The 56343-nt window shown below is 35.6% G+C and overlaps 2 protein-coding genes across 4 annotated transcripts; one reads left to right on the top strand and one right to left on the bottom strand.

Moving 5' to 3' along the window:
- Positions 1 to 1925: 1925 nt before the first annotated feature.
- Positions 1926 to 26534, bottom strand: LOC121409934 (aspartyl aminopeptidase-like). Of its 2 annotated transcripts, none has more exons than XM_041601720.1 (15): positions 26031 to 26534; positions 18909 to 19005; positions 17653 to 17741; positions 16161 to 16274; positions 14777 to 14902; positions 14158 to 14282; positions 13069 to 13156; positions 10220 to 10327; positions 9678 to 9755; positions 7857 to 7940; positions 6062 to 6219; positions 5558 to 5597; positions 5061 to 5162; positions 3989 to 4156; positions 1926 to 2698 (listed from the first exon to the last, which is right to left on the bottom strand). In XM_041601720.1, the coding sequence occupies exons 1-15, from the start codon at positions 26412 to 26414 to the stop codon at positions 2648 to 2650; spliced, it is 1812 nt and encodes a 603-aa protein (XP_041457654.1). In that variant the 5' UTR covers positions 26415 to 26534; the 3' UTR covers positions 1926 to 2647. The 2 variants fall into 2 exon arrangements, with proteins under 2 accessions (XP_041457654.1, XP_041457655.1); XM_041601721.1 differs by having other exon boundaries at positions 26026 to 26108.
- Positions 26535 to 32398: 5864 nt separating this feature from the next.
- Positions 32399 to 56012, top strand: LOC121409932. Of its 2 annotated transcripts, none has more exons than XM_041601719.1 (11): positions 32399 to 32556; positions 37050 to 37372; positions 37656 to 37806; positions 45794 to 46045; positions 46665 to 48518; positions 49137 to 49218; positions 49961 to 50100; positions 51132 to 51393; positions 52066 to 52179; positions 52968 to 53068; positions 55382 to 56012. In XM_041601719.1, exons 2-11 carry the CDS (start codon positions 37056 to 37058, stop codon positions 55571 to 55573), a joined length of 3465 nt encoding a protein of 1154 aa, XP_041457653.1. In that variant the 5' UTR covers positions 32399 to 32556; positions 37050 to 37055; the 3' UTR covers positions 55574 to 56012. The 2 variants fall into 2 exon arrangements, with proteins under 2 accessions (XP_041457653.1, XP_041457652.1); XM_041601718.1 differs by lacking the exon at positions 32399 to 32556 and adding an exon at positions 32838 to 32944.
- The last annotated feature ends 331 nt before the right edge of the window (positions 56013 to 56343 follow it).

Raw genomic sequence — 56343 nt, 5'->3', positions numbered from 1 at the left:
CGTAAAAATTGAAATATTGTATAATTCAAACAATAAAAAACAAAAGAAATAGTGAGTGACATCATCGACTCTCTCATTTGGATGTAACTGGCTCGTTCATATAACTATTTTGTTAAAAATTAGCGAAACTTTGAAATGTCATAACTTTCTTATTTTACATCCGATTTTGATGAAATTTTCAGCATAGTGCTTGTCTGATTTTTCTCTATTCTTTCAAATCAACACTTTTCTGAGGTGGACCTGACCTTTAAATAAAGTTCTTTTTCTGCTTATTATTTGAAACAAAAAAAGGATAATCAATCAAAATAATCAAAATTATTCACCTTACTGATACATTTGTATAATTTGTTAACATAAATCATGTGAACATCGATTCATCTAGATTTAACAAGGAAATTTCTCTCCACATAGTTTATAACACAATTCTGTTGTATGTGATAATGAACTTTTAATTTGCTTGCTCATACTTGATACATAAACATGAATGGTTCATACATTACAGTATCTGAAAATATAGAATGGATTCTGAGTGCTTATCATGAATCATTTCATATGTATAAATAATATTTCCTTTGGAAGAAGATGATTTAGACTATAAAGACAGGGGCTGCTGAATTCTAGGAAGATGGGTTGCCTCAGCCCAGCCCTTTTATAAACATTTCATAAACGTGTACAAAAAACATAAAAATTACCATCTGGTTGTGATTTTTTGCATGGTCAGCCCCATGCTCTCACTTTAAAAAACATTTTGTTGTCTCTGAAAGATTGTCCTCCACTATCAAATTAAACAATTTTCTATAGAGTCACAAGTTTTGACAAAATCAAAGATACATAAGCCCACATTAGATAACAGAGTATAGTCACTACAGTCTATACCGTAAAGTTTTTTGCAGAAATTGGAATCAGTTACGTGCTTCTGTCACCAAGTCAAGTTAACACAGCATATCAACACAATTGATTACAATAACATGACTGAATACTACTCCATTGTGACAGCGGCGCTGGTGACAAGTGTTCAAATGCAAAACTTGTATGTAAACCATAGTTTGTAAGATTTCAAAACAAAATGAACAACCAAACATCAAACTAGTACATGTTTACATATAATATTTAATTCAAACACAAACCCTAAGTAATTTTGATAAATTAAGACAAGCATTGTTGCAGGTGTACATCCTCTATTACCTGATCATCCATTGTCTTTTTGCAAACACCTTAATGAACACTTGTGAAATTAATCTTAATTAATGTATATTTAATTGAATTAAATGTTCATAGTAGTGTTATAAAAAGAAACAATGGGCCAAAGAGTACTACATAGGAGAAAGCATGGTTGGATGCAAGATATTAAGGGAGGGTTCAGAAACTCTATATACATTTCTCCCTCATTATCATTCTTCCTTCGATTTTTGAGTGGAGGGGGGGGGACCACTTTGGGAAATAATTAAGGAATAGAAGGCCTCCCCCACCCCTATGTGCTGCTGTGTCCATTACACAACTGAATATCTCTAACAGCTTTTTAATTACCTCCAAAAAATTCTCCATTTGAGATTATTACCAAGTACCTATTTGCTCCATCCAAGTTCAGAATTGGAAACATTATCACCACAGAGCAAACCACAGAATGTTATAGCTACACACCTAGTGCATGTGATCTATGTACGCATTCTCGGTGACAGCATTTTCCATTTATTTCAGTATAATGAAGAAGTATGGCAACTATTATACATCATTCACACTGCAAATAGTCTGCTCAACCCCAGGATATTTGTGAGACCTGGGGCCCGTTGCAGAAAGAGTTGCAATCAATCGCAACTCTAAAAATCACGCGCAACTTGATTTTCAACCAATCAACAGCGCGCATTTGGGACTTGCGATTGATTTTTTGACTTGCGTTTAAACGCAACTCTTTCTGCAACGGGCCCCTGACCCCCAAATAAATTGGGTCAAGTGTAATCTCCTTACCAACTTATTTTGCCAAGATTGACTAACCCACATTAACCAACTATACAAAAAAGAGGGAAAACAATGTCCTGTGTAATAACAACATGCATGACTTAGTAGATAGCTCAGGATTAAAAATAGCTGGTGTGAAAGACAAATATATATCTTGGGTTTAAGAATGGAAAATGAGATTGAAATGCTTGTATGTTTACAACCGAAAATGAACAAACAATAAACAAATGAACATTTGGTTGAATATTACATTCATACAAATAAATTTCTGAGCTATGTTTTGTAATCTCATAATCACTTTGCCTTCATTTGTGACATCATGCAATTATTTTACAAATTTCAAAATGAATAGTGACTTGAAACAATAAATATACAAAAAGAAGAAACCAAGTAAGTAATGCTAAGGCATCAAAACGACAATATAACGATTTTCATAAAGATTTCATAATATAGAGATATACATAAAATACAGCTTTATCTAATTCAGTACTCAGTTAAAAATGGAAAGTATTGTACTGAATCAATATATATCTGTGCAGACGACTTGGTCAGATATGAAAAGGGGTAGAGATATCGATGGAGAATCTGGCCAGTCAGTAGAGGAGTCCAGATGTGCTACAGCTATCAAGTAAGGTTGGATGCTGTGTTGAAATCTGGCAGTATTCAATTGCACTTATCTTCAAAATCAGTTTCAGTCCACAATCACTCTTTCATCAACAGAGGGGAAGTCTTCAAAGAAACCCTGTGGATAAGATTAGAGAAAGAATGATTTTCTTATATAAGAGGCAAAAAATCTATAATTGCCTTTGCCTACCCAATAATCAAGCAGCATATTTTATGATCATTGCTACTTAGTGAGAAAATTTAAAGCAGATCCTTTTGAATTATTATTAAGTCTATTGTATCTATTCATGCTACCATGAACAGTACCTCTACATCTTTTCAACAAAAAAGTGATCTTTATGAAGTTAAAGAGATACTGAAAATAAGGCTTCGGGAGATGAAAGTATACTTTGGATATAAGCTATGAAAAGTAAAAGTCTTGCATTTGCAGTTTGTTCACGCAACAGATTGATTAAATTTTTTACAAATTAGTCAATACGCCAAAGAATAATTCTGCCCACTTATTTTGTCAACAATTTTTTTCCTCAAAATTATGCCATTTTGATTTTCGACTGCTTAGTGCTATGCCATTTTGATTAAGAATGAACTTTCCTTTGTAAGTAAAATTTAACCTTTTGCTCACTACACAAAAAAAATATCTGAAGAATTACCTCCAACTACCACTAAGTACTTGCCACTTCAATCATCACTAAAGAAGGCAGCAGATAGCAGCCAAAAAATTTGAGGTAATTCTTTCGATTTTTCTTTGCGTTGTGAGCAAAAGGTCAAATTTTACATATTTTCAATATGAACTTTCAGATGGACTTTCCTTTGTGTTTTTTAGAAAGATCTAGTAAGATCTGACAGTTATGAATAATCTCATCTAAACGGAGACCAAAGTACATTAACAAGTGGAATGCCTCTGGCAGTCTTGCCTGCATTATGCCATTCAATATAGCAGTAGTGCTGACTTTGAAAACGAACATTGAATAATTTTTCAAAAAAAAAAAACACCATTCATAATGATAACAAAACATAACTGATTGGAAATATCTTTGTCTACCCAACAGTATGCCATGCTTTATTTTACCTTTCACTTTTCCCATGGAATCATTTAGAACTTCTTTTTTTTATTACGCATACAAACAATGAGGTGGTCATTTTGTCAGACTCTGTTCATAAATCTAACATATCTGGAATCTATGTTTTAACAGGATGAGATTATGTGAATGAATTGAATATAGAGGATGAGTACACTAAGTATAAAAATTTCGGTATCTCAAATTCAATTGATATATCAGGACATCCTCTTACAAAGCAAGGCAACTTGATAGTGGGTGTTTCTTGCTAATTACACATGTAAATCTGTACTGATGTTTTGTAATCTAACAGTAGGCCTACTGAACTATACTGAATTGAATAGACTTACCTTGCAGAGTTGGATAAGCTGTGAGACACCCGTTGTGCAGCTCATCTCTCTACAGGAATGCATACTGAGCATTGGGCAACCAAGATCTGCTGTCCTCAATCCTAGGTTTGATGCTATGATGGGACCAATTGTACTCCCACAAGGCATGTCGTTTCTTACCACAAATTCCTAAAAAAACAAGGCAAATTCTACCATGATTACAAAAACTTTATAACTTACTTTGATTATGTACTGTCAGAGTACCATTATCAGTTCATGCAAATACGGCATGTGAGTAATCAATCTTGATTGCTAATCACAAGTGGAATGGAATAAATTTGACACTTCTTATATATTCAAAATTTTAAAGCAAAAATCAATGAGTTTCAGTGAGTAATAATTTCAATAGAAAGCCTTTTCAAAATTATTTACATGAAATTAAATGAATGTTGTGATAAAATGAAATCCAGGCTGAAAACCAAATTATGCTGTAAAAATATAAACACATATGCATGTGAGAAAAAGAATGCCAAATTATTGTTAATTACTTTGAAATCACTAATTTTTATCAGAATCATTTGGCACATCATATTTTCAAAAACAAATGCTTGGACAGTCAGGTTAGGTGGATTTATTTTTAACTCATTTTTGTGATCCTCACCAACAGCTATAATTTATGTTTACAAATTAGAATGAAAGAATCACTTTCATCAGATGATTAAATTTTGAATTATACAATTCTGGCTTGATTCATGAAAAGCAATATCATAATAAGAGTCCCTGAAAGAAAATTGAAAATTTCCATATAAAACTTGTTGTCAACAGCAAATTTGTATCATTCTCCCCCACTCCTTTTTTGAATAAAATCCCAACCACGCAATTGGTGGAAATAAAATACTTGAAGACAAAAGATTAAATAGAAATAGTCTTGTTTGCACATACACGGCACATTCCGTTCTTTTATTGGAATCATACAAAGTTAAATGACATTATTTCATTATTTGTACTGCCCATACAAGGTGCATCATAATATTATTGCAGATTATGGGGTAGTCCACAAAGAAAAAGAATTCATATCATCTATATGTCTTACCTGAAGTGGAACATCAACCTTTTCTGCAATTAATTTAAGAATGGTGGAAGAGACTGCTGTGGTTGCATAGCGTTGATTGCTGTTGATCTTCAGAACAGGGCCCTAAGTAACAAACAAAACAGTATTACTATTATAGCTTTGTTCAATGTAAGATGGATAAATGAAATTATACAATAAAATACTGCCTTTCAAAGCAAGCATTTCAATAAATATTTTACAAAGAATTGGATATTCAGAAGCTAAAGCAAGCTATTCTTTAAAAAAATATATTCAATTTGCATTCACATAAACACAAAAGCCATTATGTAAATTTATGATTCATAAATAAATAAACAAATAATTACAGATCAATACAGTATGTGATGAATATATTGTAAAATTAGTAAACATTTGCAGAAAACCAAGAGATTAGAATGGTGGGAGAAGGGTGAAGAAACGCTTTTTAATGTTTACAAACTGTTATGATACATTGAGAAATTATTGCTACAAAATCTTACCTTGTGTAGATTAATTCGATGATTTTCTTCGTGCTTTTCTCTGTAATAGACAGAGGGTTTTAGAGAAAGAAATTGAGAAATTAGGAAATAAAAGGAGAGAGAAAAAACAGAAAGTGAGAGAAAAGGAACACAGTTAATCATGTTTGAACTTCGTGCACAGAATATCTTCATAACATTGAAATGCAATCACTTCAAACGCTTATAATTTGAAGGATGATCAAGGTAACAACTTGCTACATGTATTTTTATCTGGTGGCCTAAAACTTTAAAAACATTCCAGTATTTAAAATTCCCTTTATTTAACTGCCTCCATCAATTTCTTTCAATTCAAATTGAGAGATAATATATTAACATATTAAATAAACATTATCACACCCCTTGAATTATCTAATCAACCAGGGTATCATCACATTATTTTATTGTATTTTTATCTTCAAATGTATTCAAATTAACCTTCTTACAAACCTTGTTTAACAATATAAATATCATCATGTTAATACTTACGCATAGTTTGGATGGACAGCATGAGCCATATCAGCACTGAGAAGGAATGACTTAGGAACACACTCTTCAAAGGCTGTTTGGTGACTTCCAGCAGAGATCCTTCTCATAAAGTATTCAGCCAATGACGATTGTGCACCTTGAGCACTCATTGAACCGACCTACATCATTCAAGAAAGATCAAGGCAAAGGTAGAAAAACACATGAATATCATAATTCACTTCTAGAGTACTTCAATTGAAATGTTTCAAAGCACTTTACAAAGTATGATTGTAAATACATATCTAATGCCAAGTATTCTTTTGCAAACAACACTTTGGACTTTATGGAGTAAATTCATCATACTGATGCAGTGCACCTGTCTATGTCTAAGCTTTCATCTCCCCTTCCATCCAAATATCAAGAATATTCCTTTTCAGTATAAATGAATACTATCTTTTAAACAAAAACAAATTTGTAATGAGTATGACCTTCCCCCCCTCCCTTCTACTTCAATACTAGTGATACAAAATTTACTTTCATTGATGACACACTGTGATTTCATATATTTTAGTAATCTTTTTTTTTCAACTGCTACTCCTATCAATATTCAAAGTGACCTTCACCATCATACAACATTAGTGTAAATGTAAATGTAAATGTGTGGAAACACAAAAATAAGAGATCAATGGAAGTTTGGGAAAATTCAGACAAAATAAAGATCAAAGTTATGAGCACTTGAATGCTGATGTTCTTAGAACACTAATGCCGAATGGAGATCCTCCTATTGGCAATGTGTGTGTGCTGTCACCCTGTCACACATGCAGAACTCAATCCTTGGACCAAAAAAATATACCCATAAATATCACTTTTTGATCTTTGTAATATCATTTGAAACCTGTCACATGTCCGCACATGAAAAAACCTGTGGTCTGTTGCAGACAGAATTGCATGTCAACAACTAAAATCAACCGCAAATCCCACATGCACAATTTGGATTGATGGAAAATCAAATTGCAATCAACTGCAACACACCCCTTCTGTACTAATAGATGAGATAAAAAAGACAATTTAAGTGGAATATGTACAAAGTAATGGGGGAAGTTGTTCATACGTGACATCAAATGGGTGGTTCATATAGCTATTCGTAAGTTAAGAGCGACTTAACGAATGGTGATCCTTTCTTGTGGTAAATGGTATTTCATTGGCGTTTAGCGTGTAAGAAAGGATCAGTCGTTCTTAACTTACAAACAGCTTTATGAAACGGCCCTCAGACATCTTAATTGCACTGCCAATGGATGTGTCTTCTAGCATTACTGATCTCTATTAATATTTAAATACTTACAAGTTCATATCATTCATTTAACTTTTCTCAAACACTCATTTATTTATTTGACTTTTTCTGTTTTATACAATTCAATTGGTTTCAAGGGTTTTGATCTCTTTTAAAAAAAATAATATTCAGACTTCACAATACAGGTTTTCACTATTGTTAAGGGGCTTTCACAATCTCTCTTATGATCGTTTGTGATCATTTGGTCACAACATATGTTGCACACAATTGCAACGGTTGTAAGCAGTCGCACCACTTATTGTGAAAGGGGCTTTTGTGCAATTTTGAAATTAAAGTTTAGAATTTGAATGAAATATCAACAGCAAAGATAACATAATGTAATGAACCAATGATCTTGTGATTAATATCCTTTTACAGTCAAAGTTTGTACTGTTCTGATATTGAATCTCAATTGTCACCATGAAATATAGCTAGAAAATAAAAACAGAAAAGTTTATATTGATGAAATGGACAGGTTGATATTACCTCTTCATTATCAAAGAGCATTACAGCTCTGATATTAGGATCCTCTTCAAGACTGTTGGAAGTTTCACAAGAGGCCACCAAACTCTAAAAATATAAATCAGCATAGACCATTATAAATAAACTATTTTTCAACAAAATATTACAAACTTCATTTTCTACAGTTTAAACCAATCAATTAAATACGTTTCATGAACATTGTTATCAATGGCAAGTGACAAGCTTCTATTACAAGCTACTGAAATCCTGCAATATGATTTGTCAATTAGCAAAGTATTTTGTCTACTAGACATATGAAACAGATCAAGAAGATTTTACATCACGTAAATAATTGAGTATGTAAGGACATCATTTGTACGAAAACTAAACAAGCTCTCATGGGGTTATATGTCATCTTTAACCCCATCTAGGCAGGGGGCCTCATATGAGGCCCCCCTCAAAGATTCGCGCAATATTTGTGCAACACAAATTTTGTTGACCACGCTAGCTGACTTTTTACTTTCAAATCTTGTGCAACCTCAAAGACCAATTTTGCGACACTCGTGTACATAATTCCAAAATTACACATTTGTAAGTGCATGTCAGACCATAAATTGCTCAAAAACGTGACTTTGTGTACAAAGTCAATGCAAATTGTCTTTCCTACCAAAAATCATAAATATATAATTATTAACAGTTTTGGTGGTCTAAACGGATATGCTTTTTGCTGTTTATGATCTCAAAAGTGTCCCTGACAAAGTTCATTGAAAAAACAATGAAAAACGAAAGGTCTTAAAGAGAAATTCCAGTAGTTGCAGTTAACACTGATTTCATGAGAAAGTCTGTAAACAAGGCTTAATTGCCAGTATATCATCGAGGATCTAGATCTGGTACAGTTACATTAACTGGACTTTGTGAAATCTTGAAATCTACGCTAAAAATGTTCACACCGAAAATCCCCTACATAGATAAGCGCACGTGGGAAAATGTATAATTATTGCTTAGGGCGTCGGGCCCGACGCCCTACCCAAATCCTGTGCTTATTTGCTGATTTCTCAGCAATTACCCGATTTCTTCCAGAATCCTTTGGCACATGCGTTTTATTTATACAAACAGACAATTTAGTGGTCATTTCATTGGATTCTGTACGAACTCATTTTGATATCGTTACCAAAACTAGCATTTACCTTTAAAAACAAAATAGCATAAACAATATGATAAGATATTGATCAGATATCACAATTTTTTTCACCTAGATTTGCTAAGAACACCGTAAAGAGTTTATATACCAAAAATTAGATTATTTAGGGAGTTAATGGAAACGTATAATTTTGCATACTGATGATGCATAAAATAGCATAATTACTTAATAGTGATTTGAATGAAGCAACAATGCAACTTTGTAGATATGTTCCAGACAACCTGCGTGCCAATTTTCGGCATGATCAACTCTTTCTATCTTCCCTCAATGATCACTCCATTTCAGTTGTAAGGGTGTGTACTTGGATCTACTATTTCAATTTTCTTTTCTGCAATCAGAAATGTACAATCATTTTATGTAAATTTCATTGTTGTGTGATATATATTGTTTATCTGTAATTCTTTTATTAGTCCTGTACTTCGTCCTTAAGAAACAAGTAATCTGGACTTGTTTTCATTGTATGTATCTTCCCTTTTTTGGTTTTGAATAAAGAAAAAAAAAAAAGACTGAAAGAAAATTAGTGAGAGAAATCAATGATATTTAATAGATTTACATGTCGGATCCACAAACCAATCTCAAATTGAAAAAGTACACACACACACAGAGTAAAACCCCCAAAATATATCAACAAAATATGATCTGACCTGAATTGCACCAAAAGAGCAGAAGAGATTATCCAAGCGTGGTGAGTAAATGAATTCACTCAAGGCTCCTCCAACTACCTGTCACAATTACATAAATAACACTCAGTATCCTCATTTTATTTTTCCTGAAAAATTATAAATCAAAACAAAACCTCCACGACCAACATTATTACATTAAATGAAACTCTGAATTGTTCTTATCCCTTCCAAATTCATAGTAATTGGATTTATCATATATACAGTCTGAAGCATGGAATGTTGTAGACTATATCTTGACACTTTTAAGCCCATTCCATGCTTGGGATAGATTTTATATCAAAAGATGGAAAAATGCAGATATTCTATTTTTATTGGGCACCTGATCAACAATCAAACATTTTCTTGTAAAATAACAAGATAATGAAAAAAAAGTCATCTTTATTTCATACTTTCCCCATAACACCTCTTTATAACATGAGTGTTTATAATCCTGAAATCAATTCGAATGGTGACGTCCATCCTTACCAAAACTTAGAATACAGACTTTAAAGAGAGCAACTTACTGCAGGTTGTGTGTCAGCAACACAGAGCTCAAAGTCCATGATATCAGATAGAGAGGATCCAAGTTCAGCTGCGAGCAGATTTAACAGGACAGGGGAATGTTTCGCATTCTGTTAAAAAAAATTGAATAGAAAAATACATTAACAGTGATCCAAACTGTTTAAGCCCAATTCCAGTTATTGTAAGACCTAAACAAATAATTGCACACATCTTTTTTTAGTTTAGATTGTTAGAAAGCAAGAAAAGGGCAAAACATGACATTTTGCCTTAACAAAATGAATGAAAACAATTGGCAAAATTAGGCCAAACCTATCACAAGTGAGCAGAGAACATAAAGGTAAAAGTCATGGTTTGGGATTTACACATAAACACAAACAAGAGATCTCTTGGCCAATTTGTCATTCTGAAGCACACCTTAGGTTAAAAGTATTAATTTGCCCTAGAGTATATCAGAATTGTATTTCAGAAATACACTGAAATTTCCAAGGATCTGAGTGGAAAAATCAGACATTTTCATAATTACAGTCCTTCACATTTATAATTTTGTGGAGCTCAATAAATCACTCTCCTTATTTTTTTGAAGAGCTCAATTGAACTCCTCAGAATCGCTCTCTTTGAGGAGCTCAAATCAATTCAATACAATACATGTATGATAAATTTTAGATTTCTCATAACATCGTATATATGCAATCGCTGTGTAGCTATTAATTAATCTGTGGTGAAACTAGGCCTGGGTCAATACATTTACAAAACATCATTGATCAATATTGTGTTCCTAAAAAAAAAAAAAAAAACTTAAAAAAAAAAACATCTTTTTTTTTGCTAAAATTTCAAATTTTTAAATCCATGAAATGGCCATCTGTTTTCCATAATTCCTTGAAATTATTTTGATATAGTTTAAAACTATCAGAAAAATGAAGAATATTCACCTCTTTCCCAACTCTGATTTGAACTTACTCTCTGTAAATATTGTAGTCCCACATGTAGCCTTCCATGGTGTTCCCATAAAAATCTACATATGGGACTACAATATTTACCAAGTTCAAATTCAAATCAGAGTCAGGAAAGAGGTGAATATTCTTCATTTTTCTGATAGTTTTCAACTAAATCGAAATAATTTCAAGGAATTTTGGAAAACAGATGGCCATTTTATGGATTGAAAGATGTAAAATATGATTTTTTTTTTTAGGAGCGTGATTTTTTGCTCTTATTTTTTTTAGGAGCGCGGTAGGAGCTCCAGCGCGATCGTGCTCCTCAAAAATGAAGGTCTGAATTATATATTTTTCTTCATAGCAGAAAGTTAGACATAATACCTAAGTTTCAGAACAACAGTGAGCTTTATACCACCATCAAGTAATATCAAGTAGTTCCTTCCCCGTTCCCCTTAGGATGAATTCACCAATTAAATAGACTTTCTTCCCAATGTTATTACCTTCCCTTTGAGGATTGTGGAATTTATAGTCACATGAATCAAGATCAGAAATACATTAAGAGTTCAAATAACATATACTTTTATTTCAAGTTTACAAAACAGCTAGTGACTTTTGACTTATTACTGATTCTTAATGAACATTCTAGTGTTTTTCCACATATATCTTGGTAATGCTTTCCTTTCATGAAACACAGCCCTAAAATATTTACCACAAGCGATTCTTGAGAATTTGTTCTATACCAAAAAAACAACAACCAAAAAGAACAAGTGGAATGCCTCTGGCCATCTCACCTGCATCACGCGATTCAACATAGCAGCAGTGCTGACTTTGAAAACTACTATAACTCGCACAAGATGTTCAGTGATACTTGGTTGCTCTTATTTCCATGTTTTATGAACTAGACCAATACACTTACAGGATGGTAATTCAACAAATACCCCCAATGTGGCCAAAATTCAATAACCTCACATGACCTTTGACCTTGATCATGTGACCTGAAATTTGCACAGGATATTCAGTGATACCTGAGTACTCTTATGTCCAAGTTTCAAAAGATAGATCAATAAACTTGCAAAGTTATGATGGTAATTCAACAGATACCCCCATTATGGCCAAAGTTCATTGACCTTTGATCTTGGTCATGTGACCCAAAATGCGCACAGGATGTTCAGTGATACTTGATTACTCTTATGTCCAAGTTTTATGAACTAGACCAACATACTTTCAAAGTTATGATGGTAATTCAAAAAATACCCCCAATTCGGCCAAAGTTCATTGACCCTAAATGACCTTTGACCTTGATCATGTGACCTGAAACTTGCTCAGGATGTTCAGTGATACTTTATGAACTAGACCAACATACTTTCAAAGTTTTGATTGTAATTCAACAGATACCTCCAAATTGGCCAAAGTTCATTGACACCCTGTGACCTTTGACCTCGGTCATGTGACGTGAAACTCATGCAGGATGTTTGGTGATACTTGATTAACCTTATGTCCAAGTTTAATGAACTAGGTCCATATATTTTCTAAGTTATGATGACATTTCAAAAACTTAACCTCAGGTTAAGATTTTGATGTTGATTCCCCCAACATGGTCTAAGTTCATTGACCCTAAATGACCTTTGACCTTGGTCATGTGACATGAAACTCTAATAAGATGTTCAGTAATACTTGATTAACCATATGGCCACGTTTCATGAACTAGGTTCATATACTTTCTAAGTTATGACGTCATTTCAAAAACTTAACCTCAGGTTAAGATTTGATGTTGACGCTGTTGGAAAAGCGGCGTCTATAGTCTCACTCTGCTATGCAGGTGACACAAAAATCATTTTCATTGAAGACTTGATAAAAAGAAAATGAACATAGTTGTAAATTGGCAGGAATTGTACAATGTTTGATACTTCAGTTCTTACCAAGGCAGCAGGCACTGAAATATCCTTGTTACTTTCATCAACAACTTTCTCCAGCTGTGCAGTGATGCTTGTTGCCAAAACAGGCTTCCTTTAATCATACAAATTATAAAATGATGCAACATTAAAGATCTCAATAATATTATGTTCTAGTTCAGCCATATCTACTACAACAGTGAATTAAACCTGAAAAAAAAAGTACATAACTTTAATACACACACATTTCACCAACAGCTGGCTTTTCATATTTTACTTTTATTCAAAGGACTCTTCCAAAGATGGTTACATTTTAATTGTACAGCTTTACATGATTTTAATCCACATAAAGGGGCCATTCCACTCTGCCGATCTCGTTAGGATTTGGGAAACCTGCAAATATGGCAGAATCGGGGGAAAATGAACCTTTTACAAGGAGTCAGCGAAAAAAAACTTTGCAGGAACAAATTAATTTACGTCCACACGCTGCTGTTAAGACCAGATTATGCCCATCTCACAACTGTGTACTGTGCCATTTGTGTTTCCCACTCTCCCCCAAAATTCAAAATGGGTGATTTTTATTCAGGAAGATTGGTGTGATATTTTGAACGTTATGTTAAAAAATTTTACGCTGATCACAGCGATCTGAATAAGTGCCTGCTCTTACCCTGTGCTCGCAACGCGGTTGCTACGCTGCTTCCGATTTCAACCGAGATCCTATCCCGCCCTCTGTCTATCTATTGAACGGGATGGATCTGGATTTCAGATCATGATAATGAAACAGCCCCTTAACCGAAGAAAACAGAAAATGGAAAAATCAAAAGCTAACAGAGAGAGCAAATTAGATCCCCAAGGTTACTTTTCAGTGACAGAACTTTCCATTCTAATAGTCTAAATGTAGTAAGCTTTGCTCTGCTGATTTTTTTATTTTTCTATGCCATTTCTAAAAAGAACAGTGAAGTTAAAAACAAGGGCTGATTCACAATGCTTTAGCATTTGATCATACAGCTAATTTGCATATTTAATTCACATACTAATCAAATATAATCCATTGTAAAATGCAACCCTAAAGCAGTAATGCTTTGTGTTACCATGCCCTGATCTTGAAAAACTTACAGCTCATTTTCTTTATTAGGGGCAAAGCCATCATTGACTGCTCTGTTGAGATGTATGGCCAGATTGGGAACTCGCATGATTGGTCGATCAATATGGACCAACTTATGTTCCACCTTGTCATTATTCTGTTCAATAGAAGAAAGAAAAGAAAGAGAAGCATAAGAATATGTTTTGGTTAACATATCAACGTACAATCAGAATTAACAGGGTGCAGAGAAAAATATTGTAATACAAGAAACTTAGCCCAGTAAGCACTCAGGGCAATTCCATAAAATATGAACGTCCGACCTCCAATATGTGGGACCTTCATGAAATTATCTGTCTCTGATTTCTTGTTCTTTTGAAAGTCTGTAATGCTCTCAAGTGACCATGACTTGGTGAGTTTATGATGTGAAGTAAAACTTGAAAAAATGGGGTTGGATGTACAAAAAGGTTCATTATTTTATGGAAATGATTATGGAAAATTATATCAAAAGAGCTGATAATGGCAAAAAATTCAGATTCTTTCCTTCGAATTGAAAGTGGCTTTCATAAAATGTATATTCAAAATTTGGTAAGATCAACATTTTTATTTAAAGCCCCTTTTTGTACTAAATCATAAACAGTCGATAATCCTTACCCGGACCAAAACACGTCCAGCGACAGTCAAATCTCGATCAAACCATGTATTCCAAATCCCACCTCCATAAGTCTCCACTCCAACAGACACATATCCATGCTTCTCTATCTTTGAAACAGGTTTTACCTGAGTGTGATGAAACAGGGAGACATTCAAAAATTAGAGGTCAAGTCCACATCAGAAAAATGTTGATTTGAATCAATAGATAAAAATCAGACAAGCACAATGCTAAAAATTTCATAAAAATGAGATGTAAAATAAGAATGTTATGACATTTTAAAGTTTCGCTTATTTTCAACAAAATAGTTATATCAACAAGCCAGTTACATCTAAATGAGTGAGTCAATGATGTCACTCACTCACTATTTCTTGTTTTCATTTGTTTGAATTATACAATATTTCAATTTTCATAAATTTGACAATTAGGACCGCCTTGCTTGAAGCACAAAATGTTAAAATAATGAAATTTCACGTGTTCAGTGAGAAATGAAACTTCATTTCACATGACAATGACAAGAAAATAAAAATATTTCACATTTCACATAATAAAATACAAAAGAAATTAGTGATGTCATCAGTTCCTCATTTGCATGAAATGAAGCAAAACTTTAACACGACATAACTTTCTTATTTTACATCTGATTTTGATGAAATTTTCAGTGTTATGCTTGTTGAATTTTTCTTTTTTTATTGAAATCAATTTTTTGTTGGGGTGGACTTGTCCATTAAAGAAACTAAGTTAAAATTTAAATATCAAGAAGCACAAATTCCTTGCAACAAATGCCTGTTGTATTGAAATTCAAAACTATCCATATTTCCAGACATTACTAAGAAGAATTTGATTTTTTATTTAGATACCATATATTTCCTAGTCAGTGTCAATGGAAAGGCATAGATAATAGTTTTATTTTTACCTGGTGACAAGAATGATAATCAAAGAGTCTGGTATGGCTCGACCATTAAATAACCCCTCTCACAAAATGCTAGTTCTCGAAGTTCTCCCAGTGTGTTTAGTCAATGAGAGACAGTACCTAGTCTTAGCCAGCTCAATCCCCCTTTCTTTCATCCATTGATTATTTATAAAAATAACAAGTTTACATGTGAAAATATTTACTGCCCACTTTAGAGAGATTTACCAAAACTTGAGAGGCTTTATAACATCCTTTTCTTAAAATCAAAATGATCAAAATGGACTTTTCTTGTAAATATATTGATCATCTCAATAATGCACCGTTAAGTTTCATGCTTTGTGAAGTTTTAAGGGTCAACAGATTGATTTTCAATTCTGTATAATATACATACACAAAATCTCAGTTGTTATAAAACACAGCAATCCTGAATGTGATTGATGAGAGAGGAAAAACTTGTGAATCGACCAACTTACTCTCAGACATGGACTATCTGTGTGTGCTCCTATCATAGTAAAGCCATTCCCAGCAGCATACTTTCCTCCAACAGCAAATGCTATCAGGGTTGACTGGTTCCTTGTGAAAAAGTACTGAAAAAAGGGGGTTTAATAATTTATAAATACTAATGATTATCAGCATTTCAAAGCAGGACTTGAAACATGCACCTTGAAGTCAATATGGGTTAAAAGTACTTGTCCTAGGTCAATTCTATCAAGCTCTGATGCATCTCTTACTTCACCAACATATCAATGATAGTTGAAAATTCATACAAGAGCAATAGCATGTATGAAAATAAAGCATGAACTGCCTCATTTCTTTGAAATTTTTTAATTTACAAAGTCCTGATGTTGTTTACCATAGCCAACAATCCACCCCAACAAGTAGTTAAACAAAAAAAAAAGAAAAATAGAAAAGCCAATGCTGAAAACCTCATCATCGGATGTCAAATGAGATGACATACTAAAGTTTTGCATAATTTAAAAAACATTTATGCACATACTGGCCAGTATGCAAGTGAGAGAACTGATGGCATCACCCAATCACAATATCTTTGCGAAAATAGGAAATACGCTGCTTTTCTCCTCATTATAATGTGACAGACAGTTTGATTCCCCCTGTACATTTGGCGTCACCAGTATTGTAACTTATTTTTATTTCATTAAAGCCTATCTTGGTAAATCCCCCTTCCCCCCTCAAAGGCGCATGTCATTTTACCAGCTCTGCATCAGATTTTAATTCAATTGGGTGCGTGACAAATCTGTGTATTTTTGTATACATGTATTTTGTGTACGTTTGCCTTGTTTATAATAACAATACAAGAAATAATAACAATAATAATGTAAAAGAAGAAAGATTACTGTAATTGGATGTCATTAAACCTCATTTGGATGATAAGCTTTCTAAATTGCACTTTATTCTAATATCAAAACTAATACTCTGTATTTCTAATGCCTTCAAAATAGTTTTGTGTATAAAGGCTATAATTTGCTGAATTAAAAAAAAAGTTCAACAGTACTAGATCTAATTCCATTTGATTTTCGTATTCAACAAAGTATATAACCCCAAAAGTTGTATCCAGGTGAATATAGACAATATATAATATGGCTCTTATAACTCCTTTCATCACTGAGTGAACATCTTTGTCACCACCCCCCCCCCCTGAAATTAGACAGATTTATGCAGAATTTCATATGGTATTTTTCCTGGCATGATTTACTGCTGATTCCATTCTGTTCACAGGAGGATTGTCATTGTTTACAAGCAGATTGCTTATAAGTACAGGATTCTTCACATAGTCATCTCTATTAATTAATTGAAATTAAACCAAACCACTTAAACACAGTGACTTGGTAGCATTCTGGCTTTGTTTGCTTAAACTATTCATGAATGTTGACTCAAATAGCAGCAATGATGGAAGGGGGAGGGGATCATTCCATTTGAACATTTGAAGATATAAAGTATGTATACCTTCTGGTTAGGATGTAGATACCATGTTTCTTTCTCCTTGAGTTCAGTGAATCCTGCATCCTGGAGCCTCAGTCTACATGCTTGCACAGCTTTATAATAACAGAACACACATTATGAAACAATGTCATTTGGACATATCATTTATACCAAAATGCCCTCTTGAAAAGCAGATCAAAACATTGATCAACCCAAAAGAGTATAAGAAAACTAAAACATTTTTTTTTAATTCATCTGATAGCCCATGAAAGACTAGGAGCTTTATACCCAATTATTTGGTATCAACGGGGGGGGGGGGGGGGGGGGGCACTTCCATTGACGAATGGATACCATGCGCGATCATGGGGTCTCGAAAGGCACCCTAAACACTTATTTTCCAGATTCTGAAAATGCACCCCTTAATAAGTTTTGGAAACAAATCTTGGCAAGTATTCCCTGAATTGGACCCGTAAACAAGTACAGCGATATTTTAATCGGTCGTCGGTTTTATCTTTACCTACATCAATGGGTTTAGTACAGCCCAACCCGGCCCCCATCTCCACACATCTCGCGCCCCCGGTGGTATCATCAATTTTTTTTTGTAATCTTTGTGCATTGTTAAACTTGAACAGGGTGCGAATGCTATTTGCCAAGCCGAAGGAATGCCTATCACATGCTGCCATGCTATCAGAATAAAGGAGGCTGAATCCTCTGTTGTTCAATGAGATGCTATTCGTAGCAATAATGTTTGTGTTTATACCAATTTGAAACCAATTTCATTATTCCAGTTTACACTATGTAAATCTATGCAAAATAACACTTTCCATGAGATGGAATCTGATGCAAACTGACCATTTGCAGATATACAATCCATTGGGATGTCATTATGAATGAATCTACATTTCATTTTTATATTTTTTAAATCCAGTAAGATAATTCTGATTTTATTTTTTAAAAAATATCATTCAAAATTCCAAACATTACTTGGCTTTACATTGGCACAATTTAATATTATTGTTGTACACCTCTTAATAGCCTATATTCCAGTTCTGCATGTAACTTATTCATAAAATCGTTATAAAGCTGAACATCATAATAGTTAGAATTCAATCATGTTTATTTCACATCTACAATGATATCAATGGAAAATCTGCTAAAAGTAAAACAATCTTTATGTTTCTGGTAACTGATACATTGATGATATATTTGCTATCTTTGAATTGCAAATCATCAATTTATATTGTATTAAAATACAATGTGAATATCATACATGTACTTACCATGATATGGGGATGGTGATTTGTTGATGAATGATACAAGCTGGGTGGCAGCAGTCAAAACTTCCTTGGAATTCATGGAGATAAAGTTTCCTATAAACTGTCACAACAGGACAGAAAAGTATGGATACTGACTAGTTAACAAGTGCAACATTGAAAAAAAAACTCAAGAGAACATTGGCTACTAATGGTCAGCAACTTTAAAACTGAGCATGTGGAAGATCTGATAGAAAGATCTAAATAAATGCCAATTATTTAGATTTGACAGGAAATCTATACTGATAGCAAAGCTATGATAATATAGCTATTTCTCTCTCACATGTTTGTTCATCCCTCTCTTGTAAATTGTCAATTACTCTTTTTATGCTGTGTTTAAAACCCTTTCTTAATCAATTTTCAGGGAACTGCATTTCTGGCTTTTTTATGCACTTCCCTATTTCATTTTCATTTTTACTTTTGCTTGTAAATAGTTTCTCGTATCTTTTATTATTTTGATTTTCAACAAGAATTAAATCAATATAAATTGAACTGAAAAAAAGTTTGTTAAGTCCATCTCCTTTATAAAATTGCAAGTCTCAACAACGACTGCACCTTGTCTCACTATTGACAATGCCGAACTGACAAAAGCAAAGATATCACCATAACCATTTAACAACATTTTCCCTCAAGGAACACCTTCCTAAAAACACTTTAAAATGTAGGTCTTGCATAAAATATTTGGTACTGCCATATTCTACGTTTATAAGATTGATGGCACCATCAATCCATTAAAGGTAAATGCTAGTTTTGGTAGCGATATTAAAATGAGTTCGTACAGAATCCAATGAAATGACCTGAAGTGTCTGTTTGTAAATAAAACGTATGTGCCAAAGGATTCTGGAAGAAATTGTGTAATTGCTGAGAAATCAGCAAATTAGCACAGGATTCAGGTAGAGCATCGGGCCCAACATTCAAAGCAATAATTATACACTGTCCCACGTGCGCTTATCTGTGTTGGGGATCTTCAGTCTGAACAATACCCCCTAACAATGTGTTTGACTGAGAAGAGGCCCAACTTGTCTAGCACTAAAAGTAACACAAAGTAAGTTTGAAGTTATTCCCTCAAATGGTTTTCTGACTTATGCAGCTACCATGAAAGGTCGGAGTGTTTACTGATGTACTGGCATTTGAATCCTACTCTTCTTAGCTCTCATTTTTTTAGAATTAAACTAGAGATGCTCGGCGGGTCGTGCAGCCGAGCACATGTATACCCCGAACCCACAGCGTCATCTGTCATTGCGATATATAGAGCTCACACAGAAATTTGGCAAAAAAATACAATTTTCATGGCGACAATGACCCCTGTTACATCTGAAAGTTTCCTACCCGAGACCCGACCGAGTCCACTTGCAACCTTGACTGGATTATTGGTGGATTAGCTTCGCGAACGGACCGAGTCCGAAATGTGGTCTGTTTACATCACAGTGTTCATTCCCTCCCCTATCGCCCTATCTGTACTGTTTCGTGCGGCATCCAATTGCTGACACCTTTAAAAGGCGCTCTCGATCTCGGCTCTGAATAATTCACGCGCGCTAATTGAAGTTACCCGAGATTCTGAAAGATTCTGATGATCCTAGCAGTCGTTGAAGATATGACTTGAAAGGATCGACTTGAAAAGGATACGTTTAAAACGCTTTTTTTCACTCAAATCAAAGACTTTATCAATCACAATTCACATCTCGCGTGCCGCAAAAACATTTGAAGAACAACGGGGCTGGGGAGAGGATAGCGCGCGCTATGACGTAATTTGACAGCTGGCGAACGGACCGAGATAGGTTCGAAAGCTTGTGTGCGTTTACATCTACGAATCAGTGGACCGGGGCCGGCCTGATACCTACCCGAGCTTACCTCTGGATGTGGTCTCGGGTAGGTTCGCTAAAAGGTGGCCCGAGGTAGGTTTGGGATGTTTACATCTGATTTCTTTCCGACCCGAGGTAGGCCCCGGGCCGGCCCGAGGTAGGGAATCTCTCAGATGTAACAGGGGTCAATGACCCTAGCATGCAGGTCCCCCAAGTCCATCTACCATCCAAGCGTGGTTGAAAAGTGACTTATGGTTGCGGAGAAAGAGAGTCTTGCATGTTGACTTCAACATTGACCTGAAAATGACCTTTGACCTTACCATGTGACCTCTGACTGCAGCATAACATGCAGGTACCCGAAATCCATCTACCATCCAAGTTTGGTTGAAAAGTGACTTACGGTTGCAGAGTTAGGTGTCATAAGAGAGTCTTGCAAGTAAACTTTAACGTTGACCTGAAAATGACTTTTGACCTTACCATGTGACCTCTGACTGCAGCATAACATGCAAGTTCCCCAAGTCCATCTATCATCCAAGTTTGGTTAAAAAGTGACTTACGGTTGCGGAGTTAGGTGTCATAAGAGAGTCTTGCATGTAAACTTTAATCTTGACCTGAAAATGACCTTTGACCTTACCATGTGACCTCCGCCCACACCAAAATCGATAGGCTTCTTTGTTATACCATACTCAACCTTCATGCCAAATTTGAAGATGATCGGAGAAGAAATGCAGCTGATAGAGCGCTGACAAGGAAATCTCTGCGGCGGACGCGACGAGGCCAAATCCATAGTATCCTCCGAACTCTGTTCGGGGGATACAATAATAAGCCTACTATTTTTCTTTGTGTGAGCAAAATGTTGAATTTTACTTATTTTCAACCAACACAGATGAACTTTCATGATCACAGGCCTAAGGCTATTATTGTTTTTTCATTGAAAAAGGGGAGGGGAGTAACAATTAACTTTAGTACATGTCCACTGAGTTCGATCAATCAGGGAACTGCAAATGGTTTGAATTCATAATCGACCAATGAACAAACAAGAGAATAAGCTTCCTTATTGCTTAATTGAATGAAATAATTTACTCTACTAAAGGCCTTGGTAAAATCAATAGTATTTAGGTAAGCGGCCAAGTTTTTAAAGGCCTTCAAGAACAAATTTCAATAAAGTAAAACAAGGTGGTGTACAGTAGAGCAGCATTTCCAAATTGTTTCTTATCAACATGGGTTGACATATCTTTTACTACCCAATTCGTTACAAATGATTCAATCAAGTGTCCTCAAGAATAATGGGGCAAGGGATATCAGTCTTAGCTCATCATATGAACTGATTACCTTCTCTTTTTGAGGGTTTAAATATACATGTTTTCCAGGCACTTAGGAAAGTGCCTTCCTGCAAGCGTTGATTGAATATATATTTTTCAGCAAGTACCACTGCAAACATTTTGAAGAAACAAATTGGAAATAAGATGCTTTGTTTGCCTTTAATATTCTCAGAACAGATACATGTAGAAAGTGCCCCTGATGAATAATTGGGGAGGGGAATCTGCAGGTAATGCTGGAAGTGAGTTTACTATCGGTTTTCAAATTTAAATGGCAACGTAAATTATGATTGAAAACATGATTAAAAAAACGTTATATGAGAAAAAAAAGTGTGTCCAATGGGCTCCATTCCTGGTCGGTCGTAAAAGTAAATGGCTTTCACATGATTAAAATAATCTGAATGTCAAAAAAGATCTGTTTGTAAACGCAATCAGCTCACATTTTACAACCTTCACGACAGAAAAAAAACGGGAGCTTTGGAGCAGGCTTATTGTAAAAAGGAGGGACCTTTGAACTATGAAAATGGAGATTCCTGGAAGGGGTCACCTGCGTGTGTGTATGCATCCCTATGGAAAGGGCAGTACGTGCATGAGGCACGGGCATCGGGTGCACTTGCGCAGAGGTGATGGTCGGACAGCGCTCTGCGGCTGCTTTTCACCAAAATTACAGCTCATTGTAGTGGATCAATGCAGCCGGAACGGTGCAATAAACAATTTGCAAGCTTTGGAACGGATTTCTTTCTTTTCTTTTCTCGATAGGAAGAAAATGCTATGCTTTGGAGCAACTTTCTTTGTTCTTTTTCTCAAAAAGATAAAAATGATATGCCTTGGAATGGAAATTTGTAACAAGTGGAATGCCTCTGGCCATCTCACCTGCATCACGCGATTCAACATAGCAGCATTGCTGACTTTGAAAACTACTATAACTCGCACAAGATGTTCAGTGATACTTGGTTACTCTTATTTCCACGTTTTATGAACTAGACCAATACTCTTACAGAGATAGAATGGTAATTCAACAAATACCCTCAATGTGGCCAAAATTCATTGACCTCACATGACCTTTGACCTTGATCATGTGACCTGAAACTTGCACAGGATATTCAGTGATACTTGATGTCCAAGTTTCAAAAGTCAGATCAATAAACTTGCAAAGTTATGGTAATTCAACAGATACCCCCATTATGGCCAAAGTTCATTGACCTTTGACCTTGGTCATGTGACCTAAAATGCGCACAGGATGTTCAGTGATACTTGATTACTCTTTATGTCCAAGATTTATGAACTAGACCAACATACTTTCAAAGTTATGATAGTAATTCAACAAATACCCTCAATTTGGCCAAAGTTCATTGACCCCAAATGACCTTTGACCTTGATCATGTGACCTGAAACTTGCACAGGATGTTCAGTGATACTTGATTACTATTATGTCCAAGTTTCATGAATCAGATCCAAAAACTTTTAAAGTTTTGATTGTAATTCAACAGATACCCCCAAATCTGCCAAAGTTCATTGACCCTAAATGAACTTTGACCTTGGTCATGTGACATGAAACTCATGCAGGATGTTTGGTGATACATGATTGACCTTATGTCCAAGTTTAATGAACTAGGTCCATATATTTTCTAAGTTATGATGACATTTCAAAAACTTAACCTCAGATTAAGATTTTGATGTTGATTCCCCAACATGGTCTAAGTTAATTGACCCTAAATGACCTTTGACCTTGGTCATGTGACATGAAAGTCTACTAGGATGTTAAGTAATACTTTATTAACCTTATGGCCAAGTTTTATGAACTAGGTCCATATACTTTCTAAGTTATGATGTCATTTCAAAAACTTAACCTCAGGTTAGGATTTGATGTTGACGCCGCCGCGGCCGGAAAAGCGGCGCCTATAGTCTCACTCTGCTACATGAAGGTGAGACAAAAATGGGGGTCCCCTCCCCAGCACAATGAACGTCGCGGTGAGTTTACCTGACAAGGATTTTATACTGAGTGCCTCCCCCCCCCCCCCCCCCCTCCTGATTAAGAAAGACTTCCTGATGTCCCCTCTACTAATTTTAAAAATACTTCTCCAAAAACCCCTTCTTTCATTCTCTTTTTCTTCTTTTTTAAGAAAAACCTAGCCATGGCCTGGGTTTTAAATCGGTTATGAACCGATTACGATTAAGTTACTCTCCAACCAACTTGGGCCTATTCATAGACCTAGAATCTCTAGACTAGATCTAGAGAACTAGGCCTATTTATTTTTCTTATTAACAAACCGATGCCATTGGAAATACAGGTACACACTTGAGATTTTGACAGAATAAAGCCATATTTTGGTATGTATCCAGAAATCCTAATCGTTTATGTTTGATAATTCTTGATAAATCTTATCCATATTTTTTTTTTCAATTTTTATCTGGACAGGAGGGTTATATATTGCCCATACATCATGTACATGATCCAGCCAACCTTAATAAAATAAAAAGGAATTCGGAACTGAATAACATTCATATTAAATGATGTCGTTCAGTATACCCAGTTGTTGAGTGTCCGGACAGGTTGTGTGTCTGGACGATTAATTTTAGAAAGTCATTTTGAAAAATGTACAAGTGAAGTTATTTTTAGTACAAAATGAAATGTGAGGAAATATTAAATATAAGATTACCTCCATTGAATTTTAGTGTAATTCAAAGACAAAATGAAGGCTTCAAAAATATTAAGTGTCCGGAGTCTCCAGACACCTGACCACCCAGTCCTATAGACTAATGCCTCGGTCACAATTGCTCTATGGCGGATGTATGGTGAGTCGAAAACAGCAGTTTTTTATTCAACCTGGTTTTAATACTTTTATTCCTTTTTTTTTAACAACCTACAGTATTTGTACAAAAAATGGTTAAACAGCTGTTTTCAACTTGCCATAGAACAAATGTGACTTGACCGAGGTTAGACCAAAAGTTTCAGTCTCTGTAGGCCTAATGTATTTTGGTTGTTCCGCTGATCGAACTGCGTTTGGTGAATGGGGATAGTAAAATGTCAGAAATTGTTGAATAAATCCCCAGAAACGATGGTTATTTCTAGACCAAGATATAAGAAGGAATAAGATATAAGTGATAAGTAATATTTCAGGGTTTTGTGACTCACCTACCCCCCCCATTCAGAAATAATTGAGTGCCTCCCCCCCCCCCCGGTGGGGTCACTCAATATGACTTGGGGACCGCATGACCGTTACCAAAATCGCGGGAAAAGGGGTCAATTTCATGGAACGTCCGCGGACAGAACACTCCTCGAAGTAGTGAAAATAGGGGTGCTCACCGTCCTCGATCTGATGGAAATAGGGGTCAGGAAAAAGGGGAGAACGATTACTACGGGAAGTAAAATCCGTCGCCGAGTCACCAGCTGCAGAGGGCGCGCCCATCATGCTCAATATCTATTATGGACAACCCAACATTTATTTTTACAAAGAATTCTACTTTTCTTATTTTTCAAGAAAAATAAAGTTCTTTTGCTTTTTGGATTATTTTATCAGTATATGACTTGGCTCTTGGTCATCTTTAAGGACTGAGCACTCTGACGCCTGTGTTGCAATTTCCTCTAATGAGGAAAGGGTGTTAAATGCCCTGTCCTTGAAATACGGTAAATAGGGGTAAATTTGCGAAATGGGCAAAGTGTCCTTACAATCTTATAATTAGGGGTGTTTTAATTTTAAGGTACCATTTTAGCCCAATGTTGTCCTTGTTTTGCGTGAAAATAGAGGGGTAAATTTCACAAAATGTCCTTGAAATTGACTGCAATAGGGGGTCACTTGCATTTGTGGTAACGGTCATACGTGTCCCCCTCTGCTTCTGAGTGACCCCACCGGCCCCCCCCCCCCCCTCCCCCTGGATTTGTATTTGGCCAGTGGAAGTCCCGTGATCTAACAGTCTGTCCGTGTCTAACGTTGAACTTTGGCTATATTAAACTTTCATTACTTTACCGGTTCCACCTTTGTGAATCTAGCGGCGTTCTTTTTATGCTTTCCCGTTTGAGAATGCTGTCTGAGATCAGCGTGATGAGCTCGAAGTGTGCAACGGCAAAATCGGCAAGCAGCAGACTGTTCGTCCCCAGCAACTGGCATCAACCATTGAGTGAAACACTCTTCTTCTTCCCAAGACCTGCAATACCTTCTTCTTGCATGTTTTCCCCACCGTCTGTTCTTTGGCGTTTTTGGCGATTTTCCTTCAATTGACTCTTCCTCTCCATCATCAGCATGAACAACTTCTTCTGCTGAATCAGTCGGCATAATCTCACGGGCCCACGCTGCTGCTATCACATTTTCCTCTGTTTCCATGCCAGGATTATTTTGAAATTCATTCTGCATTGTTTATGGGATTTTTATGCACTATGTAATTTATTACAAAACTGATTCAGAATTTAGAGGGTTAATAACAAAAATAGTTCAAAAGAAGCCAGATATAGCCATCACGATACACGTAGGGCAGGCTATACACAATAACATGCAGTTTGTGACATCCCGAAACCCATACGAAATGAAGTGACGAGGTCGAGGGGCGGGAAAAACGCGGCATAACCGGCAAGTTAGCGAAGGCCTCACACGTCGGCACATCTATTCTGCAGAAACAGACCCTGATTGATTGTGAAGCGGCTCGGGCATTTCTCTACACAACAAGTCAAGGATGCCCTCTGCAGTAATCCGGGGGGGGGGGTAAAATATATAAAGAATTGACCTTCAAGTTAACATATATATATCTATTTTGCCGAATTTCGACATTATTTACTATTCAGAAAATAATGTCATAGGGCCGATAGTATAATTTTCCTTTATTTCTCTCTCTTTTATTTATATTCATGAAACTTTCGGTGGTCATTTCCCCCAACCCCCATTTGTACATCAGTGCTCTGAAGAATTCCCAAACAATATCACGGCAGTACACTTTCCATGGGCATATAATATCATTTTGGTACTATTATTTTTGGTTAGAAATAACGAGCCTGCAATAGTGTCGCTTGCCAGGTGAGGCAGTCGGGGGGGGGGGGGGGTTAATGCATTATGTGGAACTTAATGAGGGGGAAAAAGGAAAAGGAATGAGGGGAATAATCCTCACTGAAAAGGTCCTGCACCCACCCTGTGAGAAAAAAGAGCAAAGCTCTAGGGAGAAATTAAAGGATAAGTCCACCCCAACAAAAACTTGATTTGAATATAAAAAGAAAAAAATTCAACAAGCATAACACTGAAAATTTCATCAAAATCGGACATAAAATAAGAAAGTTATGACATTTTAAAGTTTCGCTTTATTACACAGAACAGTTATATGCACATCTCGGTCGGTATGCAAATGAGGGAACTGATGACATCACTCATTCACTATTTCTTTTGTATTTTATTATATGAAATATTTTGCCCGTCATTGTCATGTGAAATGAAGTTTCATTCCTCCCTGAACATGCATTGTGGAATTCCATTATTTTAACATTTTGTGGTTCAGCTAGGCAAGGAGGTCCTATTCGTCAATTTCGTAAATGTTGAAATATCGTATAATTCAAACAATAAAAAAAAACTAAAGAAATAGTGAGTGAGTGATATCATCGACTCTCTCATTTTGTTGGAACAGCTGGCTCGTTCATATAACTATTTTGTTAAAAATAAGAGAAACTTTGAAATGTCATAACTTTCTTATTTATCCAATTTTGATGAAATTTTCAGCATTGTGCTTGTCTGATTTTTCTCTATTGATTTAAATCAACATTTTTCTGAGGTGGACTTGACCTTTAATTAATTCCCATACTGTTTTCTAAAGTAGGCCCCTCTGGCACACAGAGCATAGACTTATATAGGGGAAAGGAAAAGAAAACATGTGAAAGGAGAAAAGAAAAGATGGGAGAGGCAATATGTGAAAGAAATAAGAATGGCAAGAAGAGTATAAAACTGGGTCAAAGTTTACGGAGAGCACGTGTATTTTTATATGCCATGAATAGACCCCAATAGACCAAATTTATATGTTTGTGTCAACACAGACCAAGTATAAAAAAGAATAACAAATCAAAAATAATTGAACTATTTACAAGTAATCATATCATAAGAAAAAAAGACAAAAATATATGAATAATTTTGGGAAAAAAACGGAAAGTTTTATGCAATGACATATGCAGGCGAATTTTAAACAACTTTGGCAAATATTTGTCGGCCCTACATGATCATACACAGTAAACAGGATACATACAGTGATACATGTGCAGATGACAAAAAAATATAATTCAAAATTCCATTTCTTAAAATGAGCTGCGAGTTTGTTTGTGTTTTGGGGCCACACAATATTCAATTTCTTTTTGCTTCTGAACAAAAGATCTAAAAATGCTCCAAAGTTTGGGTCAAACTTGTTGAATTTACAAATGAAAATGAAGAACTTCGATATTAAAATATGAACTTATCATACGGATCACCAAACATTTTTCTGAAATTAGATAAAGTATAATTGGAATTGAACTTCTGTATTGAAAAAGTTAACAAATCTTGCCAAAGGGGTGAAACCTTTTTACAATCACAAAATATATGAACCGATGTAAGGAATTTGTTGCAAAATTCACAGAAAGGGGAATCTTTCCTTTTGAATCTTGAAATGAAAATCATTAAAAGCAATTCATTTGTGAAACCCTTTGCACTAAAATGAACAGTGTCTATCGAACATTCGAAGCCTCATTGCAATGTATTTTCTCCCATGAAATATTGTCAGGAGTGGGTAAGATACTGCTAGTCGATCAGGGCTAGATTTGTCACTCAAGATAGCGTAGCCGGTAATTTTTAATATCTATTAATTTGAGAATTATTATTATTAACATCATCACTGTTATGGACACAAGTATTTTAAAGATTGGAAATAAGCCAGTCTTCAGGGATATTCTGGATAAGAAAATTAAAATTTCTTCTGTCACTACGGTACGGGGTATATTAAAATCCAAGATTAGTCTTTCAAACAATTGGTTACACAGCAAAAACAGTGGTGTTAACCGGTGTACATAGAGGACCACACCATACACCGGTGTTAAATTGGTGGTGTTAGTTTTACACCTATAGGTGTTATTACAACACCTTTCGTTACATTTACCCTCTTTGGTGTTATGTTTGATCTATAGGGTGTAATTTTAACACCTCAGGGTGTGGTCCTCTATGAACACCAATTGGTGTCAGTTTTAACACCGCAGTTTTACAGTGTGTGACCATGCAGGGAGGGGTGGGTTAAGTAAATTCTGATATTGTGTGAACCGTTTTTATCGTACCATGCACCATAATAAAAGTATTGTTCGAAATTGGAACGTATAAATCTGTTAAACCATAATGACTGACCTGTACTTCAGTCAGAAAAAACTACAATCAAAGATATAAACAGTGCATGCATGGCTTGTTCACGATAGATGCGTAAAGTTGGCGAAGTTGTATTTAAATGAACATTCAGGGGCATCAGCTTTCTGAAGAATATATAAATATTGAAAAAAAGATTCCAAAAAGGACAATTCAGTGTAAATTTCATGTCGAAGTATATCTGTCATCAAGAAGGTATTGCACCCAACATGCCCAATCTTTTTAGCTATATATAGGCATTGGGAATAATTAAATAAATATTTTTTGGGAATTATTTATATATATATATATATATACATATACAGGGGCGGATCCAGCCTTCGTCAATAGGGGGGGGGGGGGCCGGAATTTTTTTCAGCCATATTTTCCCCGATCCGGCCGCTCGAATATGATTTTTGCCGGGATTTTCTGTTTCTTTGAAGGGGTTAGTCCTAATGGTCACTTTTTAGCTTTATTCTTATGAAACATAAATGTATAATACCATAACCTTTATTTATTTAATGTAATTTTTTTGGAAATATTATGTACTTTTTCCTAAATTTTTGAACATTCTGGGAAATGTTTGTTTTCCTGAAAAAAAAGATGTGTATGCAAGTTAGTAATTACTACGAACGTAAAGAGTGAGCAGAAATGAAGTGATGGAAAAGGTACTGTTAGATACTTGCTTGCAATTAGCCATGAAGACGTTACACTTTTTTAAAAATCAAATAATGCGAGCGCGAAGCGCGAGCCGAAATTTTTTGACATTTTTACATAAGGAATGGAAATTCTTAGCACTTTTTGTAACTTAACGGAATAGGTATATAATCAAACATGCGAGCACGAAGCGTAAGCAAAAAATTTCGAGATTTAGACCTACTGAACAAGGCACTCTATTCAATTAGTTTTGTAAATCATGAAAAGGATGAGTAATTGGGGATCTTCCTTACATTAATAATGCGAGCGCAGAGCGCGAGCAGAAAATGTTTGTATACGTTTTGAACTGCTCGAAATTGTACCTTTTATGGACTGCTTACATTTAGCCATGAAGACGTTCTACATTCAAATATTGCGAGCGCGAGCTGAAAAAAATTGACCTTTTTTACTTGAATAATGGAAATGCTAAGCACTTTTTGTAATAGTTGGAAGGACTCTCAGTAATAAACCAAACTTTATTGATGCGAGCGCGAAGCGCGAGCGGAAAATTCTGGACACTCTATTCATGTTTTGTAAATCTTGAAAAGGATAAGTTATTTATCTAATGCGAGCGCAAAGCGCGAGCAGACACTTTTTGATATTGTGATCTGAAACTGGATAATGATTTAAATAGAGAACAATCTGCGTATCTGAATTAACGTGTGTTTTAGATTTCGACCTAGAATTTGGGTATTCTAAGTACCTTTCTTATCATGAAAATCAATAAAGCGAGCGCAAAGCGCGATTTAAAAATATATGATATTCTGACCTAACAAAGGGTTAATTTAAACTCTGTATTAGAAACACTTTGTTGGGAAATTGTGAATTGTGTTGGATCACAATTAAAAAGAGCTGATGTATTTTATTATTATTACTTTGAGTTTTTACATAGGACCGGGACATTCTATAAGGGCATTATGTCATCATATGAAAATGATGACTATCTTCCTAAGCATGAGAGCGCGAAATCTGTTAATATTATAGCCTGAAAACTGGACATTTAAAGCACTTTTGTAATTATGCATAAGATGCATGATATCTATCAATGCGAGCGGAAATCGCGAGCCGAAATTTTTGATAAACTGTCATCAAAGTAGTTTGATTTAGAATTAATATTGGGATATACATAACTCACTAATCAAAATGCTATCGTGCAGCGCTACCTGATACGTTTTGACAATCTGACCTGAATATGGATACTTTGAGAACTTACCTGACAAATCAAATTTTGCGAGCGCGCAGCGCAAGCAGAAAATGATAATATTCAGACCATAACACAGACATTTTTACAGCTAGCACTTTTTAAAAATCAATTTTGTAAATCAAACAAAATAATGAAAGGTCAATTTCCCACCTGAAATATGTTTTATATATTGACTTCAAAGTTTGATATTTTAAGCTCCATGTTGAGCAAGATATGCAAATCCCCCAACACAATAAGAGCGCGAAGCGCGAGCGAAAATTTTATATCCTAACAAATAGATTAAAAAAAAAAATTTTTTCAAAGTCTTCCCCTCATGTTATTCAATCATGTTCCTCCTCTTATGTTTGCCTTTCTTCTTTTCTCCTCTCTTTTCCCTTCCTTTTCTTTTTTTCCTTTCTTTTTCCTTTTTTTTCCCTTTTTTTGCTCCGCCAATAGGGGGGGGGCCCGGGCCCCTCGGCCCCCCCTGGATCCGCCTATGTATAAGAAATGACAGGGCATTTACGGGTCTGTGCTAGCAGACTACTGTATACAGTAAGTGGGAGTGGCGAGAGACAGCTCGCCAAATATGTAGCTCGCCCGGCGATCGCTTGCTCGGCGAGCTAGCTGCGCCGGCGGCCGCGCCGGAGCGCGGCCCCTGAGCCTGGCCGCCCGATACCGGTATAAAATTACACACTTTTTCACTCAGAAGTGCAAGTAAAAAAGTTCTTAAAAAAGGTAGAAAAAAGAAGTCAGGCCTAATATACATGTATGAATGCGCGCGCTAAGTGAGCGGGGTTAGGGCAGTGGTGAGCGGCAATGGGGCAGGCGCAAGGGTGCCGAAAACGGCCAATTACACAGCGGTGCTTTGAAGACATATAATTATTATCATATGAAACGATTTTCCAGCATTTTTTCTTTCAGATGACATATAGAAGTAGGGATATCGTAGCTATTTGAATGAAATATAAAGGAACATACGTAAACTGATCGACGATTAGGCAGCGTACGGTACGTCACGTCGCTGTAGTTAGCTAGCTACAACGCTATCAAATTACGCGCGCTACAGAATACGTCATTCGTAATGAATATTCATTTCTAACTCCGGGCATTGGAATTCATTGCTTACCTATATCCTCGATCCTCTAGCTCGTAGCTAGGCGACTGAACTCAGCTTGGGCAATCAGCTTGTTACTTGTTAGATGTGAGCAGGCAGGATTTCATCTTATTTCATCATGCTCAACGCAGCTGATGCAGATTTGAGTTGTGGGATGTGCTAGTCAACATGTGGTAGTCTGCAACAAAGGCGCTATCCGAATTCCAAACTTGGCCTTGGCTGCATTCAACTGTTGAACTTGAACTTGTTGAAGTTCAACTTCAAGAGGTCAAGCTCATCCTAGGCCAAGGGTTCATGGCATTATCGTGATATAGGTAACCACCATTCACTTCATACAGCAGCGCTTTATTCAGTCGCACGCACGGTTCCCTATTTCCACCTCCATTCACTTTGTACACAAATGCGCGTACACAAATCTATGAGTGGTTTCCAAAACCACGATTTGGCCGGGTTCATTACCACCCTGCCTAGCCTTACTACAGGTACGGTAGGTTTGCCCCGGGGACTTCGACACGTCTTCAGACATCAGTACGGTACGTGTTCGGGCTGCCGCAGTAACAGGTAGGTTAGACAGCTGGCAGCCGTCTGTTTCGAGGAGTTTTTTAAATTTAAAAAAAAAAAAATTCTCATACACAGACGGCTCGCTATCGTGCAGCCACCATAAGGGGACTTGCAATGCAAAATCCCCGTCGGCGTCGGGGCTCTTCAATTTTTGTCTTTAATGAATAAAAATTTTGAAAATTAACGCGAACAAAATGCAAATTGATATTCTCTCTTGGCATTAATAGCCAAAAAAACAGAGAAAAATAAAGTTAAAAGGAATAAAAACAGTGACTTACCTCGGCTGTCGCGCAAATTCACTTCCCCGTTTTATCGGATCTTAAGTACATAAACATGGCCACTGAGTCCCCTGTACAGATCACGCTAAAACTTCGGTCTCTGTATTTGGTGAGTGAAGCCAACGGAGTTCAGCTGAACAACCAACATTAACAGAGACCGAAGCTTTTGGTCTACAGGTGGGTATCACTTGTTCACTGCTACCATCCTGCCTGTGGAGAATTTACAGGTAGGGCTATGCCTAGACAGCTGGCAGCTGTCTGTTTCGACGATTTTTTAAACATTTTTGTTTTATTTCTCCTCGTACACAAACGGCTTGCTATCGTGCATCCACCTTTAGTTTAGGGGACTTGCAATGCAAAATCCCCCCGTCGGGGCTCTTCAATTTTTGTCTTTAAAGAGAAATTCCAGTAGTTGCAGTAAACACTGATTTCATGAGAAAGTCTGTAAAACAAGGCTTAATTGTCAGTATATCATCGAGGATCTAGATCTGGTACAGTTACATAAACTGAACTTTGTGAAATCTTGAAATCTACGCTGAAAATGTTCACACCGAAGTTCCCCAACACAGATAAGCGCACATGGGACAATGTATAATTATTGCTTAGAGCGACGGGCCGACGCCCTACCCGAATCCTGTGCTTATTTGCTGATTTCTCAGCAATTAAACAATTTCTTCCAAAATCCTTTGGCACATGCATTTTATTTATACAAACAGACACTTTGGTGGTCATTTCATTGGATTCTGTAAGAACTCATTTTGATATCGTTACCAAAACTAGCATTTACCTTTAATGAATAAAAATTTTGAAAATTAACGTGACCAAAATGCAAATTAATATTCCCTCTTGGCATTAATTGCCAAAAAAAGGAGAAAAATCAAGTTAAAAGGAACAAAAACTGACTAACCTCGGCTGTCGCGCAAATTCACTTCCCCGTTTTATCCGATCTTAAGTACATAAACATATGGCAATTGAGTCCCCTGTACAGATTGCGCTAGAACTTCGGTCTCTGTATTTGGTGAGTGAAGCCAACGGAGTTCAGCTGAACAAACAAACAGAGACCGAAGCTTTTGGCCTAGGCTATGCCTTGGTATATGCCAATGCTGTATTAAGTAAAATATCACTTATGTGAAAAAAATTATTAATTACCATACAGTTGCAAATCAATTTTCATTAGAAACTTAGAATAATTTTTGTTTTGACCAGAGCGCTCAAAAACTTGAATTTTTGGCATATTTTTGTGTACGCCCTCTATTGGTGTAAAGTAATATGGCAAGAAAATTTTCATTTTCAAGCTTTCCATTTTTAATAAAGAAAAAATTTAAAGAATCAAATTTACTTAAGAGCCAAGTTATATAATGAAAAGCTGTAATGGAAACTGCAGTGTAAAAATATCTAGCATTTGTCCAAAAAGAAAAAGAGAAAATAAATCCAAACATTGTCAACCTTATTTTGACACACATAGAGATGTAAGTGAGAAAAAGGTTGTACCTTGTTCATTGAATGAGTGGGTAGGTATATGGTTTGACAATGCTGTACACAGCACACAATTTAAAAAAATTATTAAAATATCACTTTTTATTTCTTCCTTCCTTTTCTTTCTTTCGTTCATTCATTTATTCTATCTTTATATTTTTTCCCCCTGATTTTTCTTTGTTTTTAATGATTATTTTTTAAATTTTATTTTATGTTTTTTTCGTTCATTTGTTTTTTCTTTCTTTCATTTTTGTCTCGTCTGCATAGCAGAGGGAGACTATAGGCGCCGCTTTTCCGACAGCGGCATCAACACCAATTCTTAACCGAAGGCAAAGGTTAAGTTTTTGAAATGACATCATAACTTAGAAAGTATATGGACCTAGTTCATGAAACTTGGCCATAAGGTTAATCAAGTATTACTAAACATCCTGCTTGAGTTTCATGTCACATGACCAAGGTCAAAGGTCATGTACATGTAGGGTCAATGAACTTAGACCATGTTGGGGGAATCAACATCAAAATCTTAACCTAAGGTTAAGTTTTTGAAATGTCATCTTAACTTAGAAAATATATGGACCTAGTTCATGAAACTTAGCCATAAGGTTAATCAAGTATCACTGAACATCCTGCCTAGGTTTCACATCACATGACCAAGGCCAAATGTCATTTTAGGGTCAATGAACTTTGGCCAATAAGGGTATTTGTTGAGTATATTAGTCTAGTAAAAAAAAAAAACTTGGACATAAGAGTAATCAAGTATCACTGAATTTCCTGTGCACATTTCAGGTCACATGACCAAGGTCAAAGGTCAATTAACTTTGGCCATACCGGGGGTATCTGTTGAATTACCATTAATATAACTTTATAATTTTATGGATCTGACTCATGAAAATTGGACATACGAGTAATCAGGTATCACTGAACATCCTGTGCGAGTTTCAGGTCACATGATCAAGGTAAAAGGTCATGTAAGGTCAATGAACTTTGGCCATGTTGGGGGTATTTGGTGAATTACCATCATACATGTATATCTGTAAGTGTATTGGTCTAGTTCATAAAACATGGACATAAGAGTAACCAAGTATATAGTAACCAAGTAACCGAGTTAGAGTAGTTGTCAAAGTCAGCACTGCTGCTATATTGAATTGCCAGAGGCATTCCACTTGTTTAAATTTCTGCTTTCTGACACTTTTGTGTCTTACTTTCTTTTTCTCTTCTCTTTTATTCCTTTTTTCGCTAATTATTTTTTTGTTCGTTCCTTATTTACTCTCTTTCTTTACTATTTCTCTCTGTCTTTCTAATGATTTTCAAAAATCTCATTCATTCATTTTTCCTGCCTTTTTATTTTCGCTTTGTTTTCTTTCTTTCTTTGAATTTCCCTTTTTTCCTTTTATCCTTCCGTTTCGTCTTTATGCTTTAAAATAGGCCTGCACCTTTTTAGGTACAGGTCTATTTGTCTTTATTATTTCTTCCTTCCCCCCCTCCCGTCAAAAAGCAAAATTTAAGAGTAATTGAGGAGGGTTCAACAGTGCACCCTTTCTCCATAGACGCTGTAGTTAAGCGGCGGTTGTCTGCTCCAACATTACAGCATTACAAGCCCAATGGCTGTCATCCATGTAGGAGGAGGAAAAAAAAAAATCAGAAAATGTTGAAAACTCCTCCAAAAAAGCGGATTTATCAGTCTTGAGTCTACCTTGATTTTAGAGTTCATGCTAAGTTATGGCAGAAGGGAGCTTGTCATGAAAGTACATGTCGAGACGTTTTTATCCGACAAATCCCATTTAATCCGAAAGTTACCATAATTACAGTGCTTCTCAGCCAATCAGAATCAAGGAAAGATGTCAGATCTGACAACTTGTCGGACAAAAATGTTAATGAAATGTCCCCCAGATAATGGATCTCCAAATTAGTATTCTGAAAACTCTACTCCAGAGATGCCAAGTTCAAAGACCAGCTATGCGTGAGATTTTCCATGAATCTGAGTGAGATCACAGAAATTGTGTACAATGTATATGGGGATAGGCTGTGAGAGTTGCGTGAGACAGAGATTTGAGGGGATGAACAAGAGTCCAAAATGCTTGAGTCTCACGCATAATGCGTGAGACTTGGTAGCTCTGCTTCTCATGTATATTAGCACTCATTAGCTGCCTTAAGATCTAACCTAACAGTTAACTGTAATATCTTAGCCCTTAAAATAGTTAAATGTTCTAATTACGATCTTGAATTATAATTCAAGATGGTAGACCCAGTGTCTTGCATTTGTGTGAGTGGCTTATTCAAATGGGATATTCACCCTGACGAGTTTGTGGATATCCAGACAATTAAGATATGTCTATCATTATGTTTTCCAGTTCAAAATGGGAAGCAGCATCCTGCCTTTGCACCAGACGGCCTGTAGCACAGTTTGTGGAGCCTTGCTTGATCGCAGTGATCCACATTCTGAAGACAATAGGAGGACAGGAAGACATCTTGTAGAGCAATTGAAAAGCAATGTCTTTGCTCCCATTAGTGGTGATGTCCTCAAGATGTTTGTGAAAAGGTACCCATCTTGTTTGACATCGGATCTTTTGCTCCTCCTAGCTCCACCTCATCTGAGAGTCTTGGACCTTACTAAATGCCACAACATTGGAAAGTCCGAAAGTGACCTGCGAGCTCTCCGACAAGCTTTTTCCAGGCGAGTTCATGCATGCCAGTTAGTGGTTGAAGTATAGTTTTATTTACATGTACCTCACTTCCTCAAGTCTTTCAAGGACTTTCCACAATATAGGCACTTTTTTCCAGGTATTTCTGTTGGTAGAAATGTAGTTTAGACAGTTGCACCCTACTACAGCATTATTGATTTCAGCAAGATCCCTTGAAGCTTGGTGATTTTGTAAGTTTGAGAAGAAAATATTTATTTATTGATTTTTATATATTTAAATCTATATTGTGATAATATTGTTATTGTTTTCAAACAGATGCAAATATCTGCAAAGTTTAGTTCTGAATGAAATAAGAAGTGAGGCTCACAACACTGAAGCTTTGATTGAAGCTATTGTTGATACAGCACCTCAACTAACTTCAATTTCAATGGAGCGCATACCAGTAATTGAAGACAAACATGTTCAGGTACAAGATTATCATCTATTATTTTGTGCCGGGATGGCTTAACTGGTTGGAGAGGGAGGATGCTATGGGGTTGCCCCTGGCCTTTTTTTCATAAATCATGTATGAACATGATGTTTTAAAAACATGGAAATGTTTATCTTATTGTCATTTTGTGAATATCTAGCCCCTCCCCCTACTTTTGGCTCAGCCCCCTATACTTTTGAAAAAAAGTTAAATGATACTTGTTTGTGTGTGTATGATAGAATATACTCTTATGATGATAATTCTTGCTTACCCAGGGTAGCCACTTCAGCTGTTATGTCCTCAATTTCAATATTCACTAATTTACTCTAATGAAGACTACAGAATGAGAACTACTATGAACAACTACTTTTTCTTTTGGATAAAATAATGATTCATCTTTGTTTCTTTTATGTCAATGGATTATAGATCATAGGAGGTACCAAGTGACTGAAACAAATAATTGAGAGGAGAATTCTATGAACAACAACAAAAAATATGATGTTAAAAGAAAAAAGATTAAATTCAATTTTGGCAAATTATTTGTGGCTTTGACACAGACAATCTAAAACTTTGATAATGATATATTGTTAAAGGTCCCTTGACATACAAACTCATCTTCAGTTAAAGGAAACCAAAACCCAAGAAGAGAAGCGATCTCATTGGAAAGAGTAAAATAAGAGAAACAATATAAAAATTTTTAATCAAAATCAGTTGTGAAATAAGCAAGTTATGGACGTTCAAAAAGTCTTGTACTTTCTATGTGGATTCTCAATTGGCAAATATGCTTCAAAATGGCTGATTCTGTGGACAACTCTCCATTTGTTTTGTACACAATTTTTCAGATTTTCTAGGCTTTTTCCCTATTATCTTTAATATTACTTATTGCCGCATTCTGAGCTAAAAATATGTCATGGGAAAATAAATTCACACCACATATATCAATGTCAGGAGGAGATGATGTGATATAAGTAAAATAAAGGGGATAAACTGAAATTTTCACAGCTCTCGTGTAATCAAAGGCTGAGATCTCAGGGCTGTGAGAGGGGTCCAAATAACCGGCTCTTTTAGGGTTAAACAATAAACAGCAGCTGTGATAATATGATAGATTTTGCTGGGATTGTAAAATAACTTCTAACAAATTAAATTACAGGGCATCTTGGCGATTTTTTTGATTTTTTAAAAAAATCAAAAAAATCAGATTTATTTGATTTAAATCAGATTTTTTTGATTTAAATCAGATTTTTTTTATTTTTTTGATTTTTTAAAAGTTCCTTCGAAAAAAAGGGTAATTATCCCCCCTTACTCTTACAATGACATCAATATTGATGTTATACATTTCACCCCTAATATTGTTCTTAACCACATATTTTGTAATTAAAATCCAGTAAAAATGGACAATTAAAGATAAATTTGAGGAATCATGTATCTGAACTTAATTCTATCATACATAAGCCTATGAAGGAATATTCCATAGGGAATTCCCAGTGAGTAGAGAAAATTCCCCTCTGGGATTTTTCATTCAAATATTTAAAAAATCCAAGAGGAAAAATCTCTTATCAAAACTGCCAACAAACCCTTTGCCAATTACTAGTATTCATGTATATTGTAAGAGAAATAATTCAAATCAATGATTTTTTTCAATTAGTCACAGCTTTACAATAGTCAAAGAGAGACTACAACTGTATATGTTTAGGATCTTTTTGATAAAAAGCTCTTCTCTTGCTACAGATATAGATGCAAAACTCTCAGTTTTGGAGAACAATATAGGAGATAGCTTAGTCAAAGGGTGACTATACTACATTTTGTTACTGTGATTTTTTTTACATTAATCTACAATTTTCATTCCCATATTCTCTACAAAAAAAATCTGTTTGATCCATGAAGTATGAAAAAAGAATCTACTTACTTTTAACTTAAAGGATAAAAAACTGCAAAACTGCTTAAATTACAACATATGTATTACAAAAAGAAGTATTTTATTTTAAATGAGACACAGCTTACAACTGCCAATGATTGTAACTGAAGTACCTGCATCTTAACATTAAAATGCAGTGTTAAATGTTTATTCTGAGTTTTGCAAATTGTTGTTATAGAGCTCTTTCCATTATTACATGCAGATACAAAACTTCCATTATTTGTAGCACTGAACATAAAATGGGCTGCAGTGACTTAAAAGGTTTATAAGAGAAAGCTTATGACTGTACTACATTATGTTAATGTGATTTTTATAATTATGTTATTTAAAACATCAAATGTATGATAAATGTAACAATACGAAATAAGAGGCATGTTAAATATGTTGATTACATGCAGGTATCATTTTTTTTATTTTACATGACAGAAGTAGTTATGTGTAGGCCAGGGTGACCAGACGTCCCGTATTTCCCGGGATTGTCCCGTATTTTGCTCCTGTGTCCCGGCGTCCCGACAAACCCTTCCCGGGACGCCTATTTGTCCCGTATTTCAGAATATTGAACAAAATGAAGTTAACTTAATACATTTAAAAGTGACGAATTTTCATTAACCAACAGCTGACGAAGCAGTGACAACAATTAAATCGATAACTAAACTTTTGCAAGTTCTGAGATGATTTCTTGCTAACCCAATACATTGCAAACGAACTGGCCTCCTGCCTGTGTGTGGTAGGCTACAAGCTATGGAAGCAGGAGACCGTCAAAAACACGGATATACGTCGTGTCGTAATTCAATTTACTACATGACGTAAATAATTACGTAGTGTAGCAATTCGAATTACTACACGACTTAAATAATTACGTAGTGTAGTAATTCGAATTACTACACGACGTAATTCCGAATTACTGCCCAACGATTTAATGTCAGACGTTAAATGAATTAGTGTCGCTACATCAAATAATTAAGGTCGTGTAGTAATTCGAATTACTACACGACGTAAATAATTACGTAGTGTAGTAATTCCAATTACTACACTACCTAAATAATTACGTCGTGTAGTAAATAATTACTACGCGACGTAATTCCGAATTACTGCTCAACGATTTAACGTCATGACGTTAAATGAATTAGTGTAGTGACGTTAAATCAACCAATGAGACCGTTCGTTATATGAGCGCAATGCGAAGAGCTGAGACTACAGAGTATTGTACAGGAACGTACCGGCAGGAAGTTAGTTGGATGTTCGACATTTGATATTCAAACTGTGAAGTTGGTTTGATATTCAGGTTCGATATTCAAACGCCTGTGAAGCTGGACCAACATTCGATATTCAAATATATTCAGGGGTTTTGAAAGCTAAGGGGTTTTACAGGTGCAGCACGTCTCGGGCAACCATAACAACACTGGCGTGCCCAAGTACGAGGACATTTAGGGGACAAACGTCAGTGAATAATAGGGCAAGAAATTTTATTTTTTAAATTTTTTTTCGAGGGGCCCCCAGGGATACCCCGACGGCCTAGCCGGTGTAACACGTATCTTAACTTGTAGAACTCGACTCGGGCAACCATGTAAACACTAGTTTGACCCGGTGCATGCACATTTAGGGGGCTCAAATTAACAAAATTAAAGGAATAAAGGGCTATTTATCGCATTTTGTTTATCCAAGGGGCCCCCAGGAATATCCCGACGGTCTATCCGGGGTAACCACCTACCCTAACTTGTAGAACTTGACTCGGTTACCCGGCGCATGCACATTAACGGGGGGCTAAAATTAACAAAACGGAATATTTCAAGCATGGGGAACCACGTTCCTGACTAATCTCTTGGTGCCGCCAGTGGATAGAGTAAAAAAAAACAAGGAAAGAGAGAATACATAATAGGAGAGAGAGAAGCGAAAGGGGGAGATTGGAAAGAAAAGGAGGGGGAACTGGAGAGAAAGAGAAGGGAGAACGGAGGGGTCATATCATTGTATGAACAGGATGTTTTATGATTGTGCCCCGAGCATTAGGGCGAAGCTCAATGCGTGATAAGAACAAAAAGAGGGGGCACACAATGGCGCATGCAGCAAAAATTTGCTTCGTAATAAGTCTCGAGCCAGCGAGAAAAAAAAACACCTTTAACTTTGAGATTGATTTTGACATGGTATGCATAAAATAACGTATCTTTCATCTTTCTTTCCTTTCTTTCCTTTTATCATTTCCTATTGTTCTCGGTTGTAGAACATTTTTTTTTGGGGGGGGGGCAGTACTATGCGGATCGGGTCCGTGGCAATATTGGTCCAGCTTCACAGGCGTTTGAATATCGAACCTGAATATCAAACCAACTTCACAGTTTGAATATCAAATGTCGAACATCCAACTAACTTCCTGCCGGTACGTTCCTGTACAATACTCTGTAGTCTCAGCTCTTCGCATTGCGCTCATATAACGAACGGTCTCATTGGTTGATTTAACGTCACTACACTAATTCATTTAACGTCATGACGTTAAATCGTTGAGCAGTAATTCGGAATTACGTCGTGTAGTAATTATTTACTACACGACGTAATTCTTTAGGTAGTGTAGTAATTGGAATTACTACACTACGTAATTATTTACGTCGTGTAGTAATTCGAATTACTACACGACCTTAATTATTTGATGAAGCGACACTAATTCATTTAACGTCATGACATTAAATCGTTGGGCAGTAATTCGGAATTGCGTCGTGTAGTAATTCGAATTACTACACTACGTAATTATTTACGTCGTGTAGTAATTCGAATTACTACACTACGTAATTATTTACGTCGTGTAGTAAATTGAATTACGACACGACGTATATCCGTGTTTTTGACGGTCTCCTGCTTCCATAACAAGCTAGGCATGTAGGATCGAAGCAAATTCTCAATGGTGAAAACAATCTCACATGATAAACAGTTTTTCCACCAAAATAATCACAAAATTGGCGGGAAATTCTTATAATTATACTATGGATTCTCAGATTAATGATTTGGAGATGTAATCGGAGGAACAAATTATTGACTTTTTATAGATCTAGTTGTTTCAGCTTTCGTTTTGAGTCTTGGTGTGCACGATGCCGCGATGTTTCATCTAATTTTTAAGTTTGACAATATGTTTCACCTTGAAATTTTATTCATTTCTAAAACATTTTATTTTTTAAATTTTAAAAATACATTTAAAAAAACACCAAATGAAATTATGATTTTTATTAGATGATTGGATTTTTTGTTTAGTTGAAGTTTGAACTTTTCCCTTTTCTTTCTTTTATATATACCATATCCTTTCTGCTTGCCCTTTTTTGTTCCATCTATCTTTATTTCCAATACCATACTTTATCCGTATCAGTGGCGTAACTACGGGGGGGCACTTGCCCCCCCCCCATCGGCTGGCAAAAAAAAACAGGGAAAAGGAGAAAAAGAGGGAAAAGAAACGTAGTGGGGAAAGAAGAAATTATTGTTCATTATAATGTTATGTTATGTTATACATGTTATGTTACATTAGAAGCATTGTTTCATAACTTTATAAAACATTATATGCTTCATTGTGTCTTCATTTTTCGTGTTGTTCCTGGTGCTCGCATAGACTGTTTAACTATATATATTATCCTGTTGTACTAAAACATCCCGTTTTCAAATGATTATACAACAAATATATTTCCTCGTAATTCGAGTTATTATTGTTTTATGTAGTGACATATTCTTCTTTTTCATGACTTCTTGTGATTGCCCTAATTTAAGGTCTTAATATAAAACATTTCCTGTCCGTGCTAACGTTCGCATAAGTAGATTGGTGAGATTTCTGCTCTTCATGAACTTAAATCAGTCCTTAAAACGTCAATTTTTCTGATCTGAATATAAAAAATGTTCAGCTCGCGCTTCGCGCTCGCATCACTTGGTTAGTGAAATACGTAGGGTCTTAGCGAATTTCTACAAAATAAGCCTTAGAATGCCCCTCTCCAGGTCTGAATTTCCTACATAATTTTTCAGCTCGCGCTTCGCGCTCGCAGTATTTGATTAGTGAGATGCGTATGATAATCATGATTACAATTACTTCAAAAAGTACTTCATGTGTTTAGATGTAATTCTAACAAAATCAGCAAAGGATGGCACTAGCATTAGATGACTATGGTGAGATATTTATACTCCTAATGGATCCTGAAATATAGTCCTTAAAATTTCCCTGTTTAGGGTCAATATATATATAAAAAATATTTTAGCTCGCGCTTCGCGCTCGCACTGTTTATTTAGCGAGACAGTTCCGTATCGTGATTAAAACAAAATTGCTTATAATGTCCCTTTTTAGCTCTGAATATCAAAAATTGCATGTCCATTAGGTCAGTATACCTGACAACTGAGCGCGCTTCGTGTGGTCCCTAAGTGACTAAAATTTTTTGCTGGTGCCCCCCCCCCATGCCGTGACCCACGGTACGCCACTGATCCGTATTATTTATTTTGTAATTATCTGTGTTATTGTTTGAATATTTTTTGTGTCTTTATTACCTTGTGAATAAATCGCACTTCGGCCTTAGCCGCGATGATGTCTTGATTTTTTTATTAAACCATTTATCTATCTATTTCCTATCTTTTTTCCTAGACATTTCTTTTCCTCTCTCTCTCTGTTCATTTTTCTTTCTTTCCTTCTTTCTCTTACTTTCATTCTTTATCAAATATCCTTTTTCATTTCCTTCATTCTTCCTTTCCTTATAATTACCTTGGCTTCTTTCTCTCTTCGTCTCCTGTTTCTTTTCGTTCTTTCTCTCCTTCCATTATTTTCTCTTTTTTTTTCGTTCTCTCCTCCCTTCATTCTTCCCTTTCACTGTTTCTTCCTTTCTTTATTTTTCCCTTCTTATTCTTTTCCCTTATTCTTTCTTTTGTTTCTTTCTTTCCCTTCCTTCCTTCCTTCCTTCCTTCCAGTTTTCTTTTTCTTACCTTTTCTCCCCCTTTAATTTTCTCCTTTATTTTGTCTTTCAGACATTTATTCATCTTCCCTTCATTTCTTTCTATATTCATTTCAAAGAGTGGCGGAAACCTTTTTTTTATCTCTTATTATTTCTTTCATCCTTCTTTTATTCTAACTTTCTGTTATTTTTTCCGTTTTCCTTTATTTTTCTTTCCTTCTCAATCTTCTCTTTTCTTTCTCTCCTTCATTCTTTCGTTCACCTTCCCTTCCAATTCTTTATATTTTTCACAAGTCTAACACTGTGTAGCCTTCTTTGTTGATCTTCGTTTGTCAATTGTCCCGTATTTCATTTTGTGAAATCTGGTCACCCTGGTGTAGGCGAAGGATCAAAACTGGAAAACTGCCAACAAACCTTTTCTCATTGACTTTTATACATTATATATCTTTTTTACAAGCTGCTCTCTGAAAAGTTGGATTATGTGAAAACTTTGTTAAGAAAGAAATTGACTAATAATAACTGACAAAGAATGTAAAATTTCAGAAGAAAAACTCGACATAATTTACAAAAAATGAGTACCTATTGACAACATACATCTGTAGTTTTTAAGGAATTACCTGATTTTATTAATTTGATTTTAATTTGTTTTAAGTAGATATCAAGACTTTGTTGATCTTTTATTGATATAAAGTTAATTCAAAGTTTTTTCAGTTGACTTGAAGAATTAAAACTGCATTGAACAAATACTTTGTCCATGATTTGTACATGTTTCAATGGAAGTGATTTAAATCAATGATTTTTTTAAAAAAATCATGGTGATTTAAATCGCGATTTAAATCACGATTTAAATCAACGTGATTTAAATCCGCCAACCCTGTTAAATTACAATGAATAAAGTCTTAACCCTTTAAATTAACCCTGCTGTAGTCAATATGATCATGCTGCGGTTATCCCCTCTTATGTAACTCTTCACCTCCGCAGGCAAGCATGAGTGCTAAGCCAGTGTTGAACGATAAACGGCAGCTTTAAAACTGGGGTATATCTTTGATTTTTCCTCATGACCAATCTTAATTCATCAATTCAATGTTTATCATTGCTGTGTGAATGTTAAAAGAAACTAAATTTATTTTACTTTTTGTATTTTACTTTTCATGTGATATTCTTATGAAAGATTTTACTGAGAGGATTACCTTTCCTGACTTCCCTGAATTTGTCCATGTGTGAATGCATTACGGATGATGTCTTCTATATGAGTCAGGATCAACTCTCAGAGATTAGGCCATGGAAAGATAACAGTTTTCCTGGGAACCATCTTGCATCAGTGGACCTCTCTGGGTGTCAGAATCTGACCAACACATGCATAAGGCATCTACTGGAGCTCTGTGGACCAAACCTGAGGAATCTCAATGTTTCTTGCACAGCAGTAAGTGTTGTCATTGATAGTACATGGGAACATGGACAGTATACAAATAGCGAATAGGCATGAGTGCGATGGTTGAAGATTTCGCATGAGGTGAAAGAAAGATGCTCTATTCAACGAGGCGTAAGCCAAGTTGAATAGAGCGTCTCTTTTTTTTATTGGATATAAGCCAAACTGTTTCAGTTGAGGCTTCCTCAGAAAGCCCAAACATAATACATGATTATTTTTTTAGGTTGTCTGTCAATTTTAGTGCATGTCAGTTTAAATTTCTTTTTAAACATGTGGATATTAGAAGTGTTTTTGGATCAGTTGATAATTCTTGGGACTGAAACACAAGGTCAGGGCTTTGAATCCCTTCATTTCTCTCTTAATATGTGATCTTGAAAGACATTAATCTACATATCCATTCACCACACAGGTAGTAATGAATGATTACCTGGTATGACGCAAATATTGTGGTTTGTGTTTTTTTTTTCATTTGTTTATTTTTTTGCTATGAGTATCAGAAATGGTTTAGAGTAGACTGTTTATATTCTCTATGTTCTCTGTGTTGTCAGATAGGATTGACCTATGAAATAGGGATAACAAGTAATGCATTATTTTTGTTTTCTTTCTTTTTCAGATGGACTTCTGTCTTTTGTGGTATCTGTCTGGTTATAGTTTGTCCTCAACGGTGCAGTTTGTTTTACAGGCAAAGAGGAATCAAGATGAGCCATATACAGATGTGGCTTTTGAAGAACTTCTGGAGACATTCAACTCCTTACAGAAGAGACTAGATGAGATGAAGAGAGGTGTCTTGGTTGATAAGCTTCAAGGAGCATCATCAGATGGTGGAGCTCATGTACAAAATGATTCAAGAGAAACTGATTTTAAGAAAGATTCATCGGTGAATTCTAAAACCGTTTCAAAAGAGCAGATCGGTGGACTTGGTGCATCAGCAATTGAATGTGAGGACCTAGTACCAGGTAGCAGCTGTCTATACAGCATAGCAAATGGTACTGAAAATACTGCAAATATGGATTGGTTGGAAGATGAAGATTCAATTGCATCACCACAATGTGAACCTCTGGATGCTGCAGGAAACTCTGTGGTGCTCAGTAACAGTGAGTTTGATCAATCAGGACTAGCTTCTGACTTATCAAATTGTTTTGAAACCTGTATTGACTCAAATGTGGATACAAAACATGGCACAAGTGTGTGTAGCAATAGAGAAGTCAGTATTGAAATTGATTCTGAAGAAAGCAATGGTATGTTAAATAAAGTAAATTCAAGTTGCAATGCTGAAGCTAGTGAAACGGTCTTCCCAGATCCCCAAACCAGGAATGCAAGTGAATCTGAGAAGCTTCATCATTTTGGTGATGAAAGTGAGCTGCTCGTAACAGCTGATATGAACATGAATGTTACAAATCCATGTGATGACAGCATGCAATGCCAGTTGTGTGGTCGTATCAATAGAACTTGCAGATTCAGTAACACTGGATCAGCAAGTGGGATTCTTGAACAAAACAATGAGTCAGTTGATTATGGACTTCCAATAAAGCTCACTGATCAAGTCCGTATAATAAGCGATATATCAGCCAGCAACCCAAAAGATAGCAAATGTGATCTTGATCAAAACCAGAGGAATGTTAATTCAAGTATCCTAAAACATGTGAAGAGTGATTCATATTTTGCTATGGAAAGCAGATGTGATCAATGTCAAGATTCCGCAATACTTGTAGAAGATGGTCACACAAATACACAGGCAAGCCAAATGATACCTGCAGGTTACATGCATCAAGATGTGCTGGAAACTCCTCATTTGCCAAGTGACAAGTGTTATTCGGAATGCCCAAGATTTTTATCTTGTGATGAGCACATATGTGAGAAGACTGGACAAAGTATGTTGCAAGATTCTGATCCCTCTCCGTGTGTAGAGTTGGCCTCAGCATGCGCATTTCAATTGGCTTCTGCAACAGCTACCTATAGAGCCATGGAAACTACTAACGTGAGTGGGAATGAAAGTTTGCAAGAGAACACCTCCAGTGTGACAAAGCGTAACCTAGCGTCACCTGTTGAAGGGACTGCTGTGTGTTGTGCTATAGAGATGAAAGAGAGCAGCTCATCAAGTGGAAATAGGAGTTCATCTGTGGATGGAAGCACTACTGAACCTCCTGTTGGTATGCATTCCACCTCTGAGATGACTAATGATGGCACAAGGACTTGTTGGTCCACAGAACCTAGAGATTGTCTTGATTCTTCATTGCCAGCTGCATTGCAAAATCCTGTATCTCGCCTCTTTGAACCAAACATAGTCTCACTTGACATAAGTTTTATTGGGTTGAACGATGCTGTACATGTAGTTTCATCTTGTTTGGAGGACTGCTTTTCAGTCAACCATCAGGTCAAGGAATTGGTCCTGTCTCAGAAAGCCCTGACAGATGCCATGTTGGATATCATCTCTAAGAATGTCAAAGATTTGAGAAATTTCAAAATGGTAAGCATGATTGTCATTGTTTGTTTTCATGAATCCTGGTAACTACCATGGTAATGCTGATCAGCAGCCAATCAAAATCAAGTTACCATAATTGTTAGTTTATGCAATGGGGCCCTGGTACAATAATGATACATGAAATCTTATTTAGTAGGAGCAAAAAAAATGATTCAGTGCTGTGCAATCTCAGCTAAAATTCCTGCAATACCAAACCCCATTGTGCTGGCATTTGGAAATGCAACATGCCATTCTAATAAAGAAACTAAACATCTCAAATTCATTGTTAGTGTTGAGGTTTCTGACAAGAATCAGGGTGCCAAGCTTAACTCTCACAAAGATTGTGGATAAGGATAAACGATACCAATCACACCCATTAATAGCTCTACACCGTGTTAGGTTAGTCCTATGTACAGGTTTCCTAGCACCGGCCTAATTTCAAGGTTGGTGGTGTACAATCAACACAACACTACTAGTAAATGTGTACATCTATTTGGCAATGTTTTTCAGCTTTGTTGCTGTGGCCAGTGTAAAACATCAGCCAAACACAAGTCTTCACCCAACTTGAAACCATCCAATGTATAATCCACTGTGAGCTCAACATTGTTTGTATTTTACTTGTAGTACGAATGTCAAGAAATCAGCAATGAAGGTCTTGCATCATTCTTGAAAGGATGTCCTAATCTCCAATATTTGGATGTTCAAGGTGAGACATATGATGCTGTATATATGATGGTGTGGTGGAATCTTCCATTGGAAGCTCTACATGATATTTATGTTGCATGCAAAATAATCCAGGGCCCCATTTCATTAAAATGTTGCTATGATAATTCTTGGTGGAGTGCCACCTTTCATTGGAGGAGCCAGTCGGGAAGCAGGATATTCACTGTTGTCATGGTACTTGACATTCCAGCAAGACTTGCTAGCATATCAACTTCATGAACGGGGCCCAGGTGATATTCATGACTTTTTCTTGTGAAGTACTGTAGATTAGTTTGTAGGCAAGGTACATTGTGATCACATGTTTGATAGTCGTGATTTCAAGGGATTGGAACCCATTTTGTCTATGATGCACTTGGTCTAATACCCACTTATTTTTAAATTGTCATCTAGTCCAATTTGACTGATTTCTACTTTGTTTGTTTTCACTTTTTCCAACCAATATTTGGTTCATAAACAATTAATTTAACCATATATTATTATTTGACCAAGTAGACATTAGATGAAATAGATTGAAATTATACAAACTGTTAATGGGGTAAATGGTAATTAGACCAAATGGTTACAAGAATTGAATTAGATTGACGGAGCACAATTAGGTCATGTGCGATGAGACTAATGGAAAGTAAACAGCTTGAGTGTTTAAAACAATCCGCAATTAATCATTTTTCATATACCTTCTGATATTTAATGTGTGCTTATCATTTCACATGACTATTTTCTTTCAGGCCCAAGCCATATTGGTGATCAAGGGGTATATCCAATCTTTGAGCATGGTGAGAATAACAAATTGAGCGTTATCAAGCTGTCAGAGACATGTATCACTGATATCACCCTCCACAGAATAGCAACAACCATTGGCCCCAAGGTGTGTAGAATGTAGATCAAGGCAAAGAATGAATGATTGATTGATTGATATGATATGTATTAAAGTTCTTGGTAGTCATGCAGATTCTAGAGGACAGATTTGACAGTTTTCATTGTACTTATCAACAAAGAAAAGCTTGATAGAGCAGTAGCCCTATGAAATGGTGCTCAAAACCAACTTGATATGTGGTAGTGTTCTTTTAACAAGGCATTGATTTGATTCAAGGACCCTGAACTAGAACTCAAAGCTGTCATTTATGATTGCTTATTGAAGGTCAAGTCCACCCCAGAAAAATGTTTATTTGAAAAAGTAGAGAAAAAAATCAAACTAGCATAATGGTAAAAATTTCATCAAAATGGAATGTAAAATAAGAAAGTTATGATGCATAAGTTTCCCTTATTTTTCACGAAACAGTTTAATATGCACAACTCAGTGACATGCAAAATGAGACAGTCGATGATGTCCCTCACTCACTAATTTCTTTGTTTTTTTTATTGTTTGAATTATACAATGTTTAATTTTTTTACAGATTTGACAATACAGACCAACTTGGCTGATCCATATATATTAATTAATGTTAATTCCACATGTTGAGGAAGGAATATCAATTATTCTAATTAAAATTAGAATATTTGATATTTCATGTGATATAAAACAAAAGAAATAGTTAGTGGATGACATTATCATTCTCCTCATTTGCATACCAACCAAGATGTAAATATAACTGTTTTGTGAAATTAAGCAAAACTTTAAAATGTCATAACTTATTTTACATCCAATTTTGATGAAATTTTTAGTGTCATGCTTGTTGGATTTTGTTCTTTTTATCTAAATCAACATATTGTTGGGGTGGACTTTTCCTTTTACAAGTATTCATGTAATTGCAATTGAGTGAAAAAAAAAACTACCACTTTTGTTTATCATCTCAAATCAGCAGAAATGATTGTGTACTTTCTTTTCTCTATAAATAACACACTTTTAAGAATTCCTGCATTCTTTTTTGACAAGTCTGTTTCCATTTCCCATTTCAGCTTCAGGAATTGGTGCTACTCTGGTGCGATGATGTCACTGATGCAGGGCTTTACAAGATAGCTCATCACTGCCCATCTCTGACGACGTTGCTTCTAAGGCAGCGCACCATGCGGTCAGAAACACTTCAGGCCTTCGTGTACAATTGTCCTCACCTGAAGGATGTTGGGTTGTCTTCAATTAGTTGTATAACAGGGGAACTCATGGAATCTCTAGCTTCTAGACTCAAGAGACTTCAAAGACTTGATGTCAGCTGGAATTTCGGTAAGACTTAGAGCTCAGGGTCCCATTTCCAATGGCAACTACCATTGGAATAGTGATACAGCCAAAGTGAAGTCATCATGGTATTTACTATTGGATGGTAAAGTTACCATAATACTTACTGTTATTCAATGGACTGAGGACTATTTTTGGTTTGTTTTAATCTGGTGCAGCTTTCCTGTATCTGCATTCAGATTGTGTGTTTCAGTTTTCTTGACATAGCAAGCTTATTCACATACGAATAAAATAATTAAATTAAATTGTCTGTGTATGAACAAACATTTAAATATAAACACAACAACAAGTCAACAATGCTACAATGTAAGATCATATTTTGAAGACCACTTTACATTAAATCAATGAATATCCATCTTACTATGTGATTTGTTACAAATTTGACTGGATATTATAATAGCACATGGAAACAAACACTCTCTTTATTATGTTCTTTGTTTAATAAGTAATGCATCTAAGCATTTATTGCCATTTTATACCGATTTTAGTTTTGTATATTAGTAAACCCCGACTAGTGAGGAAAGCTTCATAACAGAAACTAGTTTTTCTTTTGGTCATCCTCAGGCACTAGTCGATGGTAATTTCTTCCTCTTGTACATATTTGTGTTGCCTTTTGCCTGGAAATGAAATAAATGAAATAAAATTATTACTCTCTTCCAGATTTAACGAACCAGGCTGTCTCAGCCATCTTGTCATCTTGTCCAGTCTTGGAAGAGCTATTACTGTGTGGTGTCAGGCAGATCACAGAAAAGCCTTTCCTATCTATCATAGCAAGTAAGCTTTCGACACCCCAGTACTCACTCTTTGTATAAAGTGATTTAATTATGAACATGTTGAGATACTAGTACTTATTTACGAGTTTTCATTTCTCATTGTTGCATCACCAAAATTTGAATGTGGATTATGCTGGTTGTCCGATAGTACTCTCTAGGGGGTCAAAGACACAGGATAGGGGCTTGTTTCATATAACAAGTTAGGATGATGGAAACTTTGCCAGTATGGTACTCTCTCATGGTAACAGGGCTTAGCAGATATTCAAAATCAAGGTTTCCACAGTAGTTCAATCTTGGCAAACTTACATAAGTGTTTAGGAAGGGGCCCAGACTTGAAGGTTGGATGTTTTTTGTTAACCAATTATTCAATAACAACAGACACAGGAGAGCTTCATTCTTATTGCTACTGGGCAATTCCATATGACAGACAAAACACTTCAGACAATTTTAAAGCATCACTTTAAAAATTTTAAGTTTTCAAAAAGTTCATGAAGACTCATTGGATGTAACAAAGTTTTATTGAAAAGTTGTTGAGAAAATACAAACCATGTAGCAATAATAAATGAAAATTGCGAGATTATGATTACCATAATACGGAGCATCCAGTTTGTAGGCAGAAGTCTTGGCTAGTTAACTCACTTTCAGACCATGGATACAATGTAGTGCTTCTATGGTATTTCCTTTCCATTTGAGCTGATGGCATACATTTATCCTGTTACTGACAGACAACCATAGTCATGAAGTAATGTTCTATTCATTTGTTTATCACCCTTGATTTATTCTTCTTAGATTACCCCAAGTGGAAGAGATGTCGGTTACTAATTCAAGTGAAAATGAGAGAACAAAAACTGAGAAGAGATACTGGGCTTGCTCAGCTTTCGAGTGATGAGGTAAGACGAGATAACCCATTACATAGCTGCCAATTAGTACAGAATTTATTAGAATTCCTCAGAAAATCAAAGTATATGGCCATATGCTTTTAACAGTTGGGAAAAAACAAAGTTACATATACAAACTATATTTTTTTTTGGCAATTCATAGTTCGTGTCAGTTGTGAATAAATAAGATAAAGTTGAGAGGAGGAAAAGGAGAAATCAGAAATACAAAGAATAGACTCGATCAAGGTCTTTTTTTCATTAGTTTGTATGTTCATCATGAAAAGAGCATGATTCAAAAGTGTTGGATGAGGTCTGAATTGAAAAGCTGCAAAACGAGCAGAAATAGTCATTAAGGGTCAATACAGAACATGATTCTTTTGTCTGTGTCAATAGAGATGAAATCCATTAAAATCAAGCCCCTGTTTTCTTCATTTTTTTATGTTTTGTTGTGGTTTATGTAGTGATGGTTTGTTTGTTTGTTATTTGTTTGCATGTGAAGAGGTGTGTTTAATTCCATGTTAAGGTTGATGTTAAGGTGCATGGAAACAATTAAAAGAAACCACTGAGAAACTCACTCATCATCACGGAAAAAAGAACAGTGACTTTCAATATTGTGTCATTATGCAACTTTTGAATTTTGACCTTGCCCCACATTTCAAGGCATGCACCTCCATGTGAACCATAATCATATCATGTAAAGTATTATTTTAAAGAAGATTAAATGATCTATTCATTGATATTGATTACACATTGATATTCACTAAAACCAAGGAGGGATTATCGATCAAAATCAAAAGAAACCGCTGAGAAAATTACTCATCACCACAGAAAAAAGAACAGTGACTTTCAATATTGTGTCATTTTGCAACATTTTAATTTTGACCTTGCCCCACATTTCAAGGCACTGAAACTCCATGTAAACCATAATCATATCATGTAGGGTATCATTTTTACGAAAATTAAATGATCTATGCATGGATATTAATTACATATTGATATTTACTAAAATCAAGGAGGGATTATTGGTGAAAGTCAGATTTCCAAACTTTTTTTGAGTTTATATACGTTGGCATGCACATATCTCTAAAAATGCAAACTAGCTAGATCTCTACAACATGTGATTTTACTTTCCAAAAGCTAGATGTAGCCAGGTGACATTGTTAGTGTATATGGCATGTGATTGACATTTTGGAGCCTACGATGCATCATTTACGATTAGAAAATGTGATTTGGGCACTCATCACATGTCATTCTTGGGTCTAACGGTATGACACCAAGTTTATCAGAATTCCATTGTTACTAACAATACAAGTTCCTGGTTTAAACCCACTGATACATGCATTGTGCAAGGATTTCCATTTGGCACCACAGCTTTGCTGCTGCAAAAGATAATGACCTTTCAGTATTCTTAGTTTTCCATGTTCTTGTGCAAGATATATAAAAGTAGTTTAATCATTGCTACTGATCTACAAATAGAATATGGCCACTGAAGATTGGTGTCAGAGATTGTTTTGAGTGGATTTGTTTGTACAGAAAATGATACTGTTGCATGATCATTCAGTAAAGAAAACAAGAGCATTTTTTAGATTAGAAAATCTAGCCATTGGAAATTCTTTAAAGGGATGCTCCAGTCTGAAAATGTATTTCAATAAATAGAGTAAATTTTCACACAGCAAAATGCTGAAAATTTGATCATAATTGGATAACAAATAAAGTTATTGAATTTTAAAGATCTGCATTATTCTGGTGAAACAGTTCTTGGCATATCTTCATGAATAATCATTAGGTGGGAAGATGTCATATCTCCACTTGTTCTTTTTATTTCATTATATGAAATTAGGTTTATTCAAAATTTTTCTACCAAACACTAAAACAATTGGATTGACAACTTATTAAGTGTATTATTTTTTTTTTATTGCTGCAACTTTTTTTCATCATAATGGAGACACATCATTTACACATTTATGAAAAAATGAAACAATGATATCAGGTAATAACATAAGAAAAAGAAATGTGGGGATGTGACATCAGTCCGCCTAATGAATATCCATGACGTGCATTTAACTGTTTTCACAAAATATTGCCTAATTTTAAAATACAATAACTTTGTTTTTCAGATTTCGATGAATTTTGCAGTATTTTGCTCTGTGAATTTAATCTTTATTTATTTAGATATAAATATCTTCAACTTGGAGCATCACTTTGATTCTGTTTATCTAGCAACTGATTATTATACACAGAAAAGTTATTGCAGAATTAAAAAAATATTCTGAATAACTTCCAATGGTTTAACATTTATTCAATCAATTTGATTCTTATGTGTAGGAATTTGAAGATCTTTACGTTCCTCACCGTTCAACCAGCTATGCTCCATCGCTTCAGAATCTAGACTTGCAGTACTGTGACCATGTCAATGACAATCGTCTCCAGGAAATTGTGGCTGTCTGCAAAGGCGCCCTCAACATCATAAATTATTATGGAGAGGACATCAGGCCTAAGCTCCTGCATTCAGTGTAGTTTGGGCTTCCCGGACTGGACATTCCATTCTAATTCCATCCAAGAATTTGCAGAAGATGCAAATTTGAGATTGAAAAACCACATATATTTCATTCTTGATTCAAACTGGGAAAGATGAAAATGATGACAATTTGTAAGCTATCTGAAAAAGCTGTGTCATCCAGTTTAGGTCTAAAGAAGGATAGCTGCTCACAAGTGCAGAAGAATTTGGGGATAACCATTCTACAATATATGTGTCACTGGTTATGTGGTTTATTCACATCAAGTGGATGTTCTAGAGATGCAATACATTCAATCCATTGTACATGCAGTGTGGGATTGAATATCTTATTCCCAGACAAGACACCAGGACCCCCGTCTTACAAAGAGTTACAATTTATCCACTCATTGGTAACTCTCTGGAAATCCATCAGCGCCATAATTCTTTCTACAGGAAATTTGCAAAATGTCCTTTGTAAACAAGGAGAACACACCAAATTGTCAAGAAATCAATGGATTAATGGATATACATTCATATCTAGAAAATCTTTTGAACAAACATGCATTTTATATGTTGACTTTGCAGGCTTTCCATAGTTGAGATTGATTGGATCAATCGCAACTCTTTGTAAAATGGGCCCCAGGGCTATTCCAAGTAGATATATGTGAAGTTACAACCTTACAAATGGCCGGAAAATGGCAGGCCATGTGGGTGTCTCATCAGTTAAGAATTCATCAGTGTATTACAAGAAATAGTTTTGGATTGTCCATTTGTCCTTGTGTACAAATGC

This window comes from Lytechinus variegatus, chromosome 3 (genome assembly GCF_018143015.1).
Source record: "Lytechinus variegatus isolate NC3 chromosome 3, Lvar_3.0, whole genome shotgun sequence".
Taxonomy (NCBI): domain Eukaryota; kingdom Metazoa; phylum Echinodermata; class Echinoidea; order Temnopleuroida; family Toxopneustidae; genus Lytechinus; species Lytechinus variegatus.
This window is presented reverse-complemented; position numbering and strand designations above follow the sequence as displayed.

Excerpts from the sequence above, each read along its gene's own strand:
- LOC121409934 (XM_041601720.1), bottom strand. The coding sequence starts at position 26,414 with ATGCAGAATGAATTTCAAAATAATCCTGGCATGGAAACAGAGGAAAAT. Across the intron at positions 13,157-14,157 it reads CCTAATAAAGAAAATGAGCT|GAAGCCTGTTTTGGCAACAA; the intron begins GTAAGTTTTTCA and ends GTATGATTAAAG. Across the intron at positions 10,328-13,068 it reads TTTCAGTGCCTGCTGCCTTG|AATGCGAAACATTCCCCTGT; the intron begins GTAAGAACTGAA and ends TTTTTTTAACAG.
- LOC121409932 (XM_041601719.1), top strand. The coding sequence starts at position 37,056 with ATGGGAAGCAGCATCCTGCCTTTGCACCAGACGGCCTGTAGCACAGTT. Across the intron at positions 37,807-45,793 it reads TTGAAGACAAACATGTTCAG|ATTTTACTGAGAGGATTACC; the intron begins GTACAAGATTAT and ends TTCTTATGAAAG. Across the intron at positions 46,046-46,664 it reads TCAATGTTTCTTGCACAGCA|ATGGACTTCTGTCTTTTGTG; the intron begins GTAAGTGTTGTC and ends TTTCTTTTTCAG.